Source organism: Thalia democratica, chromosome 6, assembly GCF_965202585.1.
Source record: "Thalia democratica chromosome 6, ktThaDemo2.hap1.1, whole genome shotgun sequence".
Taxonomy (NCBI): domain Eukaryota; kingdom Metazoa; phylum Chordata; class Thaliacea; order Salpida; family Salpidae; genus Thalia; species Thalia democratica.
This window is the reverse complement of record NC_139170.1, coordinates 24,937,826-24,999,607: the sequence shown is the minus strand read 5'-3', so window position 1 is coordinate 24,999,607 and position 61,782 is coordinate 24,937,826. Positions and strand designations below refer to the sequence as shown.

Here is a 61,782-nt window from a genome sequence, read left to right as displayed (position 1 = left end):
GGTATGGATAGAATTTATTCATATTTAGGTTTGTATAGCATTGTTGTGTCTTCCAAAAAATCTGCTCTCGTTATTGAAAATGTTCAACTGGATTGCTTTTTGCCTAACAATGGTTTGTTTTTTGTTATTACTAGAAAAAAGTTATTAGAAAAAATTAAGCTAATTTATTGAAAAAAAACTAGTTTTATTTTTATATAATAAAAACAATTTGCACGGTACAATTTAATTATTGAATTGACATATGTTAAACAAGTTAACACAGTTCCACTGTGTTGTCAAGATCCAAAAAATAACTCTTACTACCTAGAGTTACTTTTTGCATCTTGTCAACTTCCTGTTTAACATAACCCAGATAAACATATGTCAGTTTAATAAAGAAATGTGATTTTTTTAAAAATTATATACTCCATAGAACTTGTTCTGTACAAAAAACTATAATCTTGAAGTTTTGAATATTTATTTTTTAAATATGCACAATTTATACCGACTCTTAACAATAGTTCCATAAAAAAATTTCTAGAAATTTAAGCCCAGTCTTGAAAAAGTATACTTAAACATAATTAATATTTAGAAATATTTGATAATGTACTCATGCAAACAGTTTTTTAAATCAAAAAATAAGTGGTTAAATTTTTCTTTTTACAAGAACCATAATACACTAATAAAATAGTTTTAAATATTGAGGATGTTGTAGTGAACGACTAGTTATAATTTAAAAAAAATTTCAAATTATACTATCGAGGTTTTCTGAGGTTGCTTGTTTTTTACATAAATTAAAAACCTGCTATTTGAGGTTTATATAACTGATTATTTCTGCCGTTGTTTCATTTTTTGAGGGTTTTAACAGTAGTTTATAGATTTATAAATTTTTATTTTTTTAGAATGCAAAAAGGTAAAAGGTGTTTTCCCAACCATGACACCATTTGACGTTGACGAAGAAGCAAATGATTTAATAGCAATTTCATCCGTTTCTACAGCATGTGTTGTTGCTGTTAGTTTTTCTTGTTTTGGTTCTTAACGTCTTAAAAGTAGTTTCAAATACTTTATGCATTTATTAAACATACAGAAAAGTATAAAATGGGTTTTTATTTGTCCTAAATAAGTTTCCTTCTAACTTATAATACTGCTATTAAACATTAAATGATTTTGCAAAATATGTAGTACAAAGATAGTTTTAAAATCTAAGATTGTGTACAAAAGTCACAGCATAAGTCATTAGATAATAGTTACTAAACTTTTAATCAATATGTTTTTATATTTTTTTCTTATAAATACTGTAGGATATAGGTGCATTATAAAACATATTGATTATTTCATAAAATCAAAAAAAAATTACATCATTATTGCTTCTATTTTGTTTTATTTGTTTGTAAGTACTTTCGTTCCATCTGCAGACCAACAAAACTTAATTAAATATTTTCTTGGCTTTGTATGTCTGAGGATGAAACAAAGTTAGTTACAAAATATAATTCTGTAGAGTTTTTTGATTTTTATGATATAATCTTCGAATTTTTTTATAAGAAACGTTTTAGTACCAGATAAAGGTAAAAAAAAAAAATTAAGATCTTAAGCTATTAATTTCTGCTTACTTTACAAAACTACTTTAATTTAAAAAAACATTTAGATATTAAGATTATTGATTTAATTAGTTTTATTTACTTTTATTTACTGAGTTATCAAACATTAAACCCTAAAATATGCAGTATTTTTGATACTAGAAAAGTACAGTAATCTATCCACCTTTTTGACTTTAAAACATTGTTTATTTTAAGGTAAATTAGTTTGATAACTAAGTAATTAAAAACAAAATTATAAATCTAAAAATTGTAATTGTTTGTAATTATAAATAATAAATTATTTTAAATATTTTCATAATTAATATTGATACACAAAAAAGAAACTTCTAGTGATCTACCGAATCCGAAAATTTTGGATTCGGCCGAATCCGAGCCCGAGTCTTAATTTCAAATTAGGATTAGGCCGAATCCGAATCTCAATTTTGAAATTTGGATCCGGCCGAATCCGAGTCCGAATATTTTAATGATTAGAATCCTAAAGAATTAGTCTGCTTGTTATTTAAATACATTATAAGTTTATAAATAATAATTAAGTATTATATTATTACTTATTTCGTAAAATAGTTTGAGGAAAATTTTGAACGTGTTAATAAATAAATACGTTTTTATTTTAGAATAATTAATTTAAAAGCGATCAAAAAAACGAATGTCTTGCTGGAAACAAAATTAAGCTACATACACAAAACTTAGTTTTAATATTTTGATGGCCAAGCAAGCAACATTAACAATTGAGTTGTACTTTTGTTATGCGAAATAAATAAATTATAGACTTTACTAAATGCTTAAAGCAGAAAAAAAATCACAAAAAAAAGTAAAAACATTTTACGTTAAACTTAAGAGTTAGTTCTTATTGTGACCATAAACGAATAAGAACATAAACTTTTGCAAGTGTTCATATTTATAAAACAAAGTGCAATTGAAAAAACATGGAGCCGTAATCAATTAAAATATAGTACCAACTGTAGTAAAGGCCTAAAAAAGAATAGGAATTACAATTGTAATAAAAAGTTTTTAAATTATACTTAGGATTACACTTTTACCATAACCAAAAAGAAATATAGATTAATTTAAACAACTGTTTAAACATATAAAACGAACTACAATCGCAAAAGATGAATATTAAAAACAATATTACAAAATTTCTTACTCAAAAAATATAAGCTGCTTTTATAACTTTTATAAATCACTAGGCAAACGTTTTTTATGAAATGTTGCGTCATTGATTTTAAGTTTTTTTCTCATAATTGCAAAAATATCTAAGTATCTTCTTAATATTCAGAATTCAACAATGAATAATGAAATTAGTTGCAGAATTTCATTACAAATTAATTAAGATTGTATTGTTAACATTTTTTTCTTAAAAACATTGTTTTTAAAATAAATTATTAAAATATTTGAAGTTATAACATATATGTCATAAATAAAAATGATCAATTATATAAATGATAAAATATTAACAAGTATATAACTAAAAGTATGCAAGCATCTGCTTTAATGTTGCTTATTTAAGTTGCATTTTTTTCTTTTTTAAGTTGCATTTTTTTCTTTTTTAAGTTGCAGCAGTTCATTATAATGAGCAAACATAAAAAACTTAACATATGATGAATGAATAGAGCGGTTATCCAAAAAGCTAAGATTAAACGTCTTAACTATATACTTGATTTTATTTGAGAGTCTAACAAATATAATTTATCATAGTTTTTATACTGTGTGCAAAATTCTAAATCAAAATTGATAAGTGTGAAAAACCATTCTTTTATTCACTTAAGCGTGAAATTATTAACTAGTTTTACATTTCATTTAACTTTTGATAAAAAATTAAGTAAAACTCAAAAAGTCTAAAGTGGTCTACCGAATCCAAAATTTCAGATTCGGCCGAGGAATCCAAATCTTATTCTGAAATTAGAATTCGGCCGAATCCGAATCTTATGTTGAAATTTAGGACTCGGCCGGATCCGAATCTCATTTTGAAATTTAGATTCGGCCGAATCCGAGTCCAAAAAGGCCGGCTTGGATTAGGTAGATCACTAAACTTCATATATTTTACAAAAGTAATGAACAGTGCAATTGAAATATTCATAACCCATGGTTAAAATGTAGGAATATAAGGCTGCAGTGAAGAATTATACAAACTAAATATTATTATATAAAGCTAACCTTGCGAGTATATTATAAAAAGCGTCATTTTGTTAGATTAACCAAAGAACTGGTTAGTGTGTTTATCACAGTTTATTACACAAATTAAATTACAAAGGTAACCACACTATAAATAAGTATATACATACACATAATAGTCGACTTATTAATACTTAGCTATTTAACAAATCTATGGGTAATTTTATCAATCACCATCTGCCAAAAAGCTACGCACATATAAAAGAATCATATTTAAACAATAAAAACATGATTTGCATATAGGATATAACGCTTAAATCTGTCCAGGACACAGTCAATGTTTATTTTTTATTTCTAATAGTTTATTGAAAATTTATTGAATGGTCTTGAACCTGAAAGAGTTATAAACTTAAATATGCATTAAAAACTTGTATATTTTTCTAAACATCTATTGGTTTATTATATAAACTAAAAAAATTAGTTTTTTTTAAGTTGTATAATTTGTATAATTTCAAAACTGGTAAAGCATATACTACTATTACAAAAATGTAAATACAAAATCTGTATAAAAATCCATATTAAATTTTAATTAAATAAAAATAACACTAAGTTCTTTACATTTACTCGGAGCATGGGTAAACTAACTACAGCCCGCTACCCACATTAAAAAGTATTTTAATTAATTTAGTACAATTCTATTAAAACAACTTCTTTTAATGTTTTTGTGTTATTTAAAAAAAATTGTTATTATAAAAAGTCTAAAAATATTTGTTTTAACAGGGTTGCCAAAAAACCTGGAATCTTGGAAAAATCTGGAATTTGACAATTTAGGCTAAAAAAACCTGGAAAAATCTAGAATTTGAGAATAAAAAACCTGAAAATTTGTAGAAAAATGACCAAAAAACCTCGAAAAACCTGGAAAAACCTAGAAATTTAAAGATTTTTACATGTTTAGTAATGAAATTTCGGTTTGACACAAAAAATCTATCATAAAGATAATTTTTTTGGAATCATTAAATTTTTTTATTAAAAAAATGCATTTAAAATAGCTTTAAATTATTAATTAATACAGATTTAATACAGATTAAAGATTTTCACCTTAAACTTAATTTTAAACTAAAAATAGACCCAAAAACTTAAACTTTTGAATACTTAGAAGAAAATTCTCAAAAACATTTGACAAACCTTTTTAAAGCATGTTAGATTCATTTCTTTTTAGAGCTAACAACCCAATCATTTAGATCTAGATCTTTTTGAAAACATGTCTGCTTGAGTAACTTGTTTATTAGGTCTAGCAGACTTTTTTTTTATTGTTATCAATTTTGTTTTCTAAATATTTTTAAAGCTATTTCAAGTAGACTTTATCTTATGCTTAAGAAGTTTTAAAATAACAAACGTTGTATAAAAGTTATCAATATTATTGTTAGCTTGTGAAATTTGATTAAATCTTTGAACATCTAATTGCTCATTCTTATTTGATGTCTTAATTTCCAATACTGCTTATTGTTCTTCAAAAAGTAGTTAGCTCTTCTAAAGTTTAATCTTAGAACACATGACTGCTTTCATCGTCAATGGCTGCAAATTCGTTTGTATTGCAAAAAATGACATGTCATTATCTTAATTGACAAAATTTGAATAGTTGAAGTTTAAGATATTGCAGTTTGAATTGTTAACATTTTAATTGTCGGAATTTGAAATTTCCTACACCCCCTTGGCCTTAAAAGCCTTTTCTCCTTAACATCTATAAATTATTTTTGACCACTTGTTTTAACATATTTAGAATAGTTTAATGTGAAAATTTCTATTTATTTCAAAATTTCTCTGGTCAAATTTAATAGTACAATGTTTGCAGAATAATAGCAACTTTCCTCTTCAAATGTATGTGAAAAATGAGTTGTCGTCTATGCTCAGTGGAAAAATTGAATATCAGAAAGAGTGCTGCATAAGTAAGGAAACCTTGCATACAGTCACAGGATGCAGTATGATGTTGGGATTCAAAAAAGTATTTCATGCGTTTTCATCTGTCTTTGCGATTGATGACTTAGTAAGCAGTTATTATGTTATAGATTTTTAAAGCATACAATCTTCAAAAGAGCGTGCTTTTACTTAGTATGTTTATAATTTTTAAGGGAAGATTATATCAGTTCAGTTTAAATGGTTTATTACTTGAAAATTGGTGGCCTCAGTATCAGTTTGAAGATATAAATGTAATTGTTCACTCCCAAGTTCAAGATAAAGTCAAGTACGTTTTAACATAGTTGTTAAATTAGTTTTGTGTGCTTTGTTAGACTTAGTTTTTAATTCATAAGTATATTGTTAAATGTCTAACAAACTAATAATTACTTAAGGTCAAAATGTTCGAAGTTGTTTGGAATTTTAAATAACGAGTTATCCACGGAATCAAAAACCTTGAAAGTTTTTACTTTGCCTGAGTTTAAGGAGGTGTTTTTTTGTTCTGAATTACAGTTTCATAGCTCAAAATTATACTTAATCCAAGTTTAAAGCTACACATGTTTTATATATTGAAGTAAAAAGTGTTTTGATTTTTTAAAAGTCTGTGTAGTTTAAAAAAAAAGTTTTTATCTTAACACTATTTTAGAAAGTTTCCTATATTATAATGCTTATGCTAATTTTACTTTTATGATACGTGATGTTTGGTATACCTTAAACTTACATAAAAATAATTTATTAGTTTTGTAGGTTTTATAATTTTTAACGGACAAACTCAATAATTTAAGCAACCAAAGTTTTGTTTATCTCAGGTATTTTCTGACCGTTGCGATGTAAATGCCCAATTAATTGGTGGGAACTTCTTAGACGGAAACTGCTGGTTCATTCAAACAAAGTTTGTATAAAGAAATTGAATTTTTTATTTATTAATTGTATACGCACGCAACATTTTATTTATAATTTTTTTTGAATTAATTTTAGCTAATGACTTGAACTTTTTTTTGTTTTTTTTTAATAAATTTGTGTAGTTGAATTTAAAATGCTTAGAAGTAAGAAAACAAATAAGTTTTTATTAAATTAAGGTTACAATATATATAATCAGAAAAGGAAAAAAAAACTTCTTAAGTAATTTTGTTAATATCACACAAAAATAACAACAGTTTTCACAGTCCTTGTTTTATTCAACTGTCGCACGTTTCGCTGCGTTAAAAAATTAACACCGTTCCAAGAAGTTATTCATTATTCATTTCAAAAGAATTACTTTTGGAAAGTTAGACCCCCCTATAGCCTTAAAGTAGGAGAAACTGTTTGTTTCGTGGAGTTGAAATTATGAAATGAGCTATAAAATTTTTAGTTATCTAAAATATTTTTTTTAAATACATAATAATTTTTTATTATGCTTATTTTAAGCAGAGTTGCTGCTAAACCAAGGTACTACAGTGCTTATTTACCTATCCGGACACGTTAGGCAAGATTTTTCTGTAAACATGTCCGGGTAACCAAAAATCCGGATAAGTACAAAAATCATTTTTTTCATTAACTGCTGCATATAATGCAATGCATAATAAAAGTGTTATGGTAGAAACAAATACATATTAATACAAGTAGTATATAATAAAATGATAAATAATAGTAGCTTAATTTTAGATAATTAAATTATTTTCTAAGGTAGAAAATTATCAAATTTACTAATCCTCTGCAACGATATACGCTTTAAGAGGGTCAAGCGAGTAAAACTCATCATTTGTAATTTCACCTGTGTATAAGTATTTACCTAGTTTAACTATGTTTTGTGTTACAGACTTTATCATTCTTTTAATTAGTTTGTGAATAAACTCAACCAAGAAAGATATATTTATTTATGATAAAGTCAAGCTGAATTGAATCAACAATGCCTGTGATTAAATGCCCCCTTGAGAGTTGCACATATGAAACACCAGATGTCGATTCTTCTGTAGTTGCCTCTTTGCTTATCATTCACAACAATGTTCACATTAGTGCAAATTTTTTAAAACCAAAGCCTCCAAAGATGGACCGTCCTCGAATAGGGACAGACTGCACTGAAGAGGGTTGGAACATATTTGTACAAAAGTGGACTATTTTTAAAGATAGCATAGAGATGACAGATGTAGAAAAACGCCGTCAACTGTACCAGTGCTGTGAGGAAGATCTAGGGGATGCTATTCTGAAGGGACATGGAGATGTAGTAAATTTAAGTGAGCAAGAGCTTTTAAGGAGGATCAAGCAGCTTGCAGTTATTCCTGTTTCAGTTGTTGTACGACGATCAGACTTTCTTAGTGCAAGACAGGATTTGACTGAAAATACTAGATCATTTGCCGCCCGCTTAAAGGGAAAAGCCAGTACATGCTCGTACACATGTAAATGCCCAAAGGATGGCTGTAATCAAATGATAGATTTTACAGACATAATCCTAAAAGATGTCATGGTAACAGGTTTAGTGGATGAGGATATCCGTAAAGAGGTACTAGGATGGGAAAATCTAGATGAAAGAAATGTCAATGAGACAATCGGTTTTATTGAAGGCAAAGAGATGGCACGTGATGCAATGTCGAAACCTGCTGTTACAGCCTCAGTTTTCTCATACAAATCCTCAAAGAAAACCACACAAAAACCAAATGGTAAAATATCCTGTGGCATATGTAATAAATCAACTGATAAATTTGTTTGGAGCAGTAAAAGTATGAGGTATGTTGAGTGTTTTGCCTGCAAACAATGTTGGATAAAGTCCCGTAAAAATGTTTATCAAAGTCACCAAAATTATGCTGATGAGTCAAATGCACTTGTAGTTGGTGGATTGTATACACAAAACTTAGTTAACTTTTGCAGCCAAGGTCGTAGGAAAAATATGTTCGAGCGTAAAAACGTCAAGAAGAAAAAGGAGGTACAGGGACAGAAAAATGTATTTCTACACACTGGATGGCGACGAAAACTGCAAAACTCCCAAAGCAATCCTCACCTACCTCCAAATGATAAGAAGTCATTACCTTACGTCAGAAAGAGTGTTATGACTTACAATAACCCACAGATCTCAAAAATGTGGCAAGACATTTGGAATAAAAAGAAAGAATCTCTCAGTATTCGTTTTGTTAAGTCTCTGGAAAATATAAGTGAGAACACAAAATCTTTGCCACCTTTGAATTGCGGTGATCATGTCGTGATACTAAATCGAACAGGTAACTTTCCTAGCAAGTGGGGGAATAGTGGAGTGGTGGTGGAAGTGAAGGACTGCCATCAATGTGTTGTCAAAGTTGATGGATCAGGTCGCTTAACTGCTCAAAATCGTAAGTTTCTGAGACGATTTACCCCTCCTGTTTGCAAATCTCTAAGTAATATCCCTTATCTGAGAAAGGCAAACATACAACTGTAAAAGTTTGTCTTTTCTGTAAGGTTGAGAAAAAGATGTCAAGAAAAGTTTTAATGTTCCATGTTTTTATAGAAGGAAGATTCTTTTTGTGAAGCATTGTGTAATTTCCTTCTGTACTAATGGTTTTCTTCAAAATTGATGTTGAACTGGAATGGCTCGGATTTGCTTTGATCTATATTTTCTTGACTTATATTTTCTACAGAAAAGCAAACAGACAGCCAAAGTTTACTGCGAACAACAATGTGTTCGGGATGAGTGTGTGAAATTATCGGATTATTTGCAGCGTTTCCGTGTAAGACTTTACGATGCTTTTTAAAAGCTTCGTGCCACCGATGTTGCTGATATTCAATTATTGTCAAGTTGGAATGTTCACTGTAAATTAATGTTTTATTGTCTAATGAATGAGTTTCAGTCCAATGGTGACGTCCTAAAGTTTATAGTTGACTTTGCAGCAGACTAGTCTAACAGCCATCTGTTCAAAGTGATCTTGGATGAGGACGCAGAGATTGAATTTCAAAAATTCGAACTGTTGGTTGGTATCGAGTATTTGGAAAATAAGTGTAGCAGTATTTCGTCAGTGTTCAATGCTATCAGTAATGCACCTTCTACTTTGTTTAAAGTCGAAAATATGATAAAGATAATAATCAGCAAATGAAGTGAAGTTTCAAGATGGTTAGATGAATGACGTGTGGTTTCGTTCTTCAAAGTTAAAAAGTTCAAATCGCTGAAGCAATTAAGTTTTTGAATGCTTGTATTCAGCAAAGTGAAAAAAAAGTTAAGATTAAGTCTCAAATTTTTGTTACATTTTGTTTATTTTAACAAATCATTTAATAGTGAACTAAGTTAATCGTAATTTTTTAAATGTTTTGTCTTTTTGAGTTTAGTTTCGTTGAATTTTAGACCTGAAAAATGTGTTTAAGTTGTAACTAATTGTTTTAAAATAATTTTGTTTCGCTAGGTAAATTTACCATTTTATCTCCTTCGTAGATAAAATCTGGGGGGAGATGTATAAGTATTTACCTAGTTTAACTATGTTTTGTGTTACAGACTTTATCATTCTTTTAATTAGTTTGTGAATAAACTCAACCAAGAAAGATATATTTATTTAACCTGCTCTAACTATTAGTTTAAAAAAAATATAAATTTTTGTTTGAGAGAAAATCTAAATCAAATTTATCTTTCAAAACAAAATAATGTTAACCTACCTCTCTAAAAAAAAAAAAATTAAACAAAAAAAAAACAGACATAAAGAAAAACTTTGACTAAGTTTAAAGTCACTTTAATGGAAACATGTTACTCCTAATAAACTAGTTTTTATTGGAAGTTTTACTAAAATAAGAAAGAGTAGAAGTTTCTTTTTTTAAGTTTTTTCACGTTTTTCAGCAGAAAACTCACGAAATTTAATAAGTTTTGACACTTTTTCTGGCTTGGCTTCTGGCTGACACCAATAATGAGCTTAAATATTTGTATAATATAAAAATATTAGTGATTAACATTGTAAATTTTTTGAATTTTCTTCTGACTAAATCTGTCCGGATAAGTGAATAAGCACTGTAATAGTTTGGATTATTAAAAAAGCTGAGGCTTACTCAGGTCAGCTAAGGCTAATTATAAATACAAATCTAAAGTTTGTGTTAGATAGCCTTTTTTTTTGTAAAACTTAATCTAGTTTTATCATTATGAAGTTGTTAATTAAGGTCATAGGTGGAGGTACTACATTTTATATTGAAATTAAAATTGACTCTCATATGAAACTTAACGTAAGAACTACAAGTCAGTTTTTTTATACAATATAAAAAATTCAATTAGTTTTTGAGTTATAGTCATTTTTGTTGAAAATTTCTAATACAGACGTATGGACTGCAATTTTTTCGTCATCAATTTTGTCTAAAGTTAAAAATTTTACTAAAAATCTATCTACTATTTTAAAACTTCAGACCTCAGTTTTTCGGAAATGTCCTTGCAATTTAGAACAATATGACAGAGTTTATAAGAATAATTAGAAAATTAGATTATTTTTTGGCAAAAAATAAAGAAAAAGTCTTTGTTTTGCTTATACTTGAAAAAAAATTTAGTAATAATAAAATAATATTTTTAATAACAAGTCGAAAATATTTTATTTTTTAGAGATTAAATTTGAATAGTTTAACAGCATTTGCTAAAAAGTTGTAGAAGGGTATAGATTTTTAATGAAATAGTCTTTTTGTACTTGTTTACTTTGCGCCTTCTATAAGTAACCTATTTAACTTCAGTAAACACTAAAAAGCAACTGGTAGTCTAGTTATTAATATTAAAAAAGTTTTTTTTTTTCGGTTGTTTGAACACTAAATAAATGAAAAATAAATTGTAAATATTTATAAAATTGAAATAAAATGTTTTTTTTTTTAACAACCTAAATTGTTCAACTCAATATCATTACATAAAATATAACTATTCAAAATATAAATTTAATCGTTTATTAACAAAAGATCCTAGCGAAACAAGTTCACTGGAATATATAATAACAAAAAATTGTACAGTATCCTTCTTTTATTACACTTAAACATGGATTAACACACTTCAACGGAGCTATGAAAATGAAGGAAGTACTTCTATAAATTTCATTATATAAATGAAAGAAGTACTTCCTTCATTTTCATAACTCCGTTGAAGTGTGTTAATCCGTTAACACACAGAAACATGTGTTAGTGTAGTTAAAAAAAGATACTGTATAATTTGTTACTATTACATAAAATAAAGAAATATTTGAATTTTGAGCTTTCTCAAAAACTGATAATTAAGATAGTTCCATTTATACGGTTTTATACAAAATGGACTTGATCTCAAAAATTAGTTGACTGTTTTGTATACTATAAATATTTACTTATACTTCACGTTTTAAGCTCAGTAAGAGCCGATGTTCATAGAAAAAATACTTTGGTCTTTTATGACCTTAAATATGTGTACAAGATCAACTATTAATATGTCTGGAAAATCTTATTTGCATACTTTAAAATATTTTTTTTTGTTGACTTAATTACTCATTAATCGTTACTGTAAGTATCTTATATGTATTCCATAGCAAAATGTGAACTGCAAGCTTGAATGACTGTTATGTGCGTAATAATCTTTGTGTACTAACTCTAAAAACTATACTTGAATTAGGTATGCTTTAATCATCATACCGAAGCTATTATTTTATACTTAAAACTGTCAAATTTTATTTTGTTATTAAAAGTAAACATTTATGTTTATTATAAGAAAGTTTTTAGAAATTTTTTTTTTTCATATATAGTCGTCATCAAGACCAAAGTAAAGATGATGAATCTTCTCCTACCAAGCGAATGAAATTTTCACAATACCTAATGGACTTAAATCGTATTGTAGAAATTTCCCCTGAAAGTAGACTTAAACGACTAATATCTATTGGTTTGTTTGATGAAGCTGAACGACTTGCTGAAGAATTTGGGCTGGACAAAAAGGTACTATTTGCGGTTTAATACTATGTTTGTTAAGAAGTTCTATACTTAAATTTTTTACATTCATTTACAAAACAGGGTTGAGTTTGAATCAATAAGTGTATATTAAGTTTTTTAAGTCTAGTTAAGGATAACCACCACTGATGTTAAATGTAAAGGTATCGTGAAAGAAAAAAATAAGTTTTTATAAAATTGTTTTTGTGAAATTTGCCAGAACCTTTTTAAACAGCCTCGGATTGATTTTTTACTTCCATAGTATTGTTGATATTATAAAAGAGTAATATAAAAAATTAAGTTTATTCTGACACCTCATCTACCCTGCTTTCCTTATCGGCATGGGAGCCTAAAAGTCGATCGATACTACAGTCGTCTGACTTACCTGCTTGACAGATCGGGTGGCCATTTGTTTTAAAGTTTTCGGACAATTTAAGCATTGATAATTCAAGTTTTATTAGTTATGTGTTGTGGTTTATATTTTTTTTATAAGTGTTGAAAAATTATTCACCATTATATTCTTAATAGTTAGATCTACATGCGCATTTTTAATTTTGTAAAATTAAATTCTTTTAGGTATGGCTAACTAAAATAAGTTTTAAAATATAAATATTCAAAATTTCAAGCTAATCGTTTGTTAATAAAAATCCTAGCGATTTACCATAAAAAGTCTTTGACGGGCCGGCCGGTCCAGTTAGAAATATATTTTAACGGTCCGCATAATTAAAAAAATTGACCTTTAAAAATATCTCTTCAAAAGCAAAGTTTACAATCAAAAATAATTTATTATGCACAATGATGTTATTATTTTTGATAACACATTCAAAATGCTACTATAAAAAATCTAAACTTTTTTTTGTTTTTCAAATTTTCTCAAACTAAAAACACATCTCAGGCCAGAGATTTTCGTTATTGGATCGTATGTTACCTACTGACCTTGAAGCGATCAGTATTTTAAAGAATAAGTAGACAGTAGACTTTTGAAGATAAAAGCACTAAATAGTGGTTATACTTTAAAACATAATAATTAATTTCAAAAAATTATATGTAGTTTTTATTAGAAATTTAGAATACAAGTTCATGATAACAATTTAAAGTTAATAGGTGATGTTCAGACACAAGTTTGCGTATGAAGTTGAATTATTAGAAGATGAAACTGATCCTCAAAATATCAAAAAACTTCTTGACGAAATAAGCAAAGACATGGATAAGTTTGTTTGTTTATTACTTTTAATATAATTTACTAATTAAAGTTATAAAACTTTATGTATTAAAAAAATTTGTAATAATTTTTTAGAATGTTACTAGTTAAACAAATTATAGCTTAAAAGTTGCACAGTTGTATTTTAAATTTTAATTTTTTTAGTTTATTTAGTTTTATTATAAAAAATATTGTCATCAGTTTTTAAAACTAGTTGGTACTATTTGAATCTAGTAGTGCTTGTTGTTATCTGTTTATCTAAAAGGTATGAGTATGGCAATACATGGCCCGCAACTTATTTAACTTAAAAAAACTATTCTATGAAGCTTTTTGTTTTAAACCAAATCATTTTAGTTTTTACTATAAATAAACTGAAGCCAACAGTGTTCAATTATTTGTATTTTATTGTAATATTTGGTATTACTCAAAAGTTTTACTCAAAAAGATAAAAGTTAAAAGTAAAATAAGAATTTTTATTAATAAAAAAAAAACTTTCAAAATACTGGTACAAATTAAATTGTGATTAAGTTTAAAGGTTATATTTTCATGATTAGTTTTTGAATTTGGTCGGTAGATTTTTTTTAGTATTAATTTAGAAAAATAAATTGACCCGCAAAAGTATGTGTCTAATAAGTCCAGTCCGTTATGTATTAAAGGCTTTCAAAAGCTAACATAATAAAAACTCATTCGTCTTGAAGTACTAACTTAAGTTTCCTCTACTACTTGATGTAATGATTAGTCTAGTTAGTTTGTGATTTTTATAAAATTAAACAATCAACGATAAAGTCAATAATATACAGGTTAAAAATTATAAACTACATAACTAAAAATACTCAATTAACAAATACGACTAAATACAAAATGCTACCTTGGTAATATAAAAATGCATTAGATACACAATGTAAAACCTACGTCTACAATAAAACTCATTGATATGCTTGAGCTACCATGGTCTAAAAAGTGGTAACAACAAGTTAAAACTTGAGGAAACTAGTGTTTCATTGTTGATAGAAGGATAATTAATTATTGATTTATGATTTAGTCTGTTTTAGGATTTTAGTTTAAAATTAAATTCTCTATAAAAGAATGTTTAAGTTGTTACAGAAAATGTTGTCATACTTTTCAAAATTTAAGATTGAAAATATAAATAATTTTTCTACATACCATAATAGAATAAGTTCCTCTGCTTTACATTGTATTTTGCTAAATTAGCAGGATTAAAAATATAGTTTTATCTTAAGTATGTGTTTTAGCACTTATTAAATATTTTTATTCTTTTTTAAAATGTTGAAACTAGTGAGTGAAAACAATCTAATAATGTGAGTAATGAGTAAAAATAATAAGGTTGGTATAATTAAGTTAAATTAAAAGTATTTTCAGACTTTTAGACGACCCAATTTACGTGTGTGAGAGTTTGTTGGAACTAAATTTGCAGCCGAATGTAGATAGTGATGGTGGACTTTCACATTTGATAATTACAAGTTGCCATCAGTACCTTAATAAGTGCTCAACAAATTGCCACCAACTAAGTGATCAAGAAAAAAAAATAGTTCAAAGATACATTTGCAAAGTAATTAGTTTTTGTTGTTGTAAGACGTTAATTACAAGAGGTACTTGATTAATCTTGATAAATACTTTTCACTAAAACTGAGTCTCCTTTATCTTAATTTTAATATTACTGAATAGTTTAAAGCTCAAAGTTTAAAAATATTTTTTTTTACTTCAAAGTGTTCTACATAGTTAACAAGCTTTTTAAATGAAGTTTCTAACTTTGAATACCTTAACAAACTTTTTGTAGGTTACTCAGCAAATGGTTTTGCTTGCTACCTTCCAGTTGGAATTTACATCAATTGGTGATTTGACAATTGAATGGCCTCTATTTAAATCTTACCCACTGCCTCAAATAGTTGCAATGTTTCTTATGAAAGGCTGTCTTAAAAAAGTAGTTATTTTGTTCGAAAGACACGCTGCTGAAATGATGGAACATCTTAAAAAAGATGTATCCAGGTTTATTGTGTGTTTTATATTACAGTTTTGACTTAAAGAAATAAGAGTAACCATTAAAAAAAAACAAAAAACAATCATCCATGTTTGAAACTTTTTAGTTTTTAAATATTTCACTATTATGTGAGGTTAATTGTAATGTATATTATTTGCTTTGATAGAAATTTTTTAGTAAGTATGAATTATTTATAATATGTTACTTAGGTTTAAAATTTATTTTAAATTAAAACATACAAACTTAGCTGAAAAATTTAGAGTTAATTATGTAATTTTCATGCGGTTATTTAAATATTTTTGAATGGAGCCAATGAAAAAACAAAAATGCTGAAAAACGGATGTAAGTTGAAATATGTAAATTACTAATACAGGTTTAAACAAATGATGGATAAAGTTCCACGTGCCACTGAAATGAGCGAGATATGTGTTTGGCTTCAATGTATCATTCCACTTGTACTTAAATCTAATGTGCAACATGCTATACAAGTCAGCTTAAAACATTGATATATATATTTTTTGTGTTTTTCATTATATAAATATAAACAATTAAGGTTGTTTTGTAATTATTATCTTTCTATTAGAAATATTAATTTTCAAATTAACTCTTTTTAGCTTGATTACTAAACAAATCCTGGTTTTAATTTGTAATTTTTATGACTATTTTTACTATTTATATATTTTTTGGAATAATCTAATTAAATGTGTATAAATCAAATTTACAGAGAGAGATAATGTTAATAAAATTACAACTTTAATACTTTTTATACTATTTAAAGTAGTAATTTTATAATTTAAAACTTTACTAAGTTAGCTATTTGACCATTCAAATCAAATCAGATACTTTTATTTTTTATAACTGTTATTATTTAGTTAATAATGTCACATCTTAGATAGTATCAGACTGGGTGTATGAACGAAGCACGTCGTTGGAAGAGACTGATAACGTTAATTGGCCTAACAATGGTCATAAACTGTCCAGCATGTTTTTTACTATAGTTCACAACCTTTCTAATAATGGTTTCCTTGGGTAATGATAATCCATTGTTTTGATGTATATTTTTATATTGTTGTATTTTTTTGATAAAATTTATTTGTATTGATATTTATTTAAATACTTGTAATTAAGAAAATTTGGTTTATTATTTTATATTTTATATTCACTTATAACTAGGTTTAGAAACCATACAAAAATATTTTTTTTAAACTAAAGTATACATTTAATAAATGAAAAATATTATTTTATAGAGAACATATGTCAGGAACACTTCTTGTACTGAAGTGTAATATTCCAGCTGTATCCAAACTTAGAGCTCTGGTAACTAAGTTAGAAAGGCTAATGGTATTACACAGCAGTTACCAGTGCAAAGTCTCATTGAAAGAACTTACAATGGTTTGGCTAAAATATATTTTTTTAGACTATTTTATATTTTATACTATATTCCTACATTCATATTCGCATGAATATTTATTTATATTAAAATTTTTAATTTAGTTTTATGTTGATAAAAGTATAATAAAAAAAAGCTTCTGCGTTTTAAGTTTGAAAGTCTTTTAGTAAAGTATGATATCAAAAATTATTTCTTTAAAATTTTAAAGTAATGTTTGTTTTATTTTTATTATAGTTTAACCTTTTGTTGACAATAACATATCTTTTGATAAGTTAAAAAATGCTTTGATTGTGTTTAAATAAAGTTATTTAGTAAAAAAATGTTTAGTTTATTTGAAAACTAAGTTGATATAAATAACTAAGTTAAAAAACTTATAATGTATTTTGTCACTTCTATCTTTATAACTGTTATACTTCAAAAAAGAAACTATATTTAAGTTAATACGAAAAATTACTTAGGAAACATGTGAGTCACTGACTTACAGGATGTTGGACAAATGTGCAGCACCAGAATCAATACCTACTTACCTGCAAACCACCATAAAACCGTATGTTCGTGAAAACAAACTAGATTTAGATCATATAATTTCCACATATGTTCAAGTTAGTTTAGAAATTTTCATAGCATTTATTTAATTAAATAATAAAACAAAAGCATAAAAAATTTATTAAAATACAACTTGCTTCTTTTTTAAATTTTAGATTGAAAGAATTCAATTATTGTTAGTCAAGTTAATATTAATTATGTAATAAATGCTTGCTTGCATCAGTCTCATCTTAGATTTTATTTTACTCAGGGTTGCCACTTTACCTGGAAACCTGGAATAACCTGGAATTCGATAATTTAGGCAAAAATAACCTGGAAAAACCTGGTATTTGAGAAATTTTGAAAAAACTGGAAAAACCTGGAATTTTAACATCTTCAGTGGTAAAATTTTGATTTGACACAAAAAATCTATCATATAAATAAGATATTTTTGTCATCATCAAAATTTTTTTATTAAAAAACACATTTAAAGTAACTTAACAGTATCTTTTCAATGTCTTTATACTATTTAACACAGTTTCTTTATTAGAAATTAACTTAAAACTAAAAATAGACTTAAAAATGTGTACTTTTAAAAACCTGGAAGAAATATGGAAAACCTGGAAAATTTTTTGAAAAAACGAGTGGCAACCGTGTCTACTTAAAAGTATAAAGATACATTTTAGTCTTTAAGTCGACAAACTTTTCAGAACTTCCTGTTAAATAAAATAAAGAAAGTTTATGAAGCATTTCCAACTCTCACTGAGAGAAAAGCATCAGTACTTGTATCAAGCATCAGCTGTAACATGGTTTGTTTGATATTTATTTTACTTAGTTCAACAAACATTGTAAAGGTAAAAAACCTAATTAAGGTAATATAGTATTGATGTATTGTAGATGATATCATTAGCTTGTCTTGTATTTGTTAAAAAGGAATAAAAAGTTAACACATGTTTATTTTCATGAAATTTCAGAGAAAAGCCAAAGTAAGTTTGATGTTAGCAAAAAAGGCTGCGATTCCTTGGTCATCTCAGGTTAAAAATGTTGTTGACGAAGTACTTAAGTTTTTTTCGGACAAGAACTCACAAGCCTTCAAGGTAAATATTTTTTAAATAGTATTTAGAACTCTTAAAAACTATCTATCTTTATCACAACTTTTTTTTTACACTTTTCAATATAACAAGATAATTTTTTGATGTCAGATGCTAAGTTTCAATATTTGGTATTCTATATCCTGAACTTTTTAATTAATCCAAAATTTTGATCACGTTCTAAATCTTTAAATTATCAACAGTGCTAGACTGTTAATGTCATGAAAAGTATAAGTTAGTGACAAATTTGATCATATTGATGAATAAAGTATATGTTTAATTTCTTAATTTGTTATTAGTATCATATTAAAATATAACTAAACTTTCACAGTCTATTATTAAACGAAATGATCTTTACCGCAAGAAAATTCAGTTCGAACAGCAAGAAAATGCTGTTTGAATAAAGATAGTCGATATATACAAAGTAAAATATGACCGAATAACGGTTTTAAAGATATAATGACATTGTTTTATCATTTTTTTATGAGTATGTAATTATGTTCTATTATCATTAGATATTGTGTTTTATTTCATAATATACAAGCTTGCAATTTAGTGTATTTTTAAGTCTAAGTTTATAGCTAAACCGCAAATTTTTAACAGCATTAACGTTTTAATATAACCGACAGTAAAGTAAAAATAGGCATGTCTAATTTGCGGCCAATTATCAGAATCTTTGAATAAAAAATAAGTCATTTAAAAATAGTTTATTGTTGTTTGACCAGCTATGGAATATGAGATTTAACGTGACATTGCCGTTATATTATACAGATATAAATATGCAACAGCCGTTTTAAAATCAATATTTGTCGCTTATTACATACAGTTTTTTTTTCATCTTAGGTTAAGTATAAACCAGGTATGTCCAATAACTTAGCAATATAGTAGGTTTATAATAGTATGAAGCAAAAATAATACTATGCTACCACTACGGTACCATTCGCTTAACTTCTAAAATAATAAAGTTAATTGATTCCTAAAGTAGTAGCTAGTTTGGTTATTCAAAACAAACTTATTTAATAACGAACTGTTTTACCGGTATTTTAGCTAATCGTACCAGCACTAAAAGTTTAATAAAAAAACATAAATTTTGAAATTTATCAAGTTGTTGAATTTTTCCAAGAACTTAATTATGCAGCTTAATGATTGGTTATTCTATATCTTAATACAGAAATTCAAAAGTAGGTTAAGTAGTAGTTAATAAAATTTTATTTTAATACACTTGAAAAATCACAGTTGGAGTCTGAGCAAAAAGAAATGAAACGGTTGGAACGAAATTTAAAAAAATCTATATCTCTTGCTCGAGTGCCTTCAATTGCCGCTAAGCATGTGAAACACCGAAGTAGTGGTTGTGTGTTTAGAACTACTCAAGCTAATCAGGTAATAGCTAAAGATTAGTATTTAAATTGAAATAAAATTTCTAAAAACTTTATTGTTTTCAACTTATTTGAGTTTACACTCACTCAAGGAACAGCATATAGATTAGTTACATATTTAATAGAATTTTTATAAAGATAAACTTAACATTTGATTTATGGCTAAAGTCTGTTTTCAATAAAATAATACTAATAAAAGTTGTAAACCGTTGAATGCTTTACACAAGTAAATTTTGTTTATATTGATTGGGTTTTGCTAATTTTACACAAGCACAGCTATGCGATTACTATAGAAGTTAATCAGCTAAATAGAATATGAAGATTTTGGGTGCAAGACAGTTTAAACTACAACATTGTAAATTCTGACATTTCATACTGCAATATTTGTTAATCAACTAAGTAAATACTCCAATTTAGACTTCAATTTCTGGCAACTAATAATTAAGGTTTTATATTCTGACATTTCAATTTTGATAGTAATAAATTTTTATTTCATAAGTTCCGACAATAAAAAATCCACAAGTTAAATTATGACAATTTAAACTACGACAATATTTCTGACATTCTGACAATTCAAATCACGTTAGTTCAAATTACGGCCAACACATTTAAATTCTGAAAATTGTAAACACGATATTCCAAATTTTATATGACAACTCAAACTTCACAATTCGTGTTACTAAAATTCAAATTATGACAACTTATACTACCAAAAATTAAATTACAGTATGAACTTTGTTGTTATTTTCACCTTAGGAGTCATTATTTGTTGACATTTACAAGTTTTTATACTATTATTAATAAAAGATTTTAAAGTTTATCATCAACAATTGTTTATTTAGGACATTTATTTTTTTAGGAATAAATAATTGTCTACCTATCTCAATACTAATTTATACTTAGTTTAAAAAGTTTTTAACTTAACGTTTTACCAGGTTAAATTTCAAACTTATAAAACACTAAACTACTAATTTACATAAAAAACTAATTAGCCTACCACAATAACACACAAAATAATTGTTATAGGCCAGCTATTAACTCTGCGTTTTGTACTTAAAATTTTATTTTGTTCAGTTAAACAATAAAAAAGTACAATTTCGAACACAGTGATGCAACAAAATTGACAAAACTAAACTTGATTCTAATTTCTACTACTTGGGTTTCTAATAGTTTCTCTTTATTCAGTCTTTTGTATATTTCAAATCACCATTTGTCGCGGTAATTTGCAAGTGCCTCCCAATCATCATTAATGACACTTAAGTTCTTTATGTCGCGCTTGCAGACGTCTTTAAAACGTAGTACTTGAGGACCGCGGTTACAGTTGCCTACGACCAACTTACTATAAAGTATAGACTTTGGGATTCACTCTTCGCCCATCCTTAAAACATGAATAAGCCAACACTCGTTGAGGGTAAAGTACATAGTGGTTTGACCTGTTCGTTTCAACGTTACTTTGTTAGTGATTTTTTTGCTATTCATATCTAATAATACGACAGAGACATTGTAGGTGAAAGGTGTTGATTTTTTCTCTTGCGTTCTAGACAGTGTCCACGTTTCGCTACCGTATAGCAGAGTACTGTACATAGGCATAATAAACGTTAGCCTTTGTGCGAGTGGTTAACTTTTTTGTTACCCAAAACTCTTGCAGCCAGACGAGCAATAGTGCCCGACGCCTTACAAATTTGAATATTGATTTCTGTGTCCAATGATGCGTTTAAAGCAACATTTGAGTGAAGGTAAACGAAGTTTTTAATTTTTCAATATCCTTTTCATTGGCTCTTGATTAATCTGCTCCTTGGCTTAGGGCTTTGAGTTTTCAAGACTAGTTGTAAGGCTGAAGTCTGAGCATGCTGATTAAAACTGTCTTAGTAAGGTCCGAATATCTTTGACAGAGTGAGCTACGAGTGCAGCATTCTCTGCAAAGAGGAGATTAGGTAGTGTGATATTCTTCAGATTTCGCTTTGCTCTCAGACGTGCAATGTTGAAAAGGCAACCATTGTTTAGAGCTAAATTCCTGTAGTTGATGATCCAGAAGCGCGCTTTACCAGCATGAGAAAAAAGATTCTAAAAAGAGTTAGAGTAAGTACGCAGTCTTGCTTTACCCACTTTTGATTTCTAATGAATCATCATCACTACTACCATACTGGATGGTTGCCCTTTTTGTTTGTATGAAAAGACTTCACATTGTTGAAAAATTTTCAGCATTTCCAATCTTTAACAACATAGCAAACAACATTTCCCTACTTACCAAATCAAAAGTTTTAGTAAGGTGAAAGGGTCGAAAGTAAAGGTCGATGAAAGCGATATAAAAATATGTTCTGTTCATTGCTTTGTCGTACAGAGAATATTTATGTCAGTGGTAGAACGTTTTGACCTAAATCCACATTGTGACTCCGGATATACTCTTACGGTCAGCTTCTAACAGGGTTGCCATAAAACCTAGAATTCAATAGTTGTGACAAAGCAATCTTGGAAAAGCTCGGATTTAAAAAAATATTATATTGTGAAATAATGATATTTTGGTTCGATACAAAAAACCTATCAAACACAATAATTTTTTTTGTATCATTTAGTTTTTTCGTTATTATAAAACACATTTTAAGTAGCACTACACTATCTTTTTACTATTTTTATACTGTTTAAGTTTTTTACTTTTTGTTTAGTTTCATATTATAAATGAACAAAAAGTCTTGTGTTTCCAAAAATCTGGAACAAATTCAGAAAACCTTTTTTTTTAACAGATAGCAACCCTCTATATAGTTACTTATGGTAATTGATTTTTGTAAAATAAATTAACTTAAGTTCTTATGATCAGTTTATACAAAATTTTTTGGTTTATATTACTAACATTATACTAGCTATTTATTTAATAATCTTCCTAAAACCATATCGAATGCAGGTAAATCAAATGTTAAATTTTTGTAAGTTTTCAAAGTAGTGTGGTAACTACATGATTTAACATGACTAGTGTAACTTATACTTTAATTTTTTGAATAGAAGATGATTAACTTAAGTTTTTTATCTAGTTACAACATGTAGAGAAATTAACTTTGTTTTTTCTGTATCTAAATTAACTCAATAGATCTTTAAGACAAAGGTAATTTATAAAAAATACTTGAATTACACAAAAATTTCATTGTAGTTCTAATAATCATGTAACTGATCAAAATATAGGTTTAATTGTTTGCTAACAAAAGTTCCTAGTGAAGTAACTTCACTGGAATATAAATAAAAACAAATTATACAGTTATCTTCCTTTATTCTACCAACATATGTTTCTGTGTGTTAACTAATCAACAATTACGTCACAATGTAAATGAGGCTATTTAAACTAAAAATTTCTACTGCAAAGAACATTAATTTAGTCTTTATGTAATCTATTTTTAACAAAAATAAAACATTTACCATTAGTTAGTGAATCAATAAAATTTAATAAAACTTAACGACGGTGAAGGCAATAAAAGTAACAGAAACTCGATGTAACATGTATATTATATATTGAATGTTTGTAATGATTGGATCAAAGCTATATAGAATTAGGAAGCAGATTTAGTTCAAATGTAAAAATCAAAAATGATAAAACTAAACTTTAAGAAAAAACAAAACACAAAAAAAAAACAAAATTGTTATTGGGCTTACAATGTACTGACCGATAATTAATTTACAGCGACATACATAAAATCATAATGACCTAAATTAAATATATATTGTATTTTATAATTAATAAAATAGTTCAATTTTAAAGAGTCGTAAAAATGTTTTTTATTTACTTAATTGTTTTCTTCATTTAGGTAAGTAAAATGTATTTGTATAGAAATTGGTGCGTTACTTAGCAACTAAAGACGATCATGAAGCTTTTAATGATGCAATAGAAATAGCATCGACTTACAGTGAACAACCAAAAAAAACCGTGTATTGCCATCATATTGATCATTTACTGAACCAAAGCAAAGTGAGATAAAAATGTTTATAATAAAGCGAAATTGAACTTAACTTTAAATATATTTACTCTATTCCTTGAAAGATATAAACAAATATTATTTTTCTATTGTGCAATATATAAATAAAATAATGTAAATTTAAAGTACTTTAAAGGTTGACGCTGCAATGAAAATAGTGCGAAAGATTTCAACTAAACAACTGATAGTTTCACTTGTTGGGGTTTACCAGCTTCGTACATCGCTAATACTTGAACACACACAGAAATCAATGAGTGAAAAAAGAGTGACTGCTTCTAAATTTGTGTGCTCACTGATAAGGTATATGAAATTAGCAGCCAAGTTTTTACTCTATCATTTATATAAAGAATTATTTTTTTGTTAAAACTTTACAATTTCTCCTTAGCAGAAGCTGCATTAAGCCAAAGTTTTAAGCTCTTATATTTTAAACAGCAATATCTTCCTTATAAAAGATAAAATTAGTTTTATCGGTCTAAGTGAAACTATATTTAAAAAAAATATATTTAAGAACATCACCGCTTAAAGCGTGCTCCACCAAGATTTTTAAGTTTCATTTTGTCAGAAGTGGGGTTTTCAAATTGGGCTATATACCCTTTGTAAGGCATAAATCTACCAATTGGGTGATTAAGAAAACAAGTTTAGCAAACCCCCTTTTAATGTGTGTTATCATAAAAATGTTGTAGTATTTGATCCTATGGTTTATGAAATTAATTAATTTATAAATAATGTGTTTAGTACATATATAGTGTTAGAGGTTCTGATGGCTTACTATATAAACCAAGTAATTACTAAATTAACTAAACTTGTTAACTTATTCTTAATATTGTCTCTTTGTGATCTTAACCTAAATACTGCTCGAAAGGTTTTACAATTTGTTACTAAATGAAAAATATAAAGTACTATAAAGATGTATACACACATTATTTACTAGTACTGAATCGACTTGAGTTGAGATAGGTTGTAACAAAATCTGATTTAATTTATCAACACAGCGAGATTTATAATAAACGCATATTTGAAAGACAAAAGCCGATATATACGCATTTCAAAGAGTTTAATTGTTTCATATAAACTAAATTGTTTATTTATTGGTTCTCAAATTTTTCTACAAAAACTTCAGAGAATATTTATAATTTGAGGTATTTTTAGTTCTAAAACAAATTCTTTCTTAAAACTGTAAAACACAGCATGTTATTGGCACACATGGATTGTTTGTAAAGAGGTGATTGTATTTATCATAGAGACTACCATAAAAAATATTTACTATGTATAATCGTCCAAAATCGGATTTTAACATTGAAATTTAACAACATCATCTTAAAACATACTAAATGAATACAAATGCTGTTGTGCAATATTTATTAATATGAATTGTGACAGAACACTTAAATTTTATTATCGTTTTCAATAAAATGCGCTCTTTTATTACATATTTCTGATATTAAATTAGTTTTTTGTTTATATTTTTTAATTCATAAACTAAGCAGCGGCATAGCGGTACAACTTAACTAATTTTAACGAGTAAAACTGTCTAAACTTAAGATAAAGTTTTCAAAGCACAGTATATACAAAATTGATTTAGTTACTCTTTTCAAGTTTAATAATATATCATTAAGTGTAATTTGATCATTTTTTGTGTGTATTTTGTTTAAGTGTTGGCTTTTATGCCTAGATCCAGTATTGGACAGTTTAAAAATGGTAAAAGATAATTACTCGCACGCTATAAGACGTCTTTGCGGCAGAAGACATAAGTTTCTAACTTGAACTAATATTGTTGAAAAAAATAGTTAAGGTAATATTTTATTTAGAGGTAAAATTATTTTATTGCAAGTTGGTGTTACAAAAGTTAGTATTTTTTTATTTTAGAGAAGCAAAGAGAAGATTTTCTAGTATTGATAAAAATACTGTTATGGAATGGGAGCAATTTTCTCGAGTTATTAATAATCTGCTTGTTTTGCAAGTTAGTTATTACTAAATTGATTATGTATTTGTATTATGTATGAAATTGTGATGTTATTTTTAGTATTTTTTAATTATAAATCTCCAGACATGAATTTCATAAAAAATCAAAGTAATTTATTGATTACTTTATCTTAGTTGACTCAAATGAGTCACAGTACAGTTTTTTTTTGACAAAATTTAAATTGCTTAATATTTTATTTACATTGATTAATGATGATATGCTACTGTATATACAGTATATTTTTAAATTTTTAACCAGGACTTAATGATAAAAAGTATTAGTATTTTATTTAACGAAATAAATAAACTACTTTGAGTTTCTCTTCGTTTTAAAGTTTGAATTGTTTAAACAAAAGTAATACTACGTATATATTTGTAATTTTTAGTTTATATTTGTTAGTTTTTTAATGAATTTTACAATTTATAAGCATCTATAGATTTTTAAAGCATAAAAAGTCTATTTTTTTTTATATAACTTTGTTTAATAACTGTGCACAATTAAGAAGTTTAGAGTTTAGAAATGTTATTTATTTAAAATCATTAATAAAAAATAATATCTCTAAATATTCAATCTACATATAATTATTTGTTATATTATAATTTGAATTTAATAGACTGAGCACGACCAGCTTTTGAACATTAAATTGTACACGGATAAATCAGCTGATATTTCCAATGAAAGTTTGCAAGACAAGCTTGAGCGGTGCAAAGAAGTAAACATAATCTATCATATTATATTGAAACTTTAATAAAGCGTTTAAAACTTAAGTTTTTAATATTATGTTTTCATACTGTTGTTGTTTGTTTATAAAATTAAACACTTACTGGTTGTTTTTTATTGTATAAAATTTTAGCTTGTATCTAAAGATTTTATATGTTTTCTAGGATGAAGATTTATCTGAAACAATGAACTCTATCAACAAAACGTAAGTTTTAATTATATTTTTAACTTATTTTAGCCTTACCTCAAAAACTATTGAACTTTTTATTAGAGTTTACTCAAAATTTTAGTTATAATTTAAGTTATTAGAAATTGTTTATTAATGAATATTTTTTTTTCTAATTATAATTTAAGTTGTCTGAGTTCTAACTGTTATAGTTTAACATTTCCTAAACCCGTTTTTTGTAAACTCAGTATACTTTTATCTTTTTTAAATTTTATACTAATTTTCCAAGTTTTAGTCTCCAAGTTTTTTAAAACTGACCAACCCAAAAAACTTAAATTTTCTTATTCTCTACATTTAAGCCTACAACAATATAACATTTATGTCTAAAGAGTTTGAGTAGTTTTTGTTGTATTTGTCTATTAAGAGGATTTTATTTTCTGTAAATTTTTTTATAGTTTTGTAATAAAATAAATGTCAAAGCATTTAAACAAGTGTGTAGTGTGTATTTACTAGAAAGTCTTAGAATATTCTCAGAAATTTTTTCCACAAAGTTTCAAAACCCAAAGTTCAAAATTTATAACAAAACACAATTTATTTTTTCTTAAAATCATTTGAGTACTTTCAAATAAGTCCTGTCAAAAACTGTATCTTACTGAATTAAACACTTTTTACTGAATAGAAATTGCAATAAAACTATAATTTAGTTGTAACCTTAAAGTTTGAAAATATAAAACGACGTAATAATCAAGTATAGAAATTGATTAAACGCTAATACTAAAGTACTTTGCTGTACTAACAAAACTTATTAGATTAAAATCAAACTAAATAAACCAGCGATAAAAACTAATAATAAAAATAAAACTACACCTTTTAAAACAATTTAAGGAACTAATTACTTTAAAACTACTTAATATAAGGATTTTAAAAGTCTAGTTTTTTCTGACGAACTTTTTCTGCTTGCATAAACTGGGCCTTAAAGATTGAATGCATAAGGCTTCAAGAATATGTAGCTGAAAAGAGTTCTCCACTATCACTAAAATTGAAAAGTTCTCTTCTTTATAATTTCTCGCTTACTCATGATTGTCCTACAAATGTCAAGCTTGAAGTACTCAAGTAATTTTAAGAAAAAATGAAATGTGTTTTGTTATATTTTTCTAATAAGTTATGCACTGGTAAATAGTTGTTCAAACAAAAAATTATTAATGACTTTTAAAACTAAACATAATGAACAAAATATTTTTCGTTTATACTAGTTAAATGATTAGTCGTTTTATTTTGGTATTAACAAAATTGTTTTAAACAAAAAATAGTTTACGTTTTATAGAAATTATTTTATTTAGAAAAAGAGACTTAATCTTGATTTTGTTAAATCTCTTAAATTTACCCTTATTTTCCAATTTTATAATGATTTTAGCATTCATCAGTATTCTGAGTCGAATACTCCTTCTAATGGAAAGTTTTTGTCCCTTGCCAACAAAATGAACATAGGTGGTGATAAAACTCACATGGCCATTTGTCGTTATCTAGTTTCTGTTGAAGGAAAGGAAAAAGTGGCTATTCAGATGAGCAGGTATTTAGATGAAATAAATCAGATATTTTCTACTCAGTACAAACTTAATAGCTAATTTATTAAAACTTACATGTGGTTGTTGAACTCTATTAAGATTTATAACTTTTATTGTATCTATTGTAGTATATGTATCTATAAAATATCACTTTTCAATCTCACTTTATTTGCTATTATTGTAAATAAAAAAGTTCTTTTTATTTAAATAATATTAAAACAGGGACTTGCTGACGCTATCGCCAAGCGAAGAAATTGCTGATGAAGTTGCAAAAATTTGCTTGCTACTTCTTACTCGTCTTCAGAATCACTACAAAACAATCGCCGTTCTTCTACCTGGTAATTAAGTTGTATATAAAAGAATAACATCATTGCTATATTCTAAATTACAATGTTTTTTTTCTTTTTGTAAGTATTGTAAAATGACAATAATGTTTTTAAACATTTAATATATAAAAACTTAATGTGTCTTTCTGTTGTAATTTAATAATACAGTTCTACGGAGTTTTTAATTGATTGAATTAGGTCGATCGTAAACGTTATTAGTTCTAAATATAAGCATTGTAATTAATTTAAAACTATAGAACTAAGTTACTTTACTTGCCTAGGGAAACGCCTAAGTTATAAAAAGTCCAGACGTTAAAACGTTGTACTTTAAAATAATATTCCAAAGTTTCTTTTGTTTAATTCTGTTGTATTTAAATATCGTTAGTATGTCTTTTATAGCTTAAAACATAATGTTTCTATAAAATAATCTTCATAACTTTTTAAAAATTAATAGCCGATCTAATTGAAATTTATAAGAAGATAAATAAACTCAAAAATTTTTAGTACCTAAGATTTTTTTTAAATTTCTTAGTGTTGAAACATTTTGCCACTTAAATATTGGTACCAAAAATTTTAAGTTTTACTTATTTTATAAAAACTATTACTTTTAATTAGACATACTTTCTTTGCTTGGAATTGCACTGAAAAATTGTAGCATAAAGTTGGTAGTTGGAGGAATCTCAGCAGTTACCTTACATTCAATTTGTTTTGTTTTCAATGAAATATATAAGATAACGAATTATTCTTCTCGAGCTTTGCTTACACAAGTTTGTTTTTTTTTTTGTCTTTGTAGAAACTTTAAATTTTTTGAATGTTGAAATTATTATTTCTTTTAGTTAAAATCAGTTAAGTTTAAATAATATGTTTTGTTACTTTAGTTAGTAATAAAATTAAAAATTTATCTAAATTAAGATTATAAAATTAGAAAGTTAACTACCAGCTGCTCTGGGTTGCTACAACAAACCTTCTTATAATTATTTTTATTTTGGTTAACCATAAAAAAACAGTATATAGCCGAAGCAGCATCAAGTGAGAGAGACCACTTGACTCATGGTGAATGGTTACACAATAATTGGTTTATTGATGGCGATGGTCTCAATGCTGAGTTTGACCAAATCATGCCAAGTCTAGGAAAATTGTTTAATTGTTTATACATAAACAGTCAGTTGCTAATTCTTATTTTTCGTATAAATTTCGTCGATCTGATTGTTTTATTAAATTGTGATTTCTTTAGTTTTATGTGAAATTATGTTTACCATTTGATTAAAAATGTCATCTAATTGTTCTTTAAGCATAGAAAATCCTTAACCTATTTCAAATTTAAAATAAAGGGTTTAAATTATTCAAGATTTAAAAGCATCCAACAATTTTTAGATGAGTCGATTGGAGCAACTGCTTGGTTTGAAAGTGTTCAATCGTGTCAGCAGCACCTTGGAAGCTTGCAAAAAGTTCTGCAATCAATATTAAACAAGCTGATTCAAATTGATAGGATACAATGTTGTATAAGACTTCAGGCAATCGTGCAGTCTATACTTGTCAACAATTTACTCAATTCAATACAACTATACAAAATTGTATGCATTTTAATTTATATTTTGCTTTACAGATTTAAAATTTTATTTTTGATGGGTCTTATAGCTGTATCAATCTCAGTTGTAAAATTATCTTAAAACAAAATAAGAATTCGATAAACGTTAAAATTGACTTTTTTCATATAATTGAATTTGCAGAACTTCTACTTTTTTAATGCCTTTTTTTGTTACAAATAATGTTTTCAGCATTGTTTTTTGCGAAGTATATGGTTTTTGCCCTTACTAAATAAATAGCTAGTATTTTTATTTGCAAAAAGCTCGAATTTGTACATGATTTACTTATTGAAAACAGAAAAACAATGACCAATCAACCGCTCTAATTTATCAACAGTTTCTTTCTCAAGTTATAAAGCAGTTTAGTTTTGAAAGTCAGCAACTTGCAGAAAAGCAATTAGAAAGGGTAAGTTGATAATTAGTTTAAAAAAGTATATGTTTGGTATAACTTGAAAAGTAGTAGTTACTTGCCCAGGCTTCTTTAGTCCATCCATAGAGACCGTAATGAAATAAGTTACTTATTTGAGATGCTTTCTTGATATGAGTTGCTAGCTAAATCTTTATATTTTTCATATAAGTTAATAGTGATTTTTGAATTGGTTATTTTTGCTACCAAGTTTTTATAGACGTATTGTATTTTATAGACGTACTTTCATATATATATACTATAAAGTAGAATATATTAAAAAACTGTTTTGTTTAGATGTGACCTAAAACAGTACAAGTTTCAAATATAATTAAAGTGCATGATACAGAAGAGTACATTAAAAAGTTTGAAATACGGTAGAAATGAGTTTATTTAAAATTTTACAAAAACATTATTACAGGGTTGCCAAAAAACTTGGAATCCTGAAAAAACTTAGAATTTGAGAAACTTTGAAAAAAAAACCTGGAATTTCAAACAAAATTTACATGTTAAGTAGTAAAATTTCAATTTGACACTAAAATTTATCGTACAGATTTAAAAAAAAATTGATGATGACAAGTTTTTTTTTGTCTATATAAGAATTTTTTTTGTTATCATCGAAACTTTTTTATAAAAAAACACATTTAAAGAAGCTTTAACATATCTTTTCAATGTCTTTATACTATTTAACACAGTCTTTACCTTAAACTTAATTTTAAACTAAAAATAGACCCTATAACGTGTAACTTTGGAAACCTGAAGAAAATTTGCCAAAAACATTTGGCAACCCTTAACACATTACTAAGTTCTTTTGAAAGCGTATTGGTGCGACGCTTTTAAGGTTAACATAAACTAAAAGTTTTATATCAAAATCAAAATATTCTTTCCCACTTTTTGTGAAATGCAATATTTTTGTTTAATTTTATTAAAAAAATGTATTCTTAACTTTTACATCTAAGATTTTGTTACTTTTATAAGTATTTTCTACATTTAAAAAATCGGTTTACTATCATATCTAACGTTTTCTTTCTAACTTGCGTCAATTAAAAAAATCTTTAAACTAACTTGATTCGTTTTTAACTTTATTTTTCTAACTATACACGTTTCTAACTTGATGTCTTTATACTCGATACGTTTCTAACTAAATTAAAAATTAAATTTAAGTTTAACTAATTTTAAATAAACATTATATTAATTTAATAAAATCAAATGATTGTTTAGAAGCATCTACAAATTTCTATTGCATAACATATAAGTTTATTATACAATCGTTTGATTTTATTTTTAAACCCGTATAATAATCTCAAACAAAAAGTTGACGGTGTCTTACACTGATTTAAGCTTTATATTCAGTATATAAATCATGTCTATATTTATTGTAAAAATTGTCACATAAGATTTAGTTGAAATTAAAATAAAATATTATAACTAAAGATGTAAATCATAATTAACTTATTTGTTCATTTATTAACTACTTATTAATTGCTTATGTTACTTAAACTTAAAAAATATTAACTATATACTCTAGAAATACTCCATAAAGATTTCTTAAAGTCATTCAAAAAAGTTTTTCTTTTAAACTTCAGGTCTTTAACTTTAAAAAACTTTTGATAAATTTTAAATTAATTTAAAAGCTCAGAAAGTGCAGGAAGTTAAATTTGCTCTTTGGACTTTCGTGTTAACTTTTTACAAAACTAAGTATAAATCAATACTTAATTTTAAAGATCTATTACAATAAGCTTATAGTTTGTACTTAAAACTTTCAAATCAGAGAAAAATATTTCAAGTTCGTTAAAACTTAACATTTTAACAGTATGTTTTGAAAAGCAATCGTACAAAACTAAACATAATAGTTTGTTTTAAATTCTTATTATATGTGCTATTGCAGACATTAGTAGGATCATATTGTGATCCTTTGTACTCGATTGCTTTATTCAAGTTATTGTCAAGTGAAAAATGTTTTGAAATTCTCGATGGTGTGTATTCGCAGATAAGAGAAGATGCTATTAAGCTACAAGTTAGTTTTAACAAATTCTAATTTTTTAATTGATTTTAGTTAAATTTTTTATAACAAACATTATCGTTAACATACGAATCATTTTTTTGAAGTGTAAACATACTGTAATTTATAAAATCGATTTTTTTGTTCTCTTGAGTTTTACCGCTATGATAAATTAATTTAGAATATTAGCTAGTTTTAAAATGAAATTCTACTTCTATACATTCCTTCTGTTAGTACATTATCAGAACCACCATCTTAATTTTAAGTAGTAAAAAAGTATTATTTTACTTGACTGTGATATTGAAATATTTATTATGTAAGTTAGGTAAAATGTTTCTATATAAAATAGACTATATGCACTACTTGATTTTTATCTACCAAATAGTGAAACTAAATACTTTTAATTTTTTTTTTTTTTTAGTTATAGACACACAATATACATGCAATAAATTTTTTTTAAATCGCATGAATAAATTTTCATTAACGTTTTTTTATTTAACTCGTAATTAAGTTTTAAGTTAGTATTATTTTTGATTAGTTCTCTGTTTCAGTGGTACTCAAAGTTAAAAAACTGTAAACAGTAAGATAATGAAATATATGTGCATTCGAAAAATTTCGTAAACAATTTTCACTGCTTAAACTAATTCTGTAGTTTTTTATTGATTTTATTTTATAATTAGTTTATTAAGCTTGTTGAAAACTATCCTAAATTAGATCTTGAAAAAAAAGTACTATTCTTTTATTAAGACTTTTTATTTTGTCTCTCATTCAATTTTTTGTGATCAATAAGTTTAAATCTATGCACACTAATGTTAACACTCAGTTCTCCTCCTGACTCAGTTACATAAAATGATTAACAAAATTTAAAAATTGACAGAATCTTTCATACATTGGCTTTATCAAGTCATGCCAATCTTTGAGTAATACGAATGAAGATAAATATAGGTGTCTCTATTTTGACTCAAGATGGGTCAATCTGCTAGAAAAATGGAAGGTTTTATGACAATTATTAATGAGTTTGCTATGTACTTTTTATCAAATTAAGTATATTTAAAATTAAATTTAATGAGTTAAAACTTCTTAATAGTATATAAATATTTCCTTGTGATAATGTTTACTTAATTAAATTAAATTTTTGAAAAATTATTAGCTGTTAAAAGTTTTTATGTTGTTTTTTGGTTTTTTTCATGGCATAATAGTTAATTGAACGATAAAATACTCAAAATATTTGGTCCTAGGACCTGGTGCACAAAGAATCGAGATTATCGCGTCGCACACCACTTAAATACCTTTTAATGCCTTGTCCAGGACATAACAATGTAATATCTAACTATTTTTTTCACACTTAACCAGATTGCTAGTGCAGGAGAAATATTTCGAACGAACCATTTTAGAAAAGAAAAGTTGCAAGTGGCGTTACTTACCTCTAAAAAATCTACAGCGATGCACTTATATCAATTTGCCAAGTTTATTATTATTATTTAAATTTTATATTATTTATTGAAATTACAAGTTTAAAAAAAGGGCAAACGTTACAAACTTCATTTTGTTTAACAGTTAATCTGTTACAATATAAAAGAAACACTGTTATTGTTCAAAATAATCGATGAGCTTATAAAAATTAAAATTATAAATAAAAATGTTCAGAGATTACGGCATAAACACAGATGAAATGCTACTGCAGTATGCTGAAGTTCTGTTGAGTGGTGGTATCCAAGATCCTAACTCCAAGTTATATAAACTACTCATGCAGCATCAAAATCAGATTCCCGCTTTGGAACAAGGTAGATGTTTTATTAGTTCTCCAGTATTTTTTAATAAGTAAAAGTTTTTACTTAATAATAAAGTAATTAACATCAGGTTTTTAACAGTACAGTGCTTATCCACTTATCCGGACACGTTGGGCAAGATTTTTCTGTAAACGTGTCCGGATAACTAAAAATCCGGATAACTAAAATCCGGATAACTACAAAAAATATTTTTTTCATATATTAATATAACTGCTGCATATAATGCAATGCATAATAAAAGTGTTATTGTAAAAACAAATACATAGTAATTGTTAGTAATATATGATAAATGATAGATAATAAAAGCTAAACTTAAGGTTAATTAATTTATTTTTTCTATGGTAGAAAAACATCAGACCTACTAACCCTCTGCAACTATATACATTTTTTATGGGTTAAGCAAGTAAAATTCATCATTTGTAATTGCACCTGCCCTAACTATTAACTTAAAAAATAATAATTTTTGTTTAAGAGAAAATATAAATTAAATTTATCTTTAAAAACAAAAAATAATGTAAACCTATCTCTTAAAATGAAATGAAAAACCTTTTTTTTATTAAAAAACAGACAGAAAGAAAACGGGAAACTTTGACTAAGTCTAAAGTCTATTTAACGGAAACATATCACTTCTAACAAACTAGTTTTAATTGGAAGTTTTACTAAAATTAGAACAATATACGTTTGTTTTAAGTTTTTCCACATTTTTCAGCAGAAAACTTATGGAATTTAAAAAGTTGCGAAATTTTTTGAATGAATTTTTGTGTTTACTATTGAAATTTTTCTGAATTTTTTTCTGACCGTAACTGTCCGGATAAGTGAATAAGCACTGTACTGTTAAATTTTACATGTTTGTGTTAAAAGTCTGTTCCAATCAAAGCTAGCACTAAACTAAACCTCATGACTAAAAATAATAATTCACTTAACATAATGCTACCTGGCTTCGTTATCATTAGAATTGTTAGGATCATATTCGTCATCATCAGGCAGATAAAATTACAATGAATTGTAGTATCAGTCTATACTAGGGGTCGGCAGACTTTTCTAAAAAAAAGTTGGTCGCAGGGCCGCATTAAAAAAAAAACTCTTCAACGAACTGCATTTATTTGAAATAGTTGTAGTAAAATAAATAATACATTAATAAAGCACAAGTAAAAACTAAGTACAAAACTAAAATCCTAATTGTGAGTTTTTTCCACAAAAACTTTTTTTGTTTTAAAAAGGATTTTTTATAGCTAAAAATTACATCGTGGCTTACAGATTTTTGCGTTGCAAACTGCAGGCTGCAGCTTGCCCACCCCTGGTCTAAGCAAGTGCGCTTAAGTGCTCTAGCACTGTACCCAAATATGGTTGCTTTAGTGTCAACTTTCAGTCAAATTTAATAAATAATTGATTAAATTAAAAATAAGCAGTTTATAGTACTATTACTAATCACTAAAAAATTTCAAAAAAGTTAAGAAAAAATACAATCATTTGATTGTTTTACTTAGGTTGTTCTTTTTAGTTATAGTTTACATTCTTAATTAAATTGATCAGTAAGTTGATATCCTTTTTTAGAAAAGTTCACAATTTTGAAGGTTTTGAAAATTCTCTAACTTCTTTGTGTTTTTTAAAAACACAACAATGCTCCTAATTTTTAAATTATACTGTATGTAGAGTTTTTAATTGAAAAATATTTATTCACTAAATCTTTATTTAGCCATAAGTTTTATCAAAAAAACAAATTGTAGATATAATTTTTTACTTCCAAGTTCTAAAAGTATGCAATAATCTAGTTATCTTATTTCTAACTATTTTTAGTATTAATAGTATAATTTTTAGTGTTTTATATATATTTTGTAGTTAGGCTTTACTATCCCATCAAACATGTAAATTATTCAGGTCAGGACAATCAACAAGTGGCAATAATAAATGGGCAATTAAATGCACAATATGCTGCTACTCTTGAGTTTCAACAAGCAGAAAATAATAGTACTGGTGAAAATTGTGATGAAGAACTTGTCGTGAAAGATGATGTGCTTTTCATGAACAACCAACTAAGTTTGTTTTATAGTTTGTCCGTAACTAAAATATAATATAAACAGTTTAAGCAGTACAGAGTTTATTGAAATCAACGACGCTTCTCAGTTATAAAACTAGCACAGTTCTACGGAGTTCTGACAAAATATAAATACTTCAAAAAGTATAAAATAGATATGTTTTTGTAACTGTTCAAAATATAGTTTTAATTGTTTGCTAACAAAAGATCCTAGTAAAGTAACTTCACTGGAATATAAATAAAAACAAATTATACAGTAATCTTCCTTTATTCTACCAACATATGTTTCTGTGTGTCAACGAATCAACACACTTCAACTGGGTTCTGTAAAAAAATAATTACTGTAATAAGAGAATAGAAGCATAGAATAAAGTAGGTGTATATATGTTTTCATTAAAATAAGATATATTCTACAGATAATAGTTATTAATAGGTGAAATACTTAACATTAAATCCGACTGTTATAAAACTGTATGATATTTGTAATTATTAAGTCTAAAATAAATAAGTAAGCTAAATTACACAACAAAATATAATATAAACAAACAACTTACGTAAACAACCTACTACGCCCAAGAGAGCTAGTAGGTTTTTTAATGCAGGTTTATACTAAGCATATGACTACCTTGTTGTTTTACATTTTAACTTTCACATATAACACAATTTACTTATTAAATATATAAAATATATGTAAGGGATATTTAAATTAAACAGCCGACTCCTACTTTACCAATTAATTATTTTATTAATTATAAAATACAATATATATTTAATTCAGGTCACTATGATTTTATTTATGTCGCTGTAAATTAATTATCGGTCAGTACATTTTAAGCCTAGTAATAATTATGTTTTTTGTGTTTTGTTTTTCCTTAAAGTTTAATTTTTTTCCTTAAAGTTTAATTTTTTCATTTTTTCACTTTTTGATTTTTACATTTGAACTAAATCTGCTTCCTAATTCTATATAACTTTGATTCAATCATTACTAACATTCAATATATAATATACATGTTACACCGAGTTTCTGTGACTTTTATTGCCTTCAGCGTCGTTAAGTTTTATTAAATTTTATTGATTTACTAACTGATGGTTAATGTTTTATTTTTGTTCAAAATAGATTACATAAAAACAAAATTAATGTTCTTGCAGTACAAATTGAATAGTTTAGGTGGCCTCATTTACATTGTGACGTAATTATTAGTTGTAACGAATGTATTTTTTTCGTTAGTTAACAACGGTAAATTTTGATTTAGTTATCTTTCCTATTAACGTAAGTTGTTTGTTTATATTATATTTTGTTGTGTAATTTAGCTTACTTATTTATTTTAGACTAAATAATTACAAATATCATATAGTTTTATAACAGTCGGATTTAATGTTAAGTATTTCACCTATTAATAACTATTATCTGTAGAATATATCTTATTTTAATGAAAACATATATACACCTACTTTATTCTATGCTTCTATTCTCTTATTACAGTAATTATTTTTTTACAGAACCCAGTTGAAGTGTGTTGATTCGTTGACACACAGAAACATATGTTGGTAGAATAAAGGAAGATTACTGTATAATTTGTTTTTATTTATGTTTTTTCTATAAATGCAAAAACAAGTAATACTACATGATTGAGTAAACAAATAGTTACAACATATATCAATAAGTTGCAGGGTTACCACAAGGTCAAGAAAGTCAGGAAAAACCAAAAAAATGATTTAAGTCAGGAATAAATTTGGGTTTAAAAAAAAAATTAGAAAACTTGTTAAGATGTAAAACGCCAGATTTTGTTTGTTTAAATTTAGAAAATTCCTTGTTTTCCATAGCCTTCAAATGGTGAAAATTTAATTAAAAATCACTTTAAGTCATACAAAAACTGCAAAATTTTTCTAAAAATTTACGAAGTTACTTAATTTTCAATGCCTTCATCTGGTAAAAATAAATAAAAGAAAAGAAATGAAGTGCAAAAAGAAAAGAAATGAAGCCCACAAACTGTGGCTATATTTAGAGAAAAGATTCTCTTCGCCAATTGTAGGAGCAGCAGATGAGAACGATTTAAATAAAATGCGGCAAATGGTTTTAACCGCCAAGAAAATTAAGCGGGATGCAGACCAGATAAAGGAAACCATATCTTCATTAGATGAAGAGGTTGAAGTGGTAATAAAGAAACGGAGAAAATAAATTTTAGTACATATAGTAAAAAAAAACTGTGTTTGATTAAGTTATTTATTGTTTTAAGGTTTCAACTATAAAAGTTTGTTATAGTTTTAAGGTTTTGGTTGTAAAAGTTCTTTATTGTTTTAAGGTTTTAATTGTAGAAGTTACTTGTATGTCTTTTCGTTTATTCAGATACATTTATGTTAGGAAATGCTAAAATATTGATTCTTATTTCAGACAAGTTGTGTTTATAAGCTTTAAAATATAAGTATTTTGCTGATAGAGCCGTTTATTGCAAATACATCAATCATACATAGATGGTTTAAGTTGTGTAATTGAAGTTAGATGATTGAATTCAACAAAAAAAAACATGTTTTAACCTGTATAAAAATAAGATTGAAAGCTTAATATAGTTGTAAGAGTTTGTTTATGTATTTTACGTTAGGTTTAAGTCATTAGCTTGAGTTAGAAAAGTCAGGAAAATTTTAGTAAAAAGCCAAGAAAAGTCAGGAAATTTTTCTCAACTTGATATGTGGCAACCCTAAAGTTGATTACATTTGTAAAGTATTGACTTACACATCATTAGCTGATATAATTTCTCTATAGTTTAAAAAGCTTAAATAATAGAACATAAATTATATACCCATAAAATTTTAAACGAATTAAATCTTCAAAAGTCTATAAGAAGTTATTCTTAAATAATCAGTTAACTTTATAAAAAAGATGAAAGTACTGATCATAGTTTAAAGTTTTTGTATAGTAATAAGTCTTCAAACTAATAATTAGCTTATATTACAGCTCAATTTACTTCATATTTTAATGTAAATTACTATTTAAACATTTTAGATTAATAACGAGCAATGTTGTAGTTATATTATTTAGTACTTTAAATATTCCAAATATAAATGTTTTAGAATTGTATATGCTATGAAAATTTAATACTAAATTCTTTAATTTTTTTTTTAGATAAATTGTTAATTAGCACAATTGAGTTTTTGTTTGTGAAATAATCACCTCATTTTTTTGTATAATATAAATGTTAGAAAATTTCTTTAACGTTTGTTATTGCGGCGAGTTATTATTGTCCTGTGTATCAACAATGTATACCAAAGTTTCCTAAAATTAGTCATATGGCCCCTTGGGGGCCATAAGACCATAATTTTGAATTTATACTAGATATTCTGGAGTTCATGATAAAAAGCAAGTCTTATGTGTATATTAACTTTTATTTTTAAACTTACACCAGATGTTACGGTAAAATTTGAAACAAAGGTTCAGAAAGTTAAGAGGCCATAAGCTGCAAAAAAGGGGGGGACATGAGGTCATCATTTAAAACTTACTCTAGAGTCTAGATAGACTTAAGTTGATGATGAATAGTAAAAAAGGTCTTAGGCTAGTTTTTGAGCAAGCTTTTTAGGGGGGCGAGGGGGCCATAGCTTTTTTTTTAATTCTTCAAATATGGCCTTATGAAAAAAGTTAAGGAAACCCTGACATACACCGATAGAATACATCAGCTCAAGGTGCTAACAAACATAAATAAAAACTTGAAAATTAATAATTTGAATAATTAGTATAATTAATGCAAAAACATCGTTTTAAATATAAATTGTTAAAATTAGTTAGTTTTACGTAGAATTACTATCGTTAAAAAATTATATTTTCACCAGCAATATAAAAATAGAACTAGTTTTGTAATTACATACAATTTTTTTTCTTTTATTTTCAGTGTACCCTTAATAATAATAATAATAATAAACTAGCGATTGAGAAGTTAAGTAGGTTTAATATCTTCTAGCGGCGAAGAAGTTAAAAATTAATCGTTTAGTGTTTTAAGTTATCGAATTTTTTTATCGACTTATTTTAAAAACAATGTATTGACAGCTTCAATTTTGTCTGTTAATCATAAACTTAGTTGTCAGTTGTTTAAAATCAAAAATCATAGTTCAATCCTCAAATTGCAACAGTTTTGATCATTCAAACAATAAAGAAGAAAGAAGAGCTCGTCAAGTTAATGGAAAATATTCTTCTCAATAAGTTTTCTCCTTATGACTACGACAAATGCAGCCTCGTACTTAAACTCATTAAAGATAGCAAGATACCTTATAATGCAACAATAGATGTCGATAAAGTTGTTATTTCTGATAATTTTAGTGTAGTATTAAAATATATTTCATAAGTTTATTAAAAAAAAACAATTAAAAAAGTTCTTGTTTTAAAGCCAAAATAAACTCATAATAATCTTATTATTTACTTAGTATGTAATGCAAGTTCAAATTGCTACTCACCTTTAATTTTTTTTCAAGACAATGCAATAACATAAGCGATTTTGATTTTATTTTACATTGTATAAATTAACAATTAGTGTTAGACTAACGAAAACTTAAGTTTTATGTTTTAGAAAAAAACTGTTTTAAATAAAATAATACAGTTACTACATACTAATTCAAAAATTTGAATATTTTTTGCTTAGTAGTTTTAAAACAAATTTTGAGTGAAACATATTTTTTTAGACGATTGATTTGCTAAAATTATTTTACCGAATCGTAAGAAAACATCCTATCAGCAGTTTTGAAACTAAGTTACCTTGTTTCAAACAAGGGCAATTACCTGGGGTAAAAGGAAGCATCCATGAAGGCAACATTCCAAAAATTGTTTTGCAGAGGTTTTAAAGTTATTGTTATTAATACTTACTTACTTACATACTGTTCATTACAAAGTATCGATTGATTTATTAGCATAATAAGATCAATAAAAACCTGAGTAGTGTGCACAGTGGGCTGAAAAGGGATGTCAAGCGCCCATTGACTAAAATATTTCTGAATAGAAATCTAACTACGTGTTAAACATAGTTAGATAGAACTTGATTTCTTCGTTTCAAAATTTATTTTGTTACTCTTCTGCTTCAATTATAATTATTACAGAAGTTATGTAAGTTTGAATCCAACCAGTTTTTGTCTTTTATAGTGTAGAAACTACTCGAAATTTTTCATAGTTATAGTCAAAAACTTGCTTTCAAAAGTTTGCAGATGATATTGAAGTACTTATTTATTTATTTTTTACCATTTTTCTTAAATTTGGTTTAATTTATATCGGAAAATAATATCAATTATTTAAAAACCAGAAATTTTAAGATTTTCTTTTTATAATGATATAAAAAAAAAGTATGTATGAAAATGTCGCTAGTACAATTTAAAAGTATTTATATTCTCATAAAGATAAATATTTGTTAATTTGTCTATAGATTCCTTGTCATACTTGTTAAAACAACAAAAAACAGAATGGTCTGTAATAGTGTTTTAAGAAATTTAACTCTTAAAAATATTCTATATTGCCCAAAAAACACCAACAAATTTTCGAAAAGATAAGCAGTTTTTCTAAATGAGAAATAATACACTTTTCATTTTCAATATTCAAAAATTTTATTTTTTTTAATTAACAGTAAAATAAAGAAAATAAAAACCTTAAATAAAGTATTTGTATTAAACCTTTTAAGGTATTTTTTAGCAGTTGCTGTATACCTTAATTTTGACATAAATCTTAGAATTTTTCGAGTTATTTTTAAACTTCAAAACAGCAAAAATTTGCTAGATTTAAGCTTACGTAACTTTTTATATACTTAAAGCAGAATGAAACTAAACTAAATTTTCAAAATAAGAAACCCAGCTTTAAACAATTAAACTCAATAAAATTGATAAAGCCTCTTATTTTAACAAATCATTCCAAAAAGTATTTAATAAAGATTATGAAGATGAACATTTTAAACTTATTGTTAAAAGTTGTCCTGAAATGCAGGATTTTTTTATTAGCAATAATGAAATAATTGAGTCTGTAAATCATTTAAAAGATAAAATATAATCCTTAACAATTTTTAGTGGAGTCTCGTAAGAAGGGGTTATTGGCCCACTGTTATTTATAATTTATATAAATGATATAGCCTTAGAAATTGATTCAAATAGCAACATTAAGCTTTTTGCAGACGACACAAAAATATTTAGCCAATCTAACTTAGTTTTACAAAAATCTTTAGATAAAATCTACCATTGATTAAAAAAAAAGGAGATTAAACCTAAATCCCAGCAAATGTCATGTTTTGGATATTCCCAAAAGTACACCTTTTCCAACGTTTGACTTTAAAATAAACAATGAGTCCTACCTAAAACTGAAGTATTTAAAGACCTTGGAATTTTTATTTCAGATAATTTAAAATGGAACCATCACAGTAACTAATTTACCGTACTGCATCAATTTTATCTTTTCAAATTCTAAAAAGCTTTATATCTACGGATTTGGTAACTCTTAAAAAATTGTACCTAGTTTACATCTGTCCTAAGATGGAATACAACACATCTTTATGGTCTCCATGTTCTATAAAAGACATCAACCAACTAGAATCTATTCAAAGAAAATTTACGAGATTAATCTTTAATCGGTGCAACATTTCATATACGTCTTACAGAGACAGACTAACAAAGCTTAATATAGAAACTTTAGAGTACAGAAGACTTGAATTTGATCTTATTACTTTTTTTAAACTGATTAACAATGAAGCTACTATTGATTCTCAAACTTTCTTTAAACCTTATAAAAATAATTACTCACTCAGAGGTAATAATAGAAAATATACATGCAAATATCATTTCAACAATGTTGGTTGACACAAATCTTTTTTCTATCGTTTGGTAAAAATGTGGAACAAACTTCCAAATGAACTAGTATCGTGCAAAAATCTTAAACATTTTCGATTAAACTTAAAAATGTTCGATTTAAATAAAATATTTACCAGTAAAATTTAAAAGTAATTAGTTTTGTTCATCTCTTTAACCATTGATTTGGTGTGTGGTATATATTTTTATTGGTAGTTTAATCTGTAAGCTACACCTTCCCCTTATAGATCTTAAGTACTTTTGATTTTTTGTACGATCTATTGTTAATGAGCTTTGGGCTTTAGATTTCGAAATTGTTGGATACTCAGTTGATTCCTAAGCTAGATTTATGAATTGTTGCTGCCACATGTTTGAAGTGATTTCTGACTGAATTTGCCGTGGTAAAACTTTGAAAACATGACAAATGGCGAATAGTTGCTGAGATCAATGTTCTGCAAGATAAAGAATTCTGTCTAAAGTTGAAAATAAATGCTGTTTTGAAAGTTCTTGTTTGATGAAAAGTGGTCTTCAAGATGGTTCCTAGAGTTTCGAGACAGGCTCTGAAGAATTTTGACAGGAGATGCTTGTTACAGGGATTTGTTGCTTTGGAATGTAAAATTGGAGATTTATGACTTTGGAATCGTTGAATATTTTGGTTGTGAAAGTTTTAATTTATTCAGTTTGTGCCTTGTATAAGTTTTATGTTTATGTTTATTTAATCACTGTAATTTGTTTTTTTTCTTTTTATGTTAGTGTCTTTCAGTTTGAGTGGCTTAGGTTTTAATGCCTAGGTCCTTCGTTTGACAATAAACTTTAATAAAAATAATAATAATAATAAATAAAACTTTTGGTTTAAATTTTTATTCACTAATATCACTTCAATGGCCGCTTGCCAGCCCACTGTGGTACAGTTCCACTATGTGTTATTAATAAGCTCTTTACTGATAATATGAACTAAGCAAAATATTAATTGGTATAGAAAGTTTAACTAGTACTTGATACTTACTAAATTTACTGCAATTGTAATTTCAGTTAACAAAATAAAAATGTTAATAATTTCCAAACAACAGTATGATCTAGATCAGGGGTCGGCAAACTGCGGCCCGCGAAGGGTAAATCTGCGGCCCGCGAGCACGTTATTTTTTTTAATGGAATGCGGCCCGCGAAAGAAAACTTTGTGGCCCGCTGACCAAAAATATATTTCAAGTAAAATTTTTTTCGGTAATTCGATTTAATTTGTTTAGTTTGGTTTTAAGTCTCTGTATAACATTCAAAAATAATTAGGAGAAGTTGCTACTTTAATTTAAAAATGTGAAAAAGACAGATTAGCATTCTAACAGGATATTTTTCTGAGTTTCATAATAACTTCTATTTTACAACAGCAAGTAATTATCTGAAAAAAGAGTGCTTGAATTTAATAAGTTAGTTATATTATACCTACTTATCAAATAAACTAAATGCAAATGTTTTCTATTTTGTACAAAAGTAATGCACAATAATTAACTAAAGTGTCATTTTTTTATAGCTTAGATATTCTTTCCAATATTTTTATACCTAAGTTTCTTTTATATTTTTTTTATTTGTAAATATTATGATTAAGTGTAAAAATATTTAAAATAACATAGTAATAAGAAAAAAAGGTTTATTTAAGTTTTGTTTTGACACATTTTTATTTTTTAGAATTTTTTTTTGCACTTGAACTAATTTATATGCACACCAACTTAAAAAAATGCTCATATTTTAAACCACTTTTTATAAAATACTTTAGTTAGTTTAAGTTTAGTTTATGCATAATTTTCTAAGTTTGTTTATTTATTCTACATGTAATATCTAAATTTGTACAGACACAATTAAAACAATATATATGACATAAACTAATATAGTTTTTGTTAGGTATACATTTTCATTTTTCAAACATTGATTTTGTCAAACTAAGTTAACTTTTATGCTTTGCATATCAATACACACATTTGCTGTTTTTTGGAGCTACCTATTTAATATAAACTAGACTTAGGAATAGTTTATAAACATTGACACACACTCAGACTATCACTATTTGAAGACTTCAAATCTCAGGCCAACTAAGTCATTTTATAAGTTTTTGGCTATAATTGTTTTTTGTATACAAAAATATCAGAATTGTTTTTGTTAATTCAGGCTGGCTTTTTTGCTTAAAAGAGTGGCAAATTAAACTTATGATGTAAGTTGTGCTCAACCCAAAGTGTTAGTTTCAGTTATAATATATGTTATAATATATCAAGTTCAAGCTTTGAACTTAGAAATTTATGCTTAAAAATTTTGGAAAAAAACTTGAGTTTGAGAATTTTTGAAAAAGCCTGGAGTTTCAAACAATTTTTACATGTAAAGTAGTGAAATTTCGATTTGACACAAAAAATTTAGCAAATAAAGATTTCATTATTAAAAAATATACTAAAGTAGCTTAACAGTGTTTTTTAATATCGATATACTTTATAAGACACTTTTTAAACTTTAATTAAACTTTATAGTAAAAATAAAAGAAGGAATTCTACTTCTAAAAACTTTTGGTGCATTGCACCTTTACTTGTAAAATTTCACCGATTGTTGTGTTTCGTCTTTGAACTAAACCAAGAAATTATACTAAAGTGTCAAAATTAAAAAACATTTCTAATAAAAATTCTCAGATGAGCAGTAGTTTTTCTATCAGTGCTCTCATCTTAACATATTGATTATAGTCATAATTTGATTTATGCGACTTAATAACCTTAATGCATTTCCTAAATAGGACTTTTTGTTGTCATTGAAGAAATAAACAAACGTTTTTCATTACTGACAACAAAAATTCTTTAAAAAAGTTTTCAATTATAAACGGTATCTCAATATTAATAATAAATTTTGCTACTTTATAACTTGCCTTAACAACTTTTTTCTGATAATTCTGTAGTTACTGAAGATAATCATGTGCTTTGTTGGAACTGACTTTGGTGATTTGTTTTTTTATCGTTTCTCGCAATAACTCCTAACTAACGTTTTTTTTTGTTGCTTGTCTTTTATTTTACAACTAATATTTTTAAATTCTTATTGCAGATAAAGAATTGCTGTAATGCTTAATAAAAAAGAGGTTTTTCTCTTCGCTAATGACTCAATTAAGTTTTATACTTTTGTTAAAAATGTTTAAGAAAGTTAATTGTCCATTCCAGCTGACTTATATTTTTTTGGCATGTAATTTGTTTACTGTTAATAAGTTTCGTTATTTCTTTATGTTGTGAACTTTGTTTTAACTGGGTTGCTACACAAACAGGCTATTTTAAAAGCTTGAAAACTCAGATGTGTGTGAAACTTTTATTTCAAATACTTTAAATAAATGTTAGAATTCCCAGAACAGTTTTTATGACTGTAGTGTAGTTTACTAATTGTAGTTTTTTCTTGTTTTTTTTACACTTTGTGTACTTTTTAATGATGATGATATTTTTACTAGGTACTTGAGCTTGATTTACAACGATTTACTAGCTTTTTAAACTTTTAATGAACTTAGGCTGGTTTGATACAACTCAGACATTTTTGCTTTTTAAGTGACAACCATGTAAAAGACTAGTTACTAATAAGATATTTTGTTTAAGTATTCGAGAATTAATTATGTTAAGAATTTGTTCTAGCTTTCTATAATACAAACAGGTATTAATTTTATTAAATTAACTAATTACTAAATTTTTTAATGAATGTAAATTATTTAAGACGCAAAAACTTTTTTTTTGAAGTTAATATTCTTAGAAATATGAAAAAAGGGGTTGATAATATAACAAATATATAAAAGTAACTAATAAATTGTCTTTCAAGTTTGGTTTTTATAGAGAGTTAAATTGTATGTAAAATTACAAAAGTATTAAATTTAACTTAGTAAGTGCTTATGAAAGTACATAGTTTATTAATACTTAAGTATATTAGTCAATGTAAATTTTATTCTAATCTTATTTAATTTAATTTAAATAGTCATTCTATGTATAGCTAAAAGTTATTTAAAATGATAAGGTGAATAAAAGTAAAACTTTTCTCTGGTGTAACTAAAACTAAAACCAAAAGATTATTCAAATGTCACTAAAGCTAAAACTGCGGCCTGCGAAGACTTTGTAAACTTGAAATTTGGCCCGCGACCACCAACTGCCTGCCGACCCCTGATCTAGATAAAGATATAAAAAAAGTAAAGATTTGTGGCTTACAAGTTAAAAATGTTCGCTTATCTTTTTTTATAATACTTTGAACTGATTTTTTGCTTAATTGGTATTTATTTATGTATAGGTACCTCAATATATGTATAATTAATATTTATAACTCAAAATAAGTATATTTAATTTATCAAAATCTGCTTCACAATTGCACTTAGAATCAAGCTTTTAAATTTCGTCTACTTCTCTTTTCTAAAGACAGGCTTGCCACTTTACCTGGAAACCTAGAAAAACCTGGAATTTTGATCAAAAAAACTGGAAAAACCTAGAGTATTTAATAATTTTAACACTTACAGTAGTAAACTTTCGATTTGACACAAAAATCTATCAGATAAATATGATTTTTTTGTCATCATCAAAAATTTTTTTTTATTAAAAAACACATTTAAAGTAACTTTACAGTATCTTTTCAATGTTTTTATCCTATTTAACACAGTTTCTTATATAGAAATTAACTTAAAACTAAAAATAGACCTAAAATGTGTACTTTTAAAAACCTGGAAGAAAATTGGAAAACCTTAAAAAAAGTTTGAAAAAACGAGTGCAACCCTGTAAAGAGTTGTCAGTGTATTTCTTGCTGCTCAACGTATTCTAAAAATTACATTTTTAGATTGATATTTTTTTTTCTAAAATGTACTATTGTCTCATTTGCTTGAGTTTTGTTTATGTAAAAAAAAACTATTTCTTAGACTGCCTCTTCACCCATTCATGCAGGCTACTGTGGAAAGTAGTGTGGAAAAAGTACGTGCTATCGTAGATATTCTGCAAGGTGAATGTTTTGAAGATAGTATTGAACAAGTGCTGTGTGTCGCTCACATGCTGAATTTCAATAACGATGACTGTTATCTTTTCATGGCAAGAAATATCATGAAGAATTATGAAGAGTCTAAAAGCAAATTACAAGGTTTAAAAGTACTTTTATTTGTTCTTTTGTCCATATTTAGGATTGAAAAACACTCAAGTTAGTTTGAATTTAATTAAATAACTCAGGATAGTTTTTGTTATATACGTAACAAGATATAGTTTCAAAAGTTGATCTTAGCAGCAAAATTAACCTCTTTGCAGATTGCACAAAAAAATTTCTAAAGAATCTTTTAATAGTTTTTAAACTAGTTCAAACGTATTTGATTTGATATGAAAAAAAGTTATATCTATGTTAAGCTCACAAGCTTAAAAAATTTACTATTAGTATTATTAGTTTCAAATTTTAATATTATATTCGCGTTTATTAAATACCAATACCAGAACAAACTTCAAATTTAAGAGTTGATATGTATGGCATCTTAAAATTTTTGCTGATAATTTAAGCTTATTTAGTATATAAAAATAAATTAATTATTATTTTTTTATGAAATATAGTTTAAACGTAATTTTTGATATTTTTGTATGACAAAATAGAGATGAAAAATGTGCAAAATGATGAAAATCTTCGGGAACTAGACAGTTACGAAAGATTAATTGCAGCCTTGGAAAAAGTTAAAGACAATAAAAAAGTCCTCAGTACGGTTTCTAAATTTGCAAAAATGCTTAGTATTGGAACTGCTAAAATTAAATGCTACAACTGGTTTGTGGAACTATATGTTTTATTGCACTTACTTTTTTAGTTAAAGCATGTCAATATTAATCCTAAACTACTTATACTCATTTACATAGGAAATTTATGAAATTGAGAAAATTCTCCTTGATACTAGTCATTTAGCAATTACAGTTTTTAATATATTTAAAATAATTTTTTCAAAAAAAAAATTGTAAATATTAAAATCAACAACCACTAACTTATTGCTTGTTTAATGATAATAATTTCAAATCAAAAGACCTTTACTTGTCTTGTTTAGGGAGATTATAAAACATTATATGCCGTTGGTTAAAGTATCACTTCTGCATGTAATCAGTTAGCAATAATAATTGTTTTTTATAAAAGTTATTTTTTGTTTGACTCATCTTTATTACACACATAATTTCGAATTGGCCATTAAGTCAAAAACTTATAATCTTGAGTAACAAAGTGTTTGATAGTTATCATGTTGGTAGTTGAGTATTCGTTGATTTTTTTTTATTTCTGCCTACCTTTACCCCTAAACAAAAAGTTATCGACTGTAAATTTTAAGTTAACAAAAACTTTTGGTATAAACCTTATTCAAGGCAACAACGAGTGCTTTATTAACTAGAATAGTTAGTCACTATATAGCGTATACAAATTCGCCGTTTGTTACTTACCAAAAAACATTCTAAATTTTTTTTTGTTTTGAGTATTGAAAATTTTCAACCTCAAAAAACTAAGAAACTTTAAAATAAATTGAGAAAATAATATAACAGTAAAAAGTTTTAATTACTGTAAATAAGCTAAAAATAATATTTAACTCATAGATTAAAATTTTAAATTTTTCTAGTAATAACAAAATGTGTGTAAAAAGTTAATTCATTTACAAGGGTGGCTGACTTCCTAGAATCGTGGATGACAAAAATAGGAGATAATGAAGAGCATCGCAGAATGCTTAAAAGTCTCAGAAATAGCAATCTTCATTTTGCAAAAGAAGTTTGTTTAATTATTTATTTATTTGTTATTATTAACTACGCATAAATTGTTGCACTAATAAATTAGTTTTATTACCATAAATGTACTTTACAATTGTCGCATTCAGGAATTTATTGCATATAGGAGAGTATCATAAGGTGAGTGTATTGGTGTGGCTGTATTTTAAATTACTGGGAAATTCAATATTTGTGTGCTATCTGTTGCAACTTAAATAATAACAATATTTAATAAACCTTGGTTTGAATTATCCTAGTTCAGCGGTTCTTAACCATTTTTTAATTTATTACAACTTTTTGAAAGCTTATTACCAAATTACCCCTTTTTGAAAAGCAATTACCAAATTTACCCCCAGTATACAAAAAAGGAAACTTTTAATTATGAGAAATAAAAAATTTTTTTTGAACTTTTAGCTTATGAAATATAAAGAATCCTAAAACTTAAAGAGTTTATTTAACTTTAAAACAATTACAGTGAAATACCAAGTTATAAACTAAAAAGACAACTAATAAAACCTAATTTACATAGCTTGTAATTAAGAAAATTTACCCCAGGTTAATAATCGCTGGCCTAGTTAATAAATTAAAACTATAAATTAATTTGCTACGCCGTTTTAACCGTTAAAAACTCATTTGGAATCCGACTAACAAGGGCTAAAGAACATTTTGAGGGAAATAAAAAAAGAATTTATGAACCTTATATCACAGTTAGTGTAAAGTTGGGTTTGTTACGATGCATAATCAAAGCAGCATCCAATTGAAAATGGAGACTAGTTGTGTGACTTCCAGTTGAAGCCTTCCAAATAATCTTGGCTATTTAAATGTCAGGCTAAAATTTCAAGTTTTTGGTACGAGCCCTGATAAATATTACCCTAAGTGTTATTTAACAATAAAAAACTTGTAATTTTAAAACTGTAAAGTTTACGATCATTTCTCAGTGTGAAGTTTCTAACTTTTTGTTTCTAAATCACGATATTTCAAAACTTTTATTAATTTTTTTTTACCTTCAATTTATAATACGTTATGTTTTTAACTTGATATTTTCTAACACTTTATGTTTTTAACATTATTTTTACTAACTGGATTCAGTTTTAACTTAACATTTTGAAATTTAATTCGTGTCTAATGTTTTATAAGTTTTATTTTAAGATAATTTTCTATTTTATCTCTAAAATAAAAAATAACTTATTAATTTTAAGTTTTAATTATTAATTTTAAACTTAAGTTTTGATTTAAAACAGAAAAAAAGTAATATTTTTATTTTTTCATTTCTTTTTAGAAAACTATTTATTTGTATTTTTTATATTTATATATACCTAAATTAAGATGTAACTTAATTTAGAATTCAATTTATAAAAGACAACGAAGGCATTAAATTTATGAGCATGTTATTTTAGATTTGTAGTTACGTTTTTTTATGCTGTTATAGCAGACTAATTATACTAAAATGTTTAATTAAACCGCTAGTATGCAGGTTTAACAAAAAATTAATTTTTAGGTTTCAGCCTTAAGTTCTTGTTTAAAAATTTGTAATTTACTTAGTTTTAATAGCTTAGCAAACATTTAAAGCCACATAACACTTAGTTTTACCATAGATCAGCCAGATACAAACTTTTCTTAAAAATTTATCCGGAAATACAATTTGTTTTGTTTTTGTCTTAAAATACTTAAAACTAAGAATGATATCGGATATCTACATTTTTTAAACATTAAATGTTTAGAGGTTTAGCATATGTTCCAAGATTATTTTTTGTTTTCTCAGTTTATTTTTTCTTAAGTCCAACAGCTAATAACTTCTGATTTACTTAACAATTTATCTTCCGTAACTTTTTTTCAAAATCCTATATTTAATGCAGTGATAAGTTCTTCGAGCGAAACTTTGTTTGATGATATAGTAATTTGAGGTCTTGATGATTAAAAAAAAAAACCAACCAACATTTGTTTAAAGCTAACCTTGCTATTATGTTCTAATTTTTTTTTTCAACCAAAGTACTTTTCAATAGGTTTAATGCAATTATGTAGACAATAAAACATACAAAATAAACACACTATAAAGATATACTTTTACATAATAGTCTACTAAATTATTCTCAGTTTTATAACAAATTAACAGGTGACTCTAGCAGTCAAGATCTACCAAAAGCCACGTATATTGAAAAGAATTAAATTTAGGCAATAAAAATTAATGTTCTTTTGCCATCTTTTCTGTTATACAACTAAAAAAGCAGTGAAGCATGCGCCTGTGCTACACTGAATAAATTTTGAAAAGAATGTTTATTCTTCTTTTATGAAATAAAAATTTTGATAAAATTTTTCATTGATTTTTAACATGCGAAACAATTAAAACTAATTTAATTAGAAAAGATCAAATTCGAAACGAATCGAGCGAAATAAAAAGAAGTTAAAATGGAATCCAGTTAAAAACGATTGAGTTGAAAAAATGTCCTACTAAAAATCCAACGATTTAAAATGACAAAGTTTTAAATTATTAAGTGCCAACATTTTTCATTTTTTCATTTAAAGCTTAAAATACAATTGTATTACACAAAATGAAGTATTTTATTCAAATTATATTAAGACTTGTATGTGTTTATGTTATTTACACTAATGTAATATTATTTGTCTTATATATAATGTAACTTGTCTTATTGAAATAAATTTTACTTAAAATAAATTATAAAAATTATTAAAAAGTTAATAAAATTTTTACAAAATAATCTGAATACAGCGAAAGTTCAGAACAAAATTGTGTGGTTTTAACAAAATCTAGCACTCGCAGCATGTACATTTTTTATATTGCAGGCAGAAACAGAACATGTGGTGTCGCAACACGGACTAGATTACAATAAACTTTTTAATGTGAAATGGGATGGAAAAAAAAAGACAACGAATCCGATCGTACAAGTCTTGTCTGATTTGTACGACCATCCATCTATTGTTACACGATTTTACCAGCCAGCTTCATATCCAGGTTTGATTTTTAAGTTAAGACTTTGATAACGGTTTATTTAGCAAAAGTTGACATTGGCTCTTATATGAAAACTTAAAGAATAAACTAAGTCAGTTTTAATAAAATACAATAAACTTATTAATCAACTAAGAAGAGTTGAATATATATTTTTAATGAGAAAGTCTTTTTTCGTCTTCCATTTGAAACATGATCAACTCATCTATTTGATTATTTATATCTCTAAAGTTACTTTGAATTATGTTAAGCGATTTAAAATTTCTAAAATTTCTGCTAAATTATATCAAAATAAAAAAAATAGATCAGCTTGTTAAAAAAACAAGATGAACCTACTCAACCCTGTGACCTTACAAATTTTTTTTTAGTTAGCGTTAATTAAAATATCAATTGAATTTTATCACAATAACCTTTTTTGCTTTCTCAGATATTCATTCTTTGTTCGATCAACTGGGTACACTTCACGAAAAAGAGTTCAATAGAATTCGTCAAGCCAAAATTATAAGGTATATCCAAGACCGGAATGATAAAAAGATACCTCAAAATCAAAATTTTAGCGAAGAGGTAGTTTTAGTATTAGAATAAATCAAAAGGTGTTAAACTTACTGAAACCTAGTATAATTAAGTAGTGATACTAATGAAATCAGTATTTTATGTGAAATCCCTTCATTACAGGAAAAGCAAGCTAGTATAAGAAAGCGGAAAGATGAAAATATGATAAAGCTTATTTACGTGCTTTCATATCCGTTCAAAGATCCCAATTATGGAGCGAAGTCTGTTGTAATCTAAATATTTGTTGAAAAAATTTGTTAACGTTATGTAGTTTTAAATGTGCTCTGTTGTTTTAGTCGTGATTTTATAATAAAATTTATGAAGCAACCTATGACTACAATCAAATTATACAACAAGCAAATTTTTTGTATAAATCATGCAGATCCTTGTACCACATGTTTACAATGACTAGCACTTCTCAGATGAGCAACTGGGATAAAGTGCGTGCTTTTGAATGCTTTTTGCACATTTCTACTGATGAAGCAGTCGTTGAATTACTAACTAGCGGAAAATCTTCTGCTCAAATGAGGTTAGTTTTCATAGTTTAAATAAAATAGTTAAACACAAACAGTCTTAGCCTTGTATCTATAAGAGAAATAAGATATAGAATTAGTAAATTAGAAAAAAACTAAATAATGTAGAAATTGTTTTTATAACTAACAAAAACTTACTTAAATTAATTGACATCCTTTTAGTAATGAATTGAAGTTGCTTGTATACGCATGCGAGCTGGAAGACTGCGGGTTGAAAATGAGTGTGGAGCAGTTGCGTAATGATTGCGCACAAATAGTTCGAGTTATTGTGACCAGCACCAAGTACAAGCACAATACCCGGATGCTTAAAATTGCAGCTCGTATGTTTAGTGACCTTTTTGACGAAAACTCCATTATTATGAAATCATACAGCGATGATGCACAGGCGCGAGAAATTTGGACACTTTTGTTGAATCAGTTGGTTTCCTGCAAACAAGTTTGTGAAAACTTCTCAAAATGAAAATTAAAAAACTTATGAAGCAACCTATGACTACAATCAAATTATACAACAAGCAAATATTTTGTATAAACATTTCAGATCCTTGTACCACATGTTTACAATGACTAGCACAATGTTTACAATGTAACAATTTGAATAATATTTTAAACAACTGAAGATCTCGTTTTTTTAAACGAGTGAAACATTGTATTGTAATAAAATTTTAAAAATTTATCATTGAATCATTTTCCTTTTTAAGTCGAGAACTTTGATTGCAATCTTTAAAGCAAAAAGTACGCAAAATGAAAATTATGAGAATAAAATGATGTAAAACTTTAACTTTTATACTCTAAATTAACAGTAACTAATATTTTAATATTTGTTTTTTATTGACTTCGTATTTAAAATAAATATGGGTATTTCAAATTCAAGGTTGATTTTCTTCACAACTATTTACAACTAGTATGTGGAATGCAAATTGTCAAGCAACTAAACTGCCTTCCAAGCGTTTGGCAGAATTGTGTCAGTGCTTCTCTGATAGAACTAACGCCTCCAATTAACACTCCACCAGTTAGTGAATTTATCATTGTAGTTTTTTTTACGTTAAGTTCATTATAACTTTAGTAGTCTTATGGATTAATTTGAATACTTTTTAAATTTATATAACTTTTAGTGTAAAATTAAATAGCTTAGGTATAGCTTAGTATTAAAAACATGGTTGTTATCAATAATTATATGAACAAACTTAATATTGGGTCAGCTTAACTCGTTTTGATTTTAAGCATATTCGATCCTTTCGACCCCATTTTACCATTTTGTTTTAAGTGAATAATTTCAGTTATTAATTTAGTTTATAAACATTAGTAGACAAGTGTGGCTAACCTTCCTTTTAACATTATACATGACACTGATAGTTCTTTGTCTATGTTTTTATGTGATTATAGCTACCTAAACGGTAAATCTAGATTGCTGTTTTCCGTTTACATGACAGCTCATATTCTGACAACACGAATTCCGACAATTCAAAATCTTTAAAACAGTTTATAAGGTGCCACATCTAAAGAATTAGTATATATTTGAAAAAAATAAAAATGCGCATGTAGGTATAAATGTTAGATAGTGATGTTGAAAAAAAAAAGTCTGAAAAATTGTTTAGAAAAACAGAAACTAATAATTACGAAAATTCCTATATTTTAGTAAGTTTTAAAACTTATTTTAGCCACGTTTCCAAAAAAATAATTGAACATAGAAGATTCTCATGCAGGTCTAGATAATAAGACTATAATTGTAAAGTATTTTTGTTGTTTAATGTTATTTAAAAGGGGTAATTAAAATAACTAAGAATTGTTAAAATTTGAGTAGTCAGAATTTAAATAGTCGTGAACCTCTGTTGTTTCCCATATCAATACTCTTTTTAATTTTTAAATTAAAACAATGATTGATTTGTAACAGAGAGAGAATTTTCTCAGTTACATTTTACTCAACAGTTCAAATTACTCCTTTAAACAAAATGGAATGCTGTATTATTTAAATAAAGTACGTTAAAAGTTATAATATAAAAGTATAAAAGTTATACGACTTAATTTTAACACGATACTAAAAGAGTAGTATAACCAATATAAAAACTATTGCTTAGTAAAACTAGCTAAATATTTTGTAATTAGATCAATAAAGTAGCTAAAGGAGCGTGCTACAATATATTTGTTAGTGACACAAATCAAGGGTCGACAGCCTTTAATAAATGACAGGCCAAATTTACAAAAAATATTCTTACGTGGGCTAGATCTGTTAATTAAATGTATTCGCGGGCCGCTGTAATAAATATAGATTACATTTAATAATAAACAGACGTTTTGAAAACAAAGTTTTAAAAAACAATGTTTTTAAAAGCGCTACTGCTTATTTTAACTAAAAGCACAATTTTAAAAGCGCTTAAAACTTATAATAAAATTTAAAGTTTTTTAAATATAAATTTTATTGTTTTGCACTAGCTGTTTTCACGGTAAAAGTACATTGTGCCAAAAACTTCTGCTTTTATGCCTAAACCAAGCCGCAGTTTGCCGTCCCCTGACATAAATGATTCCATTACATCTCATTATTCTGGAGTTTGATTTTTTATCTAGTGTTTCATAAAACTTACAAATTCCACCACACTTTAATTAATTTGAGTATTTGTTCAAATTTAGGCAATAGAAGCTCTTTTAAAGTGTTATAATTTTCTCATGAAATGCCCACTTCTACACAAACTTAACCTTCATCAAGTCACTCAGCATCTTATTAAACTATCTTCTGCGCTTGCATTAGGTAAGGTTTTTTTTTGATATCTTATTTCTTATGTTTAAAAAAATTGTATTCAGTATATTTATTCTGCATTCACTTATAATATTATACCAAAAAGGTATTTAAAAGCTGTTTTTAATTTATAATGTTAAATGTTAGGCTGTTTGATAATGGCAAAAGATCAGCAAGATAATGTAAACAAACTTGTCGCATTGAAAAAAGCTGAAATTGTTGAAGAACTTGAGAAGTTTTCAAAAATTTCTCCAGTTAAAGGACAACGTTTAGTTAGTTTAAACTAATTCTACTAAAATAGATATTATTATTAGTATTATTTTAAAGTATCCTCTCTTGATAATAAAAACAATATGAAAATTTATAATACTTGTTAATTTTATTTAGGCCTTATAAACTAAAATAAAGTTAAAGCACCACTAATTTTAATAAAAATAAACAACTACATTTTTTTGTTGTTTATTAACATGTTCTACAGTTTATACTACCCAGTTTTATTCTGGAAATTTTTATTAATTTTTTTTTTTATTCTTTAATTAGAAATATGTTTACTTTTTTTAAGTTTAATAATACTAGAACTATCCTGATTAATTTAATTTATTTATTACAGATAATGCAAGCTGTAGAAGCTCATGACGAAAGATAAATTTAAACTTTATTCATTTAGAAAACTAATAATGAAAACTTTTTACTTCTGTTTTCGTTGTTTGTGTTGATACAACCAGTTCGTGTTTTTAATATATTGAGTTTTTGTTATTCAATATAATAACATCAAAATGGAATTTATTCTATAAGGTTCTACTTAGTTTAGATGAAAATTTAGTAAAAATGTATTTATTGTACAAATCTTTGTACAACTTTTGTTTTTCTTTTTGGTTTTTTATTTTATTAAAAAAATTAAAGGTGCACAGTTTTTTACATTTTCTACTTATAATGCTAAAAAAGGTGTTTTAAGTAAACTATGCTGTAAAATAAACTTGGTATTTAAGATGTCTACTTTTTTTTAATAAAAATTGATATATTGTGTGATACTTTTCCATCTTAAGATAGGAAACGAAGTAATATTCTTCACAAAAAGCAAGAAGGCTAGGTTTATTAAAAAATGTGTTCATTATTTTTTAGATGTATTAAAATCTTAATTTTGATCTTTCATGAATAAAGCTAATCAAAATGTAGTTATCAAAACAAGTCTTAGTTGTAGACTACGTTTAAAAGCTATTGGTTAACCAATTTTTTATATTGTAATTTGTAGTATATATTTAAAAGTTGTCTAGTATAGATGTAGGTAGATAAAAAGTTTCTGAGCACAGTTTTTTGAAAATAAAGGTTTTTTATTCAAAACTTTTAATTATAGTTTTTAATTTTTTTTTTGTACTAAGTACTCCACAAACTTTTGTAGCTCTTGATCTAAAAACATAACTAAAAGAATAAAATTTTAGTTGAGCAAACAGCGTTACTAAAATGTGCACTTTATTAGTAGCTTTTTAAATTGAAACAGCGTTTAACAAAAATAAGGAAAAACCTGGAACTTTCAACAATATTTATTTGTAAAATAATACAACTTTGATTATATGCAATAATATATCATATGCAGTATTGTTTGTATCATTAGACATTTTATTCATTATAAAACACTTTTAAAGTAGCATTACAGTATATTTTCAATATTTTTTTACTTATGAAAGACAGTGTTTTACTTGAAATTTAATTTAATACTAAAAATAATCACAAAAACTAGTATTTTCAAAAACTTAAAAGACAACCTGTAATAATTTTCACACAGTTTTTGGCAACCCTGATTAAATAAATAATAAAAACAACATCACGTCTAATAATTATAAATTTAAAAAAAAGTCTTAATAAAAACTCGTAAACTTTTATTAATTTAAGTTTGGATAAATTGATCTGCTATTTTAGTATACAATTACTTTAAGAATTTTATAGTGATGAAAGTTTATTGAAAAAGACAAATTTCGACGACAATTAAAAGTTTTAAAAATCTTCTAGTTGTAATAATATATTTTTTTATAAAAGAAAGTCGAGGGATCGGTTAATTAAAAGTGTTATGATCGTTGTATTGTTAATTTTACGACAACTAAGTTAAACGCAAAACGTTTATAGTGTATGAAATCTAAATTAATAACTTTTTTTATATTTAGATGCAAATTGCAACTTAATGTAAACAAACAAAAGTTACTAATTTTTATTATTAACAAAGGTGTTCGATATTGAATTTATGTCCTTTTTAAGTGGTAAAAATCAATTAAAAATTACAAAATAAGTTTAAGGTTTATAAAATGCGTTTAAGATGTCTTGACGTGTAAAAATTACCTTGAAAAGATCTATATTTTTATGGGTATCCTAGTTACACAAAAAACCAATGAAAAGAACTCCGAAAGGTAATTCGATTTATTCTACTTCACGTAGCAATTTCTTTTATATTTCGTTTTTAAGTGGTTTTTGTAAAGTTATTCAATTTTAATTTCTTTGGCTTCATTTTGTAACTTATCTGTATAACTAATAGAATTTTCCGAAGTTGACTATGTCCTTAAAAATTTGAGTAATACATTCTATATATAAGGCTTGTCTATAATTAATTTATGCTTTAGTTTTATTTATAACAATATTCAAAAGAGAAAAGTTGTTGGTTGTTTTTTTTCTTTGTATCTTTAATTGAAAAGAACTTTTTCTAAACTTGTATATACTGCAAAGTACTATATATATATTCCAAATTAAAAACGTATTATAATTAAAGTTAAATTGTTAATGCAATTAAATTGTATTAAACCTAGAAACTTGTAAGCATAGTTCATGACAGCAGTTTGAAAAATATTACCATTTTTTTAGCTTAAATTAATTTACTTATTACAATTACTAAATATTTAAACAACTCTTAACTTTTTTAATAAGTTTATTTGTGAAAAATTGTTTGATAAAAAACTATAAAGTAAAATTAAGTTTTCTTATATAACAGTTTTATGATTGTTGTAAAACTAACCATGTTAATAAAAACTTACAGTAAATTTGAACTATAAATAAATTAAAGTTCAACTGAAATCAAAACAAAGAAAAATATTTACATACGATTCTTGGAACACATATTTAAAGTGAGAACGGGTCAAAAATGCACGATATCACTTTGTTCGAGATGTCACTTATGCACAAAAAGTAACTTTCGCTTAAGCCATCGCATTTGCACGATGACATTTTTTGCACGGTTGAGATGTTAAGACAAAAGTAGTTAACAGAAATTTTTTAAGTATAACAAGGAAAATTGTAATTAAACTATAATTGTGAAATAATTAAAATAAACTTGTTCAAAAACAAACAAGTATTAAAAGATAACTAAGTTAAAAAAAAGCTAATGGACATTTACTTACGAGTTAAATGGAAACAAAATTTGATATAAATTTTTTGTAGAAAAAAAAAGATTACACACTAATTAAGAGAGCAAATTTATACAACCGAAAGGTTTTTTCGTGAACCAGGTCCCACGACCAAATATTTTGAGCGTATTTTTTGTCGTTCAATAAACTATACAAACTAACTATATAATTTGTTACTGGTCCTTTCTGACTAACTTTTCTATTTTCACTTTAGTATTTTTTTACTTGTCTACGATTTGTTACTATGAATAGTTGTTATTCAATTTAATATAAACTTTTAGGATATATCTATTTAAACTATGTTTCGGGGTATGCACAAAAAGATTGAGTTAAAGATACGCATTTCATAACCTGACAAAAGTAAACCCAAAAAAATATATTTGCAAACTAATATAGAAAACAACTAAAAGGTTTCTGGCAGTGAAAATTAGTAAACTTGATTAATGGTAATATTTGGGCAACATTTAAAAAAATTTGAATCGATTTAGAAAAACTAGAATAAAAAAAATCGTCACCAATAAATCATTTTATGTTTGACAGGCTGTAGTTTTTAGGCCAATTGTGTACCAAAAATAATTATTCTCAAATGATTTAGTACTATTAATATTTATGTTTACACAGTTTAAAGTTAAAATTAAAATAATTTTTTTTAAACTACAAAGTTATAAAAAATAGCTGACCTAGATTAGTAAAACAGTATGAAAGTATAAGCATGAAAGTTGACTTACCTGTAATTTAAAAGAAAAATAATTATTCTATAGCACAGCTTTACTGAAAAAAAGTTAAAAAAATAGTTTCTTAAGTTCATTTCATAAAAATATTTTTTTTTACGTTTTGAGAAACACTTTCTAAATTAAACTGCTCAGATCAAAAAAATGGGATTAGAACAGTAAGAAACTCACTAAAATAAATTTAACAGATTACATAAAGATTGATCTGAATCCAGGGGCGTATTTTGACTGGTTTCCTGAGCGACCCCTAAAAATAAGAATAAAAAGAACAAAAAACAGTTTATTTTATTTACTAAAAACGTTATTTATATATTTGGTTTTGCTTATTTACCAAACTTTTAAAACTTAAATTTATTACACAGGAAAACTGGAATAAGACAGTTTCACTTTTAGCTTGAGCATCTCCTCAAGTCAGCTAAAAAAGTAATTAAAGTTGAATGGTGATGTCACATAGGATTAACATTTTAAATTTTCTATTTTGTGAAGGGAAACTTTTTACTAATTTACTTAAAATTTCTATTATAAAATGCTATCCAGTGTAATTAAATGATTGTTATGCATTGTTAATGAACTAGTAAGTACGTTTTTACTTCTAAAATGTTAAACGTAATTACTAAATTAAGGTTTAATCACACTTTTTTGTGTTTAATATTTTTTGTGAAGCAAACCATATTATTTTAAATTACATTTAATTGAAAATTGAGTTTTGTGTTGCAAGGTCGACACATATACAGAAATTTTACAAATTTTGATTCTTATAGCTCACTAAAAAC

General features: G+C 26.0%; 1 protein-coding gene and 1 long non-coding RNA gene across 2 annotated transcripts; both read left to right on the top strand.

Annotated features, from left to right (window-relative positions):
• The first annotated feature begins 6,079 nt into the window (after positions 1 to 6,079).
• LOC145839584 (uncharacterized) lies at positions 6,080 to 12,413 on the top strand. The gene is made up of 3 exons (XR_014370075.1): positions 6,080 to 6,134; positions 6,455 to 6,537; positions 12,302 to 12,413. It is a non-coding gene; the product is annotated as an uncharacterized LOC145839584 (long non-coding RNA).
• A 1,173-nt stretch (positions 12,414 to 13,586) lies between these two features.
• Positions 13,587 to 56,921, top strand: LOC145838905 (kinetochore-associated protein 1-like). The gene is made up of 38 exons (XM_082946525.1): positions 13,587 to 13,690; positions 15,061 to 15,250; positions 15,479 to 15,687; positions 16,053 to 16,167; positions 16,572 to 16,708; positions 16,927 to 16,996; positions 17,528 to 17,671; positions 18,305 to 18,403; positions 18,569 to 18,691; positions 19,922 to 20,065; positions 23,876 to 24,013; positions 24,157 to 24,320; positions 25,887 to 25,980; positions 26,597 to 26,695; positions 26,868 to 26,908; positions 28,284 to 28,439; positions 28,657 to 28,772; positions 29,376 to 29,527; positions 29,768 to 29,921; positions 30,135 to 30,334; positions 30,645 to 30,752; positions 32,641 to 32,769; positions 33,632 to 33,748; positions 34,108 to 34,220; positions 34,402 to 34,538; positions 36,423 to 36,581; positions 40,699 to 40,862; positions 41,245 to 41,396; positions 48,269 to 48,483; positions 48,978 to 49,143; positions 50,010 to 50,115; positions 52,914 to 53,082; positions 53,504 to 53,640; positions 53,752 to 53,849; positions 54,011 to 54,157; positions 54,324 to 54,597; positions 55,033 to 55,170; positions 56,787 to 56,921. The coding sequence occupies exons 1-38, from the start codon at positions 13,587 to 13,589 to the stop codon at positions 56,919 to 56,921; spliced, it is 5,313 nt and encodes a 1,770-aa protein (XP_082802651.1).
• Positions 56,922 to 61,782: the final 4,861 nt, after the last annotated feature.

What these genes read in the sequence shown, in the direction of transcription:
- LOC145838905 (XM_082946525.1), top strand. Translation starts at nt 13,587, where the DNA reads ATGTTCAGACACAAGTTTGCGTATGAAGTTGAATTATTAGAAGATGAA. An exon ending in ATAAGCAAAGACATGGATAA is followed by an intron (nt 13,691 to 15,060) that starts GTTTGTTTGTTT and finishes AAGTATTTTCAG; the next exon opens with ACTTTTAGACGACCCAATTT. An exon ending in CAGAAAAGCAATTAGAAAGG is followed by an intron (nt 30,753 to 32,640) that starts GTAAGTTGATAA and finishes GTGCTATTGCAG; the next exon opens with ACATTAGTAGGATCATATTG.